This window comes from Eschrichtius robustus, chromosome 16 (assembly GCF_028021215.1).
Source record: "Eschrichtius robustus isolate mEscRob2 chromosome 16, mEscRob2.pri, whole genome shotgun sequence".
Classification (NCBI taxonomy): domain Eukaryota; kingdom Metazoa; phylum Chordata; class Mammalia; order Artiodactyla; family Eschrichtiidae; genus Eschrichtius; species Eschrichtius robustus.
The window spans coordinates 86,233,488-86,302,606 of NC_090839.1; the positions used below are offsets into that span (position 1 = coordinate 86,233,488).

Consider the following 69,119-nt stretch of genomic DNA (forward strand, 5'->3'; position numbering starts at 1 on the left):
TCTTTTCCAATTATGGTTTTCTCCAGGTACATGCCCAGGAGTGGGATTGCTGGATTATATGGTAGTTCTATTTTTATTTTTTTAAGGAACCTCCATACTGTTCTCCATAGTGGCTGTATCAATTTACATTCCCACCAACAGTGTAGGAGGGTTCCTTTTTCTCCAAACCCTCTCCAGCATTTACTGTTTGTAGACTTTTTGATGATGGCCATTCTGATTGATGTGAGGTGAAGTGGCTAGATTTTAAGACTGCGGAATTGAGTTTACTGAATTCATGGCTAGCGTTCCTGTAGGGCATTTATATCCATCATCACAGCCCAGGCCTGAGTGTTGGAGGATAGGGTGCAGTTTCAAGTTTCAGCTCCAACACTTCCTGGGTGCCAAAGCTATCTCAGCCTCCTTTTAAAAAAAAAACCCAAAAACCCAAAGTTTTTTTTTAATCATAGAAATGTTCTAATATATACAAAAGTAAAGAAAAATATTATGATAAACCCCCATGTACCCATCACCCAGCTTCAACAATCACCCACATTTGGCTAATCTTGTTTCCTCTATACACCCACCCTCATACACTGCCCTTCTTCCCAGCCCCAGCATTACTTTTAATTAAAATTTTTATTGAGATCACTGTAGATTCACATGCAGTTGTAAGAAATAATACAGAAACATCCCTCGTACACTTTCCACAGTTTTCCCCCATGGTAACTGCTATAGACTGAATATTTGTGTCCCCTGAAAGTTCCTGTAATGAAACCTAATCCCCAAAGTGTTGGTATTTGGAGGTGGGGTCTTTGGGAGGTGATTAGGTGATTAGTGCCCTTACAAAAGAGACCCCAGAGAGCTCCCTTGCTCCTCTCACCATGTGAGGGCACAATGAGAAGATAGCCACCCATGAACCAAGCAGTGGTTCCTCACCAGACATGGAATCTGCCAGGACCTTGATCTTGGACTTCCCAGCCTCCAGAACTGTGAGAAATCAATTTCTGTTGTTTATAGCCACCCAGTCTGTGGTATTCTGTTAATAGCAGCATGAACCGACTAAAGCAGTAACATTTTGCACAACTATACTATACTGTGACAACCAGGATGTTGCCATTCACATAATCCACCAATCTCATTAACATTTACCAGTTTTGTACTCGTGTGTATGTGTATGTGTGTGTGTATGTATTAAGTTCTATATAGTTTAAAAAATTTTTTTAAAACTGTACTTATATGCAGATATTTATTTTTTATATAGATGAATATTTTAGTGGATCTTCGAAGGGGAAAAAGTCACAAAAGGCCGCAAGGCGGAATGAGGCTGCTGTCGCCCAGGCAACCACGGTCGCCTAGGAGGGAGCCCGAGCCTGGAGTCAGCGAGCCACGCCCTCACTCAAACTGGGGAGCTCCGGTCCGAGTTCGGAGGCGACGGAACACCCGGAGATGCTGTGGAGGCACGGAGTAGGGAGGTCCAGTATGGGGACGCTGGACCGTTAATAGGGAGGACTGACACACTCCGGATTCCAGCGGAGGCCAGGTAGTGACGATTGGATAGGGCAACGACGCCGTACCGCAAGTTTCTAAATGAAAATGGTCCTAATGAGGACCCGTAGAGCTTCCGAGGGCTTCAGCTCTAAAACCCAGGCCTGGGGGCGGGGCGAGGCTTTGTGGGCGGAAGCCTGCCGGGAGGCGGGGACCGGGGCAACGGAAGTGACGCTTAGGCGCACCAATAGGGCGGGGCGGGCGCTAACGGTTTTCGGTAGCCCGGTCTTAGAGGGGCGGGGGAGAGGCGGTGGCGAGTCCGTGTCCCGTGACCCTTGGCCCCTAGCGACCCCGCACCCCTGCAGACACCCCAAGATGATGGGCTGTGAGGAGTCAGAGCTGGAGTCGGTGGAAGGGGGAGAGGCCGTGGCTGACCCAGGGCCACCCCCAGAACCCCGAGCTCCCGAGCCCGGAGCCCCAGTGCCGGAGCCCGGCCTGGACCTGAGCCTGAGCCTGAGCCCTGTGTCCGAGAGCCCCGGGCGCGGGCGGTCCAACTGCAGCCCGGGACGGCGGAAGGGGCGGGCGGACCGGCGGGGCGGGGCCCGCAAGGGGCGACAGGTGAGCTGGGGGAAGGCCTGGCCGCCAGCCCGCCGAAGACCCCGCGCCTACCTCTTCACCGCCCCGCTCTCTGCTTCCAGGTCCGCTTCCGCCTGGCGCCGCCCTCCCCGGTACGGTCCGAGCCGCCGCCGGCCGCCGCCGCACCGAGCGAGAAGCCCGCGGCGCCGCAGGACCTGGGGACGCCCGCGCAGCAGAGTAGCCTGGCCCTGAGCTTCGAGCTGCAGGCCGCGCGGGCTGCAGCCGGGGGCCAGTTCGATGCCGCGAAGGCCGTGGAAGAACAGCTGAGAAAGTCGTTCCAGACCCGCTGCAGCCTGGAAGAGAGCGTGGCCGAGGGTGAGGGGGGCAGGCGGCCGGCCGGGCGCGGGAGCGGGGGTGCGAGGCGCCGCTCACTTCCGCTCCTCCTGCGATCTCAGGGCTGAACGTGCCGCGCTCCAAGCGGCTCTTCCGAGACCTGGTGAGCCTGCAGGTGCCCGAGGAACAGGTTCTGAACGCCGCGCTGAGGGAGAAACTGGCGCTCCTGCCGCCGCAGGCCCGAGCCCCGCCTCCAAAGGTGAGGGACCTGGGCTTGAGTCTCCCCTACCCCGTCCCCCCTCCTCCCCAACTGCCAGGGGTTTTGTCCCCGCCCCGAAGGTAACCTTGCTTTGTGCTCCAACAGGAGCCACCTGGGCCAGGGCCAGACATGACCATTTTGTGTGATCCAGAAACATTATTTTATGAATCTCCACACCTGACCCTGGAAGGTCTGCCCCCTCTCCGGCTTCAACTCCGGCCCCGCCCTTCAGAGGATACCTTCCTTATGCATCGGACACTGAGGCGATGGGAAGCGTAGACTTGGAGGCTCCCTGGATTGCTAGTTCGTATTTTTTTTGTTTTTAAACTATGAGAATAAAGTGGTTTTGCTAACAAATGGGACTCTTCTTGGGAGCCTTGAGATGGGGTCAAGCCTCAGGTTGGAAGCTGCCAGAAAGTCAAGGTTTTGGCCCTCCTTTAAAGGAACTTGGTAGTGATGAGAAGTAGAGCAGGCAGGTGGTCTGGTCCTAAAAGTGCCTTTTCCTAGTTCCACTTCGACTCCACGGTTAACTCTTCCAAAGTTAGCCTTGTGCCAAAAGCTTACGTAAAAAAATTCTGTCAGTGTGTTTTTGGGGGAGGATAGATGGATTCTTCAAGTTTCACATCAAAGTTCACATACCCCTTTTTCCTGGCCTAGGGTTCTGTACACTTGTGTGTGGGTTTCGTTAGCATTCAGCAACCTTCCCAACCATTGAAAAACCTGCCCTCTTCCTTAAGACTATAGTTTGGGCAGAGAGGAAGCACAGGTTCTACCAGGAGGCACCATCCCCACCCCACCACCCCCCTCCCCCGTCCCCCCCCAAACTAGAATGTGCCAGACACAGGTGTGTGGGCCACTGCCCTAAACATCAAGTTTATTGTGCTGTTCTCACATTCCAAACCCAACCCCCTCTCCCAGTGAGGGACAGCAGAGGGAAGGATTTTCACAGTACCTGCATGCCTCCCCAGCAACGTCCCCCTCTTAACCCTCAGTCCATCTATCCGTGGTCCACTGAAACGCAGCTAGGGACAAGGGCCGAGGAGAAATGGGAATCTCTCCTTGGGAGAACAGGAGGAAGAGGCTAGAGAACTTGATACCCCCCACCTCCCATGCCCTCGGAGAACAGAGGGCAGCAAACAGTCCATGCCATCCAGCCCAGTGGGCTAGGGGAGAGGAAGATGATGGTGACTCCAGCACAGCTGGGCTTGCTGCTTAGGTGCCAGAGGTGGAGGGAAGAGGCTGGGGCAGCAACACAGGAAAAGCTTTCTCTGCAGATCCAGGAGAGGGAACTATTTTTGGAGGCAGAAAGAAAAGACCTTGGGATACTTTCCTTTCCCCCCCCAGGTCCTTTGGAGCAGCGGGCAGCTTCACACTTTCTGTTCAGGGGGCCACTTAGTGGCTGGGGGAATGGGCCTTGTGGAACAGGTACACAGGACGCTGGAAGCCTGAGGGAAGAGTGTGCAATCAGGAGGGGTTGGCAGGACCTTAAGACTCCACAGGGTCTGCACCCTGCACCAGGACTGGCCTCCCTTCCTCCCCCAACAAAATAAGTCAGCCTTACCTCTGGAGGTGTTGTGGGGTGTGGCCACAAGCTCATAGCTGGAGAAGCCCACCTCTGGGGATGTCAGGTAGGAACTGAACTGCTCTGGCTTCAGCTGAATTCGATAGTAGTTCTTGTAGATTGTTTCCTAGGGAGGAGGGCAAGGGATCACTTTAGCTCGTTGCCTTCTCTGCTGGTGGAGGCTGATGCCCACCCAGGGGGCCTTTTCACCTTGTTCAGAAAGTCCTCTTTCTGCTTCTTTGAGGCCTTCCTTGCCTCAACTAAAGGAAGGAGAGGCCCAACTTCCACAGAAACCCCAACTCACCGTGAGAGTCTTCCTCCTGCCGTAGGATGACCAAGGCTGGGGCTCCAGGACCAGGATGCCCCCAGGATGTAGGTGCCGGTAGATTCGGCGAAACATGCGCTTCAGCCCCTCATCTCCCCAGTTGAGATGCACCCACTTGGTGAGGCTGAGGCAGAGCACCACATCATACTCGGGTTTTTGGGCCTCCACCAGCTCATCTCGATCCAGCACGTAGTTACCCTGAGGGCAAGAATTGGGGGTGAGGTCAACAGAGGCATAAAAGAACCACTGCCCCCTCACAACCCACTCTGCAGCCTCACTTTAGTCCTTGGCCACAATCTGCTCTGACACTCCTCAAAATAACTCCCAAATGGTGCCCTGTTTGAGTCTCATTTTCTTGCTTTCTATTGGTGGTAAGCCAATCAAACATAAAAAGGGAGCTTGGGTAAACTTTAAATTGAGCAAATTATCCACGAGATCACAAAGGCGGGGGTCAAATTGCAGAGAAAGAATGGTGGGGTTCTCCCAAGACCCTGTCCCCTACTTATTCCCACCCCACAGTCATTAAGCTGAGAGATTCAACGTTATGCAAAGGGCCCCAACCCAGGTTTGAAAGGGAGACCTGTGGGTTCCTTCCCTGTAGTTGGGACTGGCGAAGTTTCAGGCCTATTCTTTTTCTCCCAGAGAAATGGAAGAACCCCATCCCTCAGGAAACCTTTTCTAGATGATAAGATCATTACCACCCTCTGCAAAGTCCATTCTTCTAGGTTGTAACCCAACACACTGCCAACTATTTCTGTAGCTGGCCTAACTGGAGCATTTTATGGGAATCCACCTGCAGTCAGGGGACAGACACTGAAGACATGGTACTCTCTCCTGCTTCCCCACGGTACTCTTTCTGACGCTTCCCCATCCCACCATCCAGGGTCAGTATGGAGATGACCTAAGGCCAAGCCGCTTAGGTTCCTGGCCACTGACACTCAATCAACTCTGCATCTAATGCAAACAAGGTCCCTATCAAAGGACAGAAACTGTAATTAGTCAGCCACTACCCTAATTCTCCCCCCCCCCCGCATCCCAAGACATTGCATGTCTGAAACCCATCCCTTCATGCACCTTCAGTAGGTTGGAGGACAAGTCTTCATCTGGACCACATCCTCTAATGGGGAAGGTCGACAGGTCTGGATTACAGTACTGGCCAAGAGCAGGGCAAGAGGAGTCTGCCCCAATTCTGGGGCTTGCAGTCATGAGAAAGGACGCCAAGTAGAGCCACCCCCCGCCATCTCCCCGACCCAGTTATAGGGGGGGAGACACACCCTGTGGAATCAATCGCAGATTCAGACCCTTCTCTCGAGGACTTGGTTTTCCTAGGGAGGGGTGCATGCACAGACACCCTCTGGGTCATAACCTTTCCCTGCCATGTTCCCATTTAATCTCATCTTTATTCCTGGCCCCTATCCCAAGAGCCTGTGAACCCTCTTACCGTGACGAAGACAACATTGTGGGGGAAGACGGATGTGTCTGCTCCATCCAAGGGCACTTGGGGTGCAGCAATGGGACCCCGGCTGGCTGTCAGTGAGGCTGGGAAGTAGCTTCTCTTTCGGACGGTTGTGGTCCCTTCCTCACTCTCTGCTCCTGGGGCCCCGTCAGAAGTCTGGGGTGGCAGACGCAGCTCTTCGGACAGGTAGTGTCGGATGTTTTGGCGGGCCGAGTGGATGAGCTGGGCATCAATATCCAGGCCCACCATGCGGGACGGGCCCCACTTACAGGCAATGCTCAGGGTCAAATGGCCCACATTGCAGCCCAGATCTAGGACGTCCCGACCCCGAAACCACTCAGGCTTCAACACCCGAAGGCGCCCATCCTCACAGGAAGGATTGCGGTACCCATAGTACTTGCAAAAATTCCCATACTGGAACTTGCACTGTTGCTTTTTGAAGCCCGCAGCAGGTAGTGGGTGGAGGTGGTGGCGGCCTCCCCCACTCCCTCGGCCCTTTTCCTTGGGACCCTGGCCTCCACCCCTAGCCCCTGCCTCTGACTTGCTGGAAGTCCTGCGACGTTTGCGATGTCGTGAGGAGGAAGACGGGGGTGCAGGGGTAACTGAGGCAGCTGGAGGGGCTGAAAGGGAGCCTGAAGGACCCTGTAGGGCAGATGGAAGGGGAGACACGACCTCATCCCTGCAGTTGATGGCTGTGTTGAGTTCATAGGGTTCGGGGGCGTCCCGGTTCTGGCCTCCATGCTGCTGCTGCTGCTGCTGCTGCTGCGGGGTGCCCTCCCCATGGAGTGAGGAAGTGAGGGGGGCTGTGGGCAGCACGGAGTGGCTATCATTCCCTCCAGCTGCCTGCTGCTGCTGCTGCTGCTGCTGCTGGTGGTGCTGTCCCCGGTGTCTATGCCGCTTCCGACCAGTCTTGAGTGGCGAAGCAAGGACTACTTGGCCCTCATCAGTGCAAGTATTGAGACTGAGAGGGTCTGTAATATCTTTGGGGATGAGGATCTCCACTGGATCTCGCCCCTTGGCCGGAAGTGGGGATGACTTTGGGGTCTCCGCATTGAGTGCGCGGCTCACTTCCTCATCCAGGAGACTATTCAGGTTCAATGGATCAAAGATATTGCCCCCCAGGAGGAAGTTGGAGGGTAAGACAGAGTCACAGTCCGAATTGACCCGCCTGCGCCTCTTGAAGGCCGGATGTTTGAAGCCTCCACCACCTCCCCCTACATTACAGCTATTTCTCCTCTTGCCCCCACCTCCCCCAGGGGGCCGGTGGGGCTGATAGCCATTACGGGGTCGAGGAGGAGCAGGGGGGCCCAGTTCTGTTCCGCCCCCTCCCCGTCGCTCCTCCCCCACGTCCGGGGGAGCGGCTCGCCCGGGGGTATCCGACAAGCGGGCCTCCCCGTGCGACTGCGCCTGGGGGCCGCCCCCTCGTTGCTGCTGCGACTGACCGCCCCGAGGGGTGGATGCAGCCCCGGGGCTCTCCTTGCCGGCCCCAGAAGCCGGGGATCCCGCCGAGTGTGCGCGCGGGCCCGGCCCACGCTGTGTTCCGCCGCGGAGCTCCCCGGAGGCTGCCTCTCGGTGCGATTGCACAGTGGGGCCGCCCCCTCCGCCCGACTCATCTTTGAGCGGCGGCGGCGGGGCCGGCACCAGAAACGGCTCCTTCTCCGCCGCCATCTCGATCATTTCCTCCCCTTATTCCGTCCCAGTCGAGGGCAACCGGGGGGACCGGGGGCTTAACCCCCCTTCCTAGACCCCGCTCGCTTCCCCCCCCTCTCGCGAGTGCGCGCGCAGTTCTGCTTCTCTCCCCTAGTCTCGCGCCCAAGCGCCTCCCCCGAAGCGCGCCCTACTCGCCCGCGAGACCAAAACAAGATGCCCGCGAGACCCGAACTCGAGGAATCAACCGCGCGTGCGCCGACCCCTTTCTCCACTACCACTACCGCTTCGCCGCGAGCGCGCACTGCTGGGGCGCGTTCCTCTCGCCCTGGAATCACGCATGCGCACTCCGCCACCACCCTGGTTGCGCGCGCATCGGAGTACGAACCAACTTAACGGCTCCGGGAGTTTAAATATAGCCCCTCTCAGCCCCACAAAAGCCCACCACCCCAAACTGACACCCTACTTCCCTTCGCAGCTATGTCCGTCCCTACTGATATCCTTTGTCTCTGCCGCGCGATCCCACCCACCGTAGGCGGGGGACGGGGAGCTGGTGTGAAAAGGTCTCCTTGACACCCGACCCTTGCTCCTGAGGAATGAGTCTCAGCGGTCTCCGCCCGGCTCTAAACCAGCAACCTCCCTACCCCGCCTCCTTCCTCCCCTTAGTGGGCAGCGCCTGCGCACACCCTTTTGGGCTTGCGCGGGTAGATGCAGCACGTGCTGGAGATGACGCCCCGCCCTCCGTGCTAGGGGCGGGGACTGTTACGTTGCTTCCTCAGGTTTGGTACACGCATCACGCGTCAGCACGACTCGGAGGGGCGTGGCTAAGGAACGGGGCGGCCCTCATGAATTATTCATAACCTGGTTGCCCCCTGTGCCCACCGATTTAGAAGGGCTTCCGAGGGAGCGGAGGGGTGCACCTAAAAGTAGGGGAGGGGAAAGAGCGGAGCGTACTGCCCGTCTTCCTACGAACTGTTCTCAGTATAATACGACAGGTCATTTTAACTCACCCCCTGGAAAATATTCTCTGCTGAACTGGAAAAAAAAAAAAACTAAAACAAGCAATGTTGTCCAACTTCCTCTTCCCCCGAAATGGCCGAGTAGTTCTCTCGCTCCTCCGCCTTTCCCCAATCGCAATCACCTGGGGACACTACGCCCTCCTCTCCGCCTCCCCACCCACCTCCCGGACACCAATGCCTCCGCCCACCACCCGACGTCTGCGCACGAGCCCCCCAGCCCGCGGAGAGCGACCCCGACGCCCACCACAGCCACCAATAGCAGTACACCCACCACCACCGCCCCCTCGTACGCAGGCCTTCCCGAGCACACGCTGCGGCTTCGCGCCGCCTTATATAAAAACGAATGTGGGCGGAGAAGAGGCTTTGGCCTGCTTTGGGGACCCCCTGCCTCAGTCAATGGGGAAGAAGCTACTCGACGGCCTTTCCAGAGGGTGCTTGGTGGCTCGTTCTCCTTGCCAACAGCGCTTGGGGTGCGGGTCCTGTGGCTGAGAAGAGGGAGGAAGAGGCGAGAATGGGGTTAAGGAGAGTCTCAAAATAAAATACCAAAATAAGGGCATGAAGGAGAGTAAGAGGAAGAATGGGAATCAGTGCACGATTCCCAGAGGAAGGAAAAGGCAGTCTGGGGCACAGAGAAAAGTTAGTAAAAGGAAGATGTGCATCTTGAACGATCAGGCGCTATTGCTGCCACCTAAAAAAAAGTGAGGCCAACGAGGATTATGGGATTTGTAGTTTTACAGGGCGTTCTGTTGGAAGATGGCGGAAATAACTCAGCTGCGCAGACGCAGAAGCCGATTCCAGTTGCGCATGCGCCTTAGCCCTGCGAGCACGCCGCCGGTGGGGGTGGAGGTGGAGCTTGTGCGTGGCCTCGCGCCTTTCCCTGGTGGCGGGAAAAGTGGCTCGAGGTTCGAGGTGCTTGGAGAATCTCTGCCTTAGCCCACTGTGCTCCTCGCCCTTAGGTTCTCATCTCTCCAGAAGGTAGCTGGTGCTTCTCCGCTTGCAGCTGAAGGTGCTAGGCGTGGTCAATCCTGGCACCTGTCGCCTGAGAAGTTTTCTCTTCAGGGTGCCGTCCAACTCTTAACCCCTGTCCTCAGAATCTCTAACCGCAAACTTACTCCTAACAAACAAACAAAAGTAACTCAATATCACGGCGGGCGACGGCGGGCGACGACGGACCTGAGCGAGAATGCGGATCCTGGTGCCTCCGCGGGTTGGGGGTGGGGAGGGGGAGCTGAGGGGAAATTCTCTCATGGTGGGGGAGTTGTTGATGGGGAAGAGAGGCTAGAAAGCCACTGTTTTACCCTTTGAGGGGAGTCAAGGAGTTTTGGTTCTGTGGTACCTCCGGTTTTAAATGCTGTGCTTAAGGCAGAATTGGTGAGGGAAGAGAGAGGGAAAAATGTGGGTCCGTCAAAGTTCTTCCCTCTGGTTTATAAGGTGGAATTAGGCCTTTTATTGTTCCAGACGTCGCCTTGGTGCTCTGTGAGGCAAAATGCTGCCGGAGTCTGGGAGTCCATGGGCATGACCCCTGTAAGCGAAAACAACACAAAGGGCTAGTGTTGAGGTCGGCAGTAGTTTGGGGCAAGTATGGAAGCTTTTCGGGAGTTAGATAGCAAGGGTCTGAACCAGGATCAGGGTCCTAAAGAAAGAGTCTGTTTCGGTGATAAGTGCCCGTATCTCTGTGCTTCCTTGCACTCTCTGAACCGAGAAGCTTTAGTCACCATTAATTTATTTATAAGATTATGTAAAAGGTTTAGTTCAGTTAGTTATGACAGGAAATGTCTTGTTAGGTAGTCTGCTATGGGCAGTAAGCGTAGCGGGGATCATTTTTTCCTTCTGTCTTGTTAAAAGTTTTAAATCATGCTTGCTGAGTGCACATGAGAGAAAGAAGGAAGAAAGAAAGAAGGAGACAGGAAGGAAGGAAGAGAGAAAGAGAAAAAAACCTCTTACTGACGGAGGAATGATAATGAGCAGGGATCTACATGCCGTTAGACATTAAGACAAAAAGAAATCAAACTCCAGCTTAAAGGATATTTAAAATATAGTCCTTATTTATTTATTTAAGAGTTATGTTTTATCTGGTGGCCATACTGAGGACTTCAAGCCTGGGAGGCAGCATCTCAAGTAACCCTGAGAAAACTGCTCCCAAAATATAGTCTTTATTTATTTATTTTACAATATATATTTACTTATTTTTGTTTGTGTCTAACTACTCCCACTAGAATGTCAGCTCAGTGAGAACAGAAACTCGATCTTTCTTGTTCTCTGCTCAAAATATAGTCTTCTTGTTTTTGTTTTTCAAAATATAGTCTTTAAATACAGTTTTTTGAGGCTCACGGAGTCTGTGTTAGAGGACAATTCTAAAGGGTTTCTTTTCTTTTAGACCAAGGATTCCAGGGACAATATAAAGAGGGAATAATTGGATACTTAAGAGGGGAGAAATTTGTGAACATATTCTAAATGGGGGGAAGGGGGAGGAGGATTAATGCTTTTTGAAAAATATTGACAAGACTGAATTTATTTAGCTAGATCAATTCTCAAACATTTTGCTCTCAGAATCCTTTTATACTCTTAAAAATTATGAAGGATTCCAAAGATTGGTTTATATCTATTTATGGATCTATTGATACTAGTATATTAGAAATTAAACTGAGAAAAAAATTAAACATTTATTTATTAATTTTAAAATAACGATAATAAACCCATTACATAATGTTAACATAGATAATATTTTAATGAAAAATGTATTTTCCTAAATGAAAGAAAATTTAGTATGAAGAATGGTGTTTTACATTTCTGCAAATCTCTTTCATGTCTGGCTTAATAGAAAACAGCTGGATTTTCATCTGTTTCTGAATTCAATCTGTTACGATATCTTGTTTTGGTTGAAAAGTATGAGAAAACCCAGTCTAACACAGATAAGTAGTTGAAAAAGGGAGGGGGCCCTCAGGGGTCTTTGGATCACACTTTGAGATCTGCTGAGCTAGGTGATTTCATTCTATAATCAGTGTCATGATTTTTAGTGTTCTAAATGAAAGAAAACTATTTTTTGGAACAGCTCATTCACCTTCTCTTGGTTCCCTTTATTATTTCTAAGTTATTTTCCCCTCCTTATTCACCCTTCTTTCTTATGTCAGTTCAGTAGTTAGGATCTGGTTATGGAACTTTCTGTTACTTTCACACTTAAAGCTTTATTGGATTTTTTGGTCTCTCTTTTTTCATCTAAGGTCAGAAAAAAGAAATTAGAACCTCAAATGTTATTCCTGGGTCTAGAGCCCCTATTCCTGGGTCTAGAGCCCCCAGTCATCTCATAGCTGGCCAGGTGAAAGTTGGTGGTATTTTGTATATTTATTAACTTCCTTAAAATTGTTTTTCTCTCTCTGAAGTAGATTTCAACATTCGTTATTGTGGGAGAAAATACTTCACCTGAAACAGAGGAGCAGAGACTTGGCTTGTCAGACAGTGACTTCCAGACTTTCCCTTCTCTATTGATCAGGTTAGAGATTTTATTTAAAAGTAATGTTCTTCATCACACCCTCACTGTAGGTTAAGGAAAACCAGTATTCATTGCTGCTTGTATATTTACTACATCTTATTAACTCAACAGTGATCCACAATTTTATCTAGTTGGTTGGGGCTCCAGTAACACACTTTTGCCTAGAGAGGTCAGTATAGGTTTAGATAATGATTTGAACCTAAATATTGGAAAAATTTTGCCGTTTTAGGTTGATTAAAATACTCTTTTTATTTTAAAAATAGAGTTTAAAAAATCACTTTGAAATGGTGGTATATGTATAAAATGCTAGAGTTACACAAGAGGGTACAGTAGAGAGCTCATTTCCACCCCCAGCCACCCGTTTCCAATCTGCTGAGACACTTTTGTCAGTTTCTTGTGTATTCTTCCAGAGATAGTTTATGGATACACAAGCATCTTATATAGATGAACATTTAAAAAAATCAAATTTTGTCATCTCAGGTACACTAATTTTCATTTTGTTTTTCTCATTTAGTGTAGTTTTATAATTCTGATTGTCTTCATAGGGACTTCTCAGGATCATTTTTGGAATTCTAGAGTCTGGAAGAAGATATGTTTGTCATTTATTATTATTATTCCTTTTGCAGCCTAATTTTATCCAGTTTCTGGCTTCTGTTTAGCATTATCATAAAGAAGGGACCAGTTTGCTGCAGTGATTCTCCCCCAATGTCCCACTTGCTTTTTTTCCAGAGTCAAATAAGTTTGGGAGTTGGTGGTGAAAAGTTAAGATGGAAACAATGATAAAATGTGCTTCTTAATATATAGGAAAAGTAGTTACTGCAGAATAGCGCATATCAATTATTCGCATTTATGGAATGAAGAAAAGGAACAGAAAAATACCAAAAAAAAAAAATTAAAAATACTTTATATTCAGCCATGCTGTGGCCACACTAAGTCAAGTCTCCAGTACCTTTTGAATTCATCTTGGGATCTGGAGGGAGGAATTCTACACCCTGAACAACTGAGTGTTTAGCTTGGCCATTTGAGGGTCGTAAAATTTTCAGCCCCTTTAGAGGGAAGACTGTATGAACCCAAAGATCCATTTTATGCTGCTTTTGGATCTCTTTATAGTGGCAGATGGCAGAGTTGGAAGATTGAGTTTCAGGTCCAGGGCCTTCAAAGCACTCAAAACCAACAGCCAGAAATAAGATCACTGAGAAGAACAGACATGTTATTAGAATTTAGAAGCCAAAACCTGGGTTCATCTTGACTCTACCATGTATTAACACTGAGGTTTTGGGCAAACCACAGCTGGGTAGAAATAATATTAATGGTGGAAAGTGAAAACTGGAAAAATGTACAAGTTCTTGGAACATCACAAGATGAGTCTTGGCACTGTGCTGGGTCACAAATGACTTATAGCTGTGTAGAGATGTTAACCTCTTCAGCCTTTAGTGTGGCTGGAGGCCCCCCACTCCCATCCCTCAGTTTTATATGGATGTGGGCAGCCTGGTCCTTTTACCCTAGAGTACCTAGAAATATTTTCTGTGTGTTTCATTGTGTACTTTTAATGTGTGCTTTACATGTGTGCTGTGATATTAAAATTATTGTGAAGCACTGAACTACTGAACTAGACGATTGGGATGTAGAGTAGCACAGTTCATAACACAAACTTATAAATCAGACAGATTCTAATCCTGATTTTTACCACTTTATCGATTACTTAATGTCTCTAAATCCCTCTAAGCGTCAATTTCCCCAATTGTAAAATGGTATCAATCTCATAGATGTATTGGGAGAATTAAATGAGATGACATATCCAAAGTTTATAGTGAGTTCTCAATAAGTGTTATTCATTATTATTAGTCACAATTTTGGTAGAAATAATGAAGCATGCTGATATCGTATAGGACATCTGTGAGTAGATAGCTACAGATAAACTACGGATATAGAGTGAATATGCTAGATTCTTATTACTAGCTTCTCTGGGGACCTCTGCTGATTACTAAATATTTCTGAGCCATGAATAGAAATTGCGAGAATCCAGCACATTCGGAAATTTATTAGACTAGAAGATCTAGGTAAAGGGAAGATATACATTATAGTGATGTTAATAAAGGGGGTTCTCTATGCATAGGGATGTCTGAATTAGGTAGGAGAATTTATAGGTTTTTTTTTTTTTTCTAAGTATTTAGGAGAACCTTGTGAAATGAGGTTATCCCTCTGAAGAAAACTCACTGTTTAACTCCCAGGACTGTCCACACCCTACTACCACTACTCTACTACTATTTATATTTCTGGCTGTTAAAAACGTGTCTTGTTTTAATAAGAGGCACCAAATGGGGTTGCTTATGCTAAGCTCCAAGTCACTAAACCAAGACAACTTAATTACAATGTTAGGTCTCCCAGAAATGGAATCTTAAACCAGTCAATCAGGAATTGCCTGATCAGCACTAGTTGGGTAATCTGCCTGATAGACTCCAGTAGTCCCTTAAAGGAAAATAACCTTGTATGACCAACCTGCTTTTTTTTTTTTTGCCTAGTATTACTTCCTTGTTCCTGCTCCCTTCTGCCTGTAAAAGTCTTTAATTTTGTATAGCTCCTTGGAGCTCCTGTCTATCTGGTAGATTGGATGCTGCCCAATTCGTGAATTGTTGAATAAAGCCAATAAGATCCTCAAAATTTACTCAGTTGAATTTTTTTTTTAATTTTTTTTTTTGGTTGCATTGGGTCTTCGTTGCTGCGCGCGGGCTTTCTCTAGTTGCGGTGAGCGAGGGCTACTCTTCGTTGCGGTGCGCGGGCTTCTCACTGCGGTGGCTTCTCTTATTGCCGAGCACGGGCTCTAGGCGCGTGGGCTCAGTAGTTGTGGCACTTAGGCTCTAGAGCACAGGCTCAGTAGTTGTGGTGCATGGGCTTAGTTGCTCTGCGGCATGTGGGATCTTCCCGGACCAGGGCTCGAACCCGTGTCCCCTGCATTAGCAGGCGGGTTCTTAACCACTGTGCCACCAGGGAAGCCCCTGAATTTTGTTTTTTAACAAATCACTACCACTATCATTTCTACCTACTTACAAGTGCCTACCTCATGTTGCACATGGTTCTAGAAACTTAAAACACTAAGGATTGTTGCTGATCTTTAAAACAGCAACTCTTATTATCCTCCAGCATGTAACTGGCACTGCTGAGGAGTAGAATTGTAGTCAAGAAGGCAGAAAATGTAGTTCAAGTGTCCCAGGCAAAGAGACCCTGAACCCAAGAAGACAGGGAGAGGAGCAAGTTTAAAATCATGTTCGATCAGCACTGTATATAGCACAGGGAACTATATTCAGTATCCTGTGATAAACCATAATGGTGAAGAATATGAAAAAGAATATATATAAGTTTAACTGACTCACTTTGCTGTGCAGCAGAAATTAACAGAACATTGTAAATCAGCTAGGCTTCAATAAAATTTAAAAAATCATGTTCAGAGTCATAGCAGTTCATTTCTTTTTTCTAACAGAGGCATAAAGAAAAGTGTAGCTTCTGAGCTGAATGATGACAACCTTGCAGAGTAAAGACGGTGAGTCAAGAGTCACTTTCCTCTTCTTTCTCAGCCCTTGGTCATCTGGACACCTTTACCTCCAAAGGGAAGCTCAATTCACATGTATTTCATGTCCACTTTGTTAAAGTTACTACTTTTCTAGACACTTTGAGTGAAATATATTTGACTTAGAAACAGTCTTATTCAAGAAATGTATGAACTCATAGGGAAAGAAGAGGCATTTAGATATTTAAAACATGAATTTAAATGTGGTAAATGCCACAGGATAGGTACAAAGTATTATGGAAGCTCAGAAGAAAGATACATTACTTATACCTGGGAGGATCAGTACAATTTTCATTGCATCGTTTGTAGATTTTGACTAGGTTTTTAAAAATTTCTCTAATTTCCCCTAAAATTTTGTGCAAAGTTAAAACAAGCAAATTAAAAATTTTCACATTTGAATAATTCAGTTTCCTGCATACTTATATTTATCACCTTTGACTTACTCAGTGGTTCTTAAACCTGGTAGTGCATCAGAATCATCTAGATAGCCTTGTAAAATTAGAGATTCTTGGGCCTCACTTCAAACTACTTCATCAGAATCTTAGGGCAGGGATGAGAGGGTCGGGGGCTGGGAGGGTTGGGGAAGGAAGGCCTAGGAATCTGAATTTGTTAAATAATTATTATTTTTTCATATCATAATATTTCATAATATAATATTATAATATTATAATCAATATTTCATATCCAGATAATTCTGATATGGTCAATCAGTGGCAGTGTTTGGCAATTTCTGTGTTAGATTCTATATTTCATAAATTCCATTTGATGATCACATTTCTTTCAGAATGCGGGAAGGGACCAAAGAAAACCTTTGCCCCACCTGCACAAAAACTGCATAGCCTGATGCCCTGTAACCTTAACTCATCGAAGGAGGAGATCCTGGGGATCAGTTCCCCAGAGGCAGAGACCAGGCCAAGCCTGCTAAAGGCCAGGTTAGAGAAGAAGAAGGAGAAAACAACCAAAGAGAATGGTACAGGCAGTGGCCAGGAGATAAAAGGAAGGGCTCAAGACAACAAGAAAGCAGAGAAGAAGGAAAAGGTAAAAATCACAATGATGGGCTCTAGTGGGACAGTTTCTCCTAGTCACCCAGCCTGGGCAAACAGGATCTTTTCATTTCAGAAGACGTTTAAATATTTATAACATAAATTTGAATGTGGTAAATCCCACAGGGAAAATTCATCCTGTAGTTTCAGTTTTTGATTTCTTTTTGGGGCTTCTATTTTCTTCTCTAAGAGGTAAAAAGTGTTTTGATGAAAGCGTTTAGCAGGGCATACTGGGCAGGGAGGGGCTGAGGTGGGATGGAGGTGAGAGTAGAAGTAGACAGAAATTTTATAAACTTTTTCCTTTTCTTTGACTCCTTTACTCCCAGGAGATCTGGGATAGAATTTATGGAATCCTTAGGTTGACTTTATGCTCTCAGTCTTGTGAACTTACTGCCTCATCTAAAGGAGGCTTCCTTGACTAGTCACAGAGGAGGACTGGGGAAAGATGAGCAGTTTTTCTCCCCTGCCCTTCTCTCTGCAGGGAAAATCAACTCTTACCAATGCAGAATTTGAGGAGATTGTCCAGATTGTGCTACAGAAGTCTCTCCAGGAGTGCTTGGGTATGGCTTTTAGTGAGAGAAAAAGAGTTTCAGTTTGGCAAAGAAATTGTTATCTGAGGGGCAGAGTAAGTCGATAGCTTCTCTCCTTCCTTCCATCTTTCTAAGTAAGGAAATATTAGATGAGACTTTGAAATATTTTTAAATACTTCATCTTCTATCAACAGGACTATAGCTAAACCACCTTAGACAGAGGGTACAGACTTTTAGAAAAGTAGATTACATTGACTTCAGAATATAAAAATAGTCTCATCTAGATTTTTTAAATGTAATTTAAATTTATTTCTGTATGTTTACAATCTTCATAGAAAAGATAAATTATTTTTCCCAGATTTGAAGAACTTTGTCTCCATTTACCCTTGTATATTTCTGTTTCTAATACTGCTTTAACATATGCTCAGGAATTTGATTTTAGAATAAGGAACTCTATAGCATAGGTCGTGAGGCCTTCTCCATAAGATCATGAGGCTAAGGACAGTGGTTTGACATTTTCAGCTATTCTTAGGTATACTTCCATTCCTAGAGAAAGTTTGAGGAACAAATGATATAAAACATGGTACATAAAATTTCTGTTATGTACACAAAATAAAATTAATATTACCTGGCTATCCTAGAATAGGCACATCAATCTGGAAAGGCTTGCAGAAGGATATAGATTTGTAGTTTTTCCTGAGAATTAAAAAACTTGAAAGTTGGAACTTCCCTGGTAGCACAGTGGTTGAGACTTCACGCTCCCAATGCAGGGGGCCCGGGTTCGATCCCTGGTTGGGGAACTAGATCCCACATGCATGCCGCAACTAAGAGTTCTCATGCCACAACTAAGGAGCCGGTGAGCTGCAACTAAGTAGACTGTGAACCACAGCTGAGGACCCCGCCTGCCGCAGCTGAGACCTGGCACAACCAAATAAATAAATAAATAAATAGTAAAAAAAAAAAAAAAAAAACAAACTTGAAATTTCTATGGTGTGGCAAAAGTCCAAAGGTAAGCTCTTCCAGGCAACTGACGGGAGATATTTTAATGAAAGTTTACAGTTGGAAATAATGGAGTAGTTGTTTTCTTTAATTGCTTCTCTGCTTATAGTATTTTGTTTTGGGAGGGATGGAATCTAGCCTTGATTTTGCAGAGACTTCCTGTGCCCAGCCTACAAGATGTACCCAGTTAGACAAGGAACCAGGAATTGCTTCTTCTACTACTGATAATAATAATGCTGATGGGTAAGTTTATCCCAGTGAGGCGAGTTGATCACAGGGTAGACTTAATATTGATAAATGGTTATCCATCTATCTATCTATCTAGTCATTTTTCATATCTCTATAGATTTCTCTCATCTCAGGAAAGACACTTGAGTTGAGTTGGGAAAAATAGGCCAGTAGATGGATAAAATGACCTCAGGAGGCCATAGAGAGCTTACAATTCTTCTGTCCTCCTAACTTTTATCCTTGGGTTTTTTCAAAAGAGGGGTACTACAAATTGCCCCTTTATACCTTTTAATTAAAAATCTTATTTGCAGAGAGAGGGTAGTGATACCGCATATTCTAGAGATTTCAGCCTCTCAGGAAGGTGGAGTAATCCCTGAGATAAAGACATCTAAGCCAGGCCAGCCAGATCCTGCACCCTCTGAGAAGAAATTCAATAAACTCTCCTTAAGCAAAAGAAAGAAGGCCGCTCGTAAGTATAGTCAGATACTCTTTGACACCTGGCTCAAGTACTTACTCCATGAAATTAGGGAATTGGACAGTGGGCATACTGAGAATTTTCAGCCCAAGACTTGAAACTGTTGAGCTATGATTCTTCTTCCTTCTTTAACTGGCCTTTACTGTCTACAAAGATTCTCTTCTTCATCTCCCTACCCTACAATGTTTTCTTTTATCTTCCCAGAAGATGAGAAAATGGAGAAAGCCCAAAGTGGACATGAGCACAAACAGAAAGACCAACTGAAGAAAACAGTTCAGGATCATTCTCAGATCAGGGACCAACAAAAAGGAGAGGGAAGTGGTTTTGGTGAGTTCAGCCATGGTTTGAAAAACCTACTTGGGCTTGAAAATTGGAGGTGGAGGACAGAGGTAAGGGTTAGGATGTTAGAGGAAATTATGCAAAGACTATAATTTATCCCTCACAGCTGCTTGTTAGAGGATATGGTGCTGAGGAAGAGAGAGAACTATTTCATTCATTCAATTATTCAGTCATATAATCCACAGGTGTTTGGTGCTTGCTAAATTCTAGGCATTTTAGGAGGTACTGAGTAAATGCAGAGGAAACAAATATAAGCCTGTCGCGCGAGAGCTAAGCTTGTGAGGAAGGCCAACAAGAAAGCTACAAATTGGGAGTAGTCCTGGAAAAGTTTCCAAGAAAAAGATATCATTTGAGCCAGATCTTGAAGTATAATTTAGTCAGACGAACTAAGGTGGGGATGGGGGTCAGAGTGATAATTATTGGCAGAGTAATGGAGGAGGGCTAATGTTTGTAGCTTTTGGGTATTTTGGGGGGTAGGAGGTTGTAGGGATGGGGGAGATAAGGCTAGAGGCAAGTAAGCACCAGATGTTAAAGGACCTTACAAGTCAGGCTAAGGAAGTTGGATTTTATTTTAAAAGTAAAGAGGAACCATTGACATTAAGTAGGCAAAACTTGATAAGATTTGCATTTTAGAAAGCTTGCTCTGGCACTAGCATGGAAGATGGATTGGCAGGAGAAAAACTAGACCCATAGAAATAATTATCCAGGCAAGGAAGACAGACAATAGCAGTGAAGAGGAAGAGACAAAATTGAGATCTTTAGGACGCAAGATCAATATGATATGATTGCTGCTGGATATGAGAGCTGAGGAAGAGTGAGGCCTCTAGGATGGTCCTGTTTTCCGGCATGAGTGACTGAGTGGATGAAGAATCATGATCTGAAGTGGAAAATATAGAAGAAAGAGCAAGTTGAAGATGATGGATTGAGCTTTGCATGAGTTAGGGGGTCTGTGATGAGCTTTAGAGCTCAAGAAAGGGGTCTGGGCTCTCGGAGATACAGATTCGGGAGTCATCTGCATCAATAGGAATAGATGAAATTTTCCAAGAAGAGGGTGTAGAGTGAAAAGGGAACATTGGATAAAAACACTGGGGGAACATAATGTTTAGGGTTGAGCAGAGGAAGAGCTACCCAGGGAGAAAGCTAAGAAGAACTAAGAGAAAGCTCAGAAAGGTAGGAGGAAAACTAGGAGAGTGTGGTATCACAGATTCCAGGGGAGGAGAGAATGTCAAGAAAGAGGGAGTGTTTAGCCATGTTAAATGCTACTACAGAGATAACAAAAAGAATAAAGATTTGAAAATCAACAGATATCACAATTAGGAAATCATTAGGGTTGATTAGAGCAACCATAGGGGTTGGTGAGGGTGAATGGCAGGTTATTGTTGGTTGAAGAATAGATACTTTTTTCAATTAGTTTAGATGTGAAAACTAGGAGGGAAAAAATAGTAAATAAAGGGGAGTGGGTATAAAGTAGATGGAAGATTTTTCTTTCTTTTTTTTTTAGCTTTCTTTTAAAAGAAAGACACTTGACCTCTTTATTGTCGGCATATTTATATGCTGAGGGAAAATTGTTTATAGAGAGGGAGAGATTAAAGAAGAGAATGAGAAGAGAACCAGAGGGTTTATTTTGAGTCCGAAAGGACACAGCCTTTCAGATTGGATGGAGGGAAATAAGGATGCATATAGATTTATTTATTCTTTTAACAATAGTTTTTAATGCCTTATATTATATGCCAGGCATTGTGCTGGGTACTAGAAATATATTAGTGAACAAAATAGATAATCCTTGCTGTCATAGAATTTACAGTTTTAGTGTGCTAGATAGATAACAAACAAATACATTGTGTGAAATAACCTTGGTAATATTGGGAAATTTTAGTATGATAAATAAAATAGATCATGCAATATATTAGTATGTTTAAAATTTTGAAAATAAGTAGACTTAATCTGGGGGAAAACAGGCTTGCACCAAAAAAGAAAAAAAAACCAAAAACCAGAACCCGAAGATTAAGGAACAGTGGACTAAACAGTCAGCTGGTGTCTAATAAGCATGCGTATATATATAATTTGGATTATAGAAGAATAATATGGTTTGTACATACTTGAAAGAAAACTCTAGGAAGACTATGCAGGTACGAAACAAGGTAGTCTAGGGCAGTAAACCACTCCTCGTGTTGTAATGACATGGCAATCAGTATAAAGAGCTGGAGGTATAAGTCTAATGTGGGCAGTCGGCTGGTCTGGGTAGTAGTGTTCCCTCTCCTGTAACTCTCAGTATTAAGGCGAGGGATAGATTTTAGCCTGGGAGATGGAAGTTCACTCCTTTGGCAGTGCTCGTGAGTTGAATTGTGGCTGTAGCGACTGTGTAAGCCTCTTCCTATTAATGATCCACTCTTCCTGTTTTTCACAGTTGCCAAGGAGAGGTGGGTGCTCCTGGAGCAGGAAGTAGAAAGGGAATATCCAGTAAATTTGCATTAAGTTCTGTGAAGGGTAGGAAAAGAATGTCACGAGAGGAAATGGTGGAGACCTAATTAAGATTGGGTCAGCTAGAGAAAGCATTTATAAGGAAATAACATTTAAGCTGAAACCTGGAACAAGACTAGAAGTTAGCCAAGTGAAGCGTAGGAGAAAGTTTTAGGTAAGGTGAAGATTGTCGTACTCCAGGTACTGAAAGAGAGCTGGTATAATTGGGATTCAGAGAGCAAGGGAAACAAGGCTGGAAAGTGGCTCTGGATAAATGTAAGGAGGTAGGCAGTGGCTAGATCAAAGACCGTGTTACAAAGTGAGAATTTTATCTTAAGTTTAGTGGGAAGTCCCTGGTGGGTTTTAACCAGGGAAGTGACATCATCAAATTGATGTTTTAAAAGGATCCCTTTGGTGATTAATTGGAGAACGGAGTATGGGGAGACAAGAGTAGACCAGCTAGGAAGTTAGTGCTAGGATTAGATGTTTTGGTGGCTTGGATTAGGATGATGAAGGAGACAAGAAGTGAATGGTTTTAAGATATGTTTTAGAGGTAAAATTCTCAGAACTTGGTAATGAGCTGGATATTGGGAGGTGAGAGAGAGGAGAGGGTTTGTCAAAGATGATTGGCTTCTGGCTTGAGCAGTTATGTGAAAGGAGGTGGGACAAAACAGTTCTGTAGGATAAGATCAAGCATTTGGGTTTGGGCCCATTAGGTTTGAGATCGTTGTGAGACATCCAGATAGAGATATCAAAGAGCAAGATGGCTATAGGAACCGGGAGCTCAGAACAGAGGCTGTTAGCGTACATCTGTGTGTTGTCAGGTGTGAAAATGGATTTCAAAGCTGAGGGAGTGGATGAGCCGGCCTCAGGAGAAAGTGCAGCATGGGGAGTAAAGACCCATGATTAGGCTTTGGAACTCCAACTCAGAGATTTAGAGATTGGACAGAGAGCGAGGAGAACTCAGTAAAGGAGGCTGAGGAGGGAGTTACCCGAAAGATGGGATGGGGAAACGGGAGAATGAGGGATCACGGAAACCAAGAAAGCTAGTGTTTCAAGAATGAGCGGTCAACTGAAATGCTCTTGACCTGTGTCTATGACATCAGCCTTCATGATCACAGAGCCACATCATGAGCCTCAAACACAGTTTTCAAACACCTCTTCTCTTCTTTGTAAGTTGCTTGAAAGGAAACTTTAAGGAACTCTATGTCTTTAAAAACTGTCATTGGAGAGTTCATCCTAAACCATAAATATCTAGTTTTATAGCATTAGGATGATTTTCCCGCACTCATTTCCTCATGAACATTCATTATTTTTACAACCACCATTTATTTGATTGATCTCTGTTCACTTTTATGGTCCCTGGCCCTTGCCCCCACTCTTTTTTTCTAGTCTTCCCAGGTCACCTCTGTAAACATCCAAAACTATCATTGGAAACTATCTTTTCAGACTAATATATCATTCTCAACCAGTACTTTATTCTTCAAAATAAAGCAATTGAGAAGGTGATCCATAATATGAGATATTGTGAAGGGACCCAAATGTAAGCCAACTGCTTTTCTGAGGGATGATTTTGGTGGGATGGAGGGCATCCCGTATGTTTCGGCATTCAAGGTAAAATTTGACAGTGGGAGAGTGAACTTACTAGAGAAACGTATTGGTTGATATTGTTAGCTGTGAATATATAGTATACCTATGTGGCTGGTCAGTGATTTTTCTCTAGCAATGCTCAGTCAAATGAGTATAGGCACAGAAAAAGTAGAGTGGGTTCATTCAGAATTGTGTTTGCTAGCTGGGTGGGAGGAAGGACAGAGGGAAAGGGAGTTGTTGATGTCTGCAAGAGAATCTAAGGAAATTAAACCTGCGTAAGTACAGAGTGAAGAAAAACAATGAATCTTAATTGCTACTAGATTGAGAGAAAGGCAGGGGCCAGTGGATTGGAGATCTAGATAAAGTGAAAGTTGCCACAGGGGTCTTGGAGCAAGTAAGGTGGAAGGATGGGGCATTTTTTATCAGACAGGGGTTTAGATAAGTGGTTCAGGGGAGTGCGCGGTCCCTGCAGATGACTGGGTGTGGCATGCAGGGTGGGAGTGGGTTCCTGAGGTGAGGGGGTTACCGAGGTGGCATGGAGGAGAACATATGGGGTGCCTTGTGAGTTACCCCTGTGACTGTAGTGGTCATCTACGAGGGCAGGAGGTAGAGAGGAGAAGACTGAACCAGATGCCAGCATCGTGACAAGGGTGATGAGAGGGCAGTGTAGTCCCATGGCATAGACCTCGAGTGAGGAAGGGTTTTATAGGAGGGAGGATAGTAATGGTCTGCAAGTGCCAATGGGGAGTAAGGATGATGCTGACCCCACTTTCTGGCGTGGGGTATGTGAGAAGGACAGGCTCTTCTTAGAGGGCTTCAGCGGTGGGGTGGGGTCGGGTTGGGGCAGTGTCATTAGCGCATCACCAGATTTCAGAAAGGAGGCAGAATTTCAGAGAAGAGATTGAAGACATGTGGACTTCTGTTGCTTTTGTTTGGAATCCCAAAGACCATAGTGGAAGAGTTTGGGAGGGAGAGAGGAGAGGCTTTGTGGGACGTTGGGTCAACTTAGAAGATGTGGGGGTAGAGAAAGGTGGAGATGAGAGTTTGGAAGGTAATGGATAAAAGGAGTGTTTGGCCATTGAGCACAGCCTGAAGTAAATAGTTTGAGAAACGATAGGCTTAAACCTGTCTTTTGGAGAGGGGTGAACTCAGGGCTGTTGGTCCCAAAGGCTGCAACTTGGTGATTTGGTGTCAGGTTAATTTGTTGAGGTTGAAACAGGAACTCCGGATGCTGTGCACAAAAGAGGTGCTGGTTAGTCCTTCAGAAGAACTTTTTAGTAGTGACATGTCCTCAGAGAAATGAGGCACTAGCCAGAAATATGCCAGACATCCTTTTTAAGAACTGTCAATACAGGAAACACTCCTTTCTGCCTTGGGGGAGGAGAGATGATAGCATGGTATAGGAGAAAGATTGAGATGTGAGACCTGGGCTCTGAGTTCAGCTTTGCCACCAATTTAGACTGATCTTTAGCAGTCAGTTATCTCCTCTGAGCTTTTGGTTTTACCATTTATAAGTTAGGGATTGAATGAGTTGATCTCTAAGGCTATGTGATTCTGGCAGAGGTGGTGGTGGCAGGGAGTATATTGATTTTAATTAAATTGAAGAAGGAAGAACATATTTTTGAGTCTCTTATATCAGGCTTTTTCCTGTGACAGGTCAATGTCTAGTCTGGGTCCAGTGTTCCTCCCCAAACTGTGAGAAATGGAGGCGGCTACGTGGGAACATTGACCCCTCAGTCCTCCCAGATAATTGGTCCTGTGACCAGAATACAGGTAGAATGGAGTGGAAAATTTTTTTTCAGTTTTTATTGTTTGTCCCTTTCTTTCCCTGCTTTCATCCTTTAGATTAAATATGACAAAAGTATAGTTAGGACTCCAGGGGTCCTTGTAGTTAGTGTTTGGGGAGAGGGAGGGATCTTGCTGTCATGTCAAGATGAATCTGGCATAAAGGGCTAGAGGAAGACACCATGAAGAGCTATGTTGTGAGGAGAGCCCTGGAATCTAAACGTATGTTCTGAGTGAATTCCGTTTTCTTCAGCATTGGTTTGAGCCTGTCAATCTGATTAGATTGTTGGTATTGGGTTGGCAGATAGGAAGGGATATGGGATGTATGGGGAAAAGCCAGTGAGAGAGATTCAGTGGCTTAGAATTCTAGAATGTTTGAAACTACTTGAAAGAGATTATGAAGCTCTAGTCTAGCCCAACTATTTTACAGATGAGAAAACAGAATATCAGAGAAATTACCTTCATGATGTTACACTGATGGAAGCAGGGTCAGACACGTGGGATGTAGGTAGAAGTTTGGAGTCTCTTTCTACAGAGCATAACGAGGCAGCACTCCTACTTCTCCAGGCTCTGGCTGCATTTCCTTCATGGGTCTCCCAGGTGTCCTTTTGGTCCTACCTGCTGCATATACCAATTTCTTCTTGTCCTCTCCTCTGCCCTCATCCAGATTTTCACCTTATGAGGCTCTTTCCATCCCTTCATTCCTCCTCTCTTTTGGCAGATTTGGAGTATAATCACTGTGATATCCCTGAGGAGACCTGGACAGGGCATGAGAGTGAAGTGGCCTATGCCTCCTACATCCCAGGATCCATCATCTGGGCCAAGCAATACGGTTACCCCTGGTAGGGCGCTATGGCAGAGTCAGAACATCCTTCATGAACTTGGGAGTGGTAGATTCAAGCAGGGAAGGAAGGAAATGGAAGGGATTTATAATGGAAATGGTACCTGCCTTAGAAAGAGCATGGGTGAGGGAGAATATAAAGTGCTAAGCTTGGAGGCTTTGAAAGAACCTGTTTTCTAGAGGTTTCACGATGGAGATGGTATCTCCCCGGAAAAAAGGGTTGGACAGTTCTACCCTGGATGGGTAGAAAGAGAAGAGTGGCTCTAAGATATTTTTTTAGACATTGGGAAATGAGAGATATACAAAGTAAAGAGAACAAGGAAGGGTGGAATAGCTTCTTTTTTGGAGATGTCCTTAGTCAGAAGATTTTGTTCTCAGGGTTGCCAGGAGGCCTAGAAGGATAAGATATTTTTACTAGGAAGATTCTGAGCTTCTTTGTACATTGATGGAAGTCACTTCAATCATTTGGTAGTGACCACTGTGGAGGGTTGACAGAGGGGTGTATTTTGGGGGTCCTTTATTTGCAAAACATATTGCCCTTTTATGTACATGTATATTGATGAGTTTGTGTTCTGTTCACCTGACCCCTTCTCTTCCATCCCCTACACCCATCTGTCTTCTCCAGGTGGCCAGGCATGGTAGAATCTGATCCTGACCTGGGGGAATATTTTCTTTTTGCATCTCATCTTGATTCCCTGCCGGTGAGTTCTCCTGATTCAGGGTGGGTAGGTGCTCAGGCCAAAGTAATGAACAAATCCATCCTAACAGATGTACAGAGTTAGAAATATAGACATAGCCAGCAGACACAAGCAGAAACAGATTCTTAGCTAGAGTGACAAAAAGATATAGAAACAAACTTGTATCTAATTAAAATTTATTCATTACTAGGACATTTATGTTTTGATAAATATGCTTTGGTTAGGACTCCTGAGGTCAGGATGGAAGAACAATGGAATGAGGTGGGATATGTGGGTCAGGTTTAAAGGAACAGACAAGGCCCAGCCCCTCCTTCCTTGTGAATCCTCAGTTCTTCTCCTGCCTTTTCTGGCTAGAGGGCCAAAGCAAGAAGAAGGACAAGAGGCTATAACAGAACCATCTTTTTATTACAGTCCAAGTACCATGTGACATTTTTTGGAGAAACGGTCTCTCGTGCTTGGATCCCAGTCAACATGCTAAAGAACTTCCAGGAGCTATCCCTGGAGTTAGCTGGAGTGGTGAGCAACCCTCAGGGGTCAGTTGTGATACAGGGAACTTGAAAAACTAAATCTTCCCTTTATTAAACCTGATTTCTCCCAGGGGAAGCTGTGTCAGGAGAAAGTACATATCTGACCAAGTGTGCAAGGGTGAGGTTATTCATGAGGTACACTTCTTTCTACCAGGATTGCAGCAGGATAATGATTTTTCTTAGTCTCTTTCCCTGTCTGCAGATAGAGGGCCTTCCTAAAGACCATGGTTTTCTACAGTTTAGCCAAAGCAGGTGTGATAGAAATGAAGGCACAGATTAACTTAGGGTTTCTCAGTCTCGACACTTGACATTTTGGGCCAGATAATTTTTTGTTGTGAGGAGATTCCTAGGCATTGTAGGAGTTTTAGCAGCATCCTTGGCATCCTACTGGCATCTAGCCAGTAAGACCCCTAATCCTAGCTGTGACAACCAAAAAATTGTCTCTAGGCATTGCCAAATATATTCTGGGGGGGAAAATCTCCCCTGGTTGAGAACCACTGAATTAACTAAATAATATTTCTTCCCTATAATCACTTTGGGCTTCATGAGCCTTGCAAATGAGCAGAGGTTTAGGAGCTCAGGGACCTTAGAAAATCAGGCAGTGAGTACTAAATCAAGCAGCTGGATCTAAAGAAACTTGTGAGAAGCTTAGAAGTACAGTCATCTGAACTCCTTTAATTTTGCCTTTACAAATTTCCATGGGCTTTACTTTGGAGAGGACACCAAAATGTTGGTTGAAAATTTTGCTAGAAATTGATGAAAAGTTTGTTTGGGTATAAGATGGGATTGTGTCTCTGAGCTCAAAAGATTAAGAATAGGAGTATCATATCAATACCAGAAACTGGAAATAAATGTGAAGATAATGTCTGGTGAGTAGCAGTATGTTAAGAGTCACTTTTCTGAAATCTTCTTTCATTTCAGAAAAAGTGCAGGAGTAAGGACTGCAGCCAGAAACTGGGGGCAGCCCTGATGATGGCTCAAGAGGCAGAGCAGATCAGTATTCAGGTGGGAAAGTTTAGATCACATACCTGCTTCTCTTTGGGACTTGGGACACAAAGCAAGTTATACATTTCCTACTGTAGAAAACCGGCTGTCCTTCCCCATTACACAGTCTTAGTCCTAAAACTAGTCTTTCCTTCCCAGGCCAGCTTCCCTTGATGCCTTAAATCATCCATTCTTTTCCCTACCCTTGGACAAATGGGATCTTTTCTCAGTCCAAACAGGGACTGTTGGTAGGGGGAATCCCACCAACCTATTTAACTTCGAGTCTCAGGTGTATGTACCTTATCTTCTCTTTTATGTGGAGTCAGCTTTTACCCTCAAATTCTGCTTTTGGGTGGGGTAGAGAATGACAGTGAATCTCCCCTTCCCAGTTATTAACTGAATTATAAACAAACTGGAAAAAGAAGTTATAATAATATTGTATATTATAATATTATAACATATTATAATAGTTAAGCTCTACAAAAATCTAGATAGAAAGTATGAAATTTCAAGTGAAAATGGTATGGAATATGAATACAAATTCTATAACTAAAAACCTTGAAGACAGAGGACAAAAATAGCCCCTGGGAGAGTAGTAGATGGTGCTTTTGTTTCTTGGTTCCCTCAGGAGCGGGTTAACCTGTTTGGTTTCTGGAGCCGATACAGTGGATCTGACAACAGTGGGGAAGGAAAAGGTAGGATGAGTAGGAGGTTAAAGACTAGAGAGAGATGGAAGGGATTCCTTCTTGAGGGCAGCAACTGAAGCTTTTATTTTATATTCAATATTATCAACCTAGTTCTGGATTCTATAATAGGAGGCTCTCCATGAATGCCATTGACCAAGTGTCCAGGATGGATGGATGCACAGATGGGTAGAGAGAGGAATGGAGAAAAAAAGGGAGTAGGGAGGGAGGGTGCATGTTGAGTAGTGACAGGACTTTGAAAAGGGTGGAACCATGATAATCTAGGATCAGATTTCGTGGAGAAAATGTGACTTGGATCTGAAAGGCAGAATTAGAAGACTGATTCTCTGGGATCAGCTCCACTAACTCATCACCTATTTTATCAGATAAATTATTTAGCCTTTCCTTCCTATTCCTGTTCTAGACGTAATGCTCTCTGGGGCTAACAGCTTAGATTCCTGCTTGGAGAAAGAAGAGGAAGAGTCAGAGTTAGAGGAAGAGTCAGAGTTGGAGGAAGAGGAGGAAGAGCAACAGAAAAAAGTAAGATTGATCTTGGGGATTCCTTTTAGGAGATTGCTGTAGGGCATCTGGTTAGCATGGATTTATATTTTCTAAGGAACCGTCCTGTCCCTGCGTCAGAGTAGCCCTGACTGGCTGGCTGGTTTTATCTCTTAGGGGGTCTTCAGGGAAGGAGAGTCTCCTCTCTCCTCAGTTATTCTCTCTAATATCTCATATCTCTGGGAACTTATTTTTTGATTATAATCTCAGTTCTTACTGTAGTTCTTTGGTTCCTACTGGAGCAATTTCAGAGAATAGCAGGTTGCCTCTCTTCACTCTCCTTTCTTCCCTGTGTGAACACTTAGGATATTCATTATTTTATTTCCTTAGTCTGTTTTCAGGCATATGAAATACGTATATTTTTCATATTTAAAGACTTTTTAAGAGCAGTTTTATGTTAACAGGAAAACTGAGAAGAAGGTACAGAGAGTCTCTATGTACCTCCTGCCCCCACACATGTATAGCCTCCTCTGTTATCAACATCCCACCGGAGTGGTGCATTTGTTTACAGTTGATGAACCTACATTGACACATCATAATCACACAAAGTCCATAGTTTACATTAGGACTCACTCTTGGTGTTGTACATTCTATGCGCCTGGACAAATGTATAATGACACATATCCATCATTATGGTATCATACAGAGTATTTTTACTGCCCTAAAAATTTTGTGTGTTCCATTTACTCATCCCTTTCCTCCCATACCCCTCAACCACTGACAACCACTGATTTTTTTTTACTGTCTCCGTAGTTTTGCCTTCTCTGAAATACCATATAGTGGGAATCATACAGTATGTGTAACCTTTTCAGACTAGCTTCTTTCGCTTACAACTATGCATTTACGATTTCTCCATGTATTTTCATGGCTTGATAGCTCATTTATTAATTTTTTTTGGCTGAATAATATTGTATTTTTCTGGATATACCACAGTTTATTTATCCACTCACCTACAGAAGGACATCTTGGTTGCTTCCAAGTTTGAGCAATTATGGATAAAGCCACTATAACTATGGTTTTGTGGGAACATAAGTTTTTAACTCCTTTGGAGTAAATATCAGGGAGCTTAATTGCTGGATTGTATGGTAGAGTATGTTTTTTGTTTTGTAAGAAACCATCAAACTATCTTCCAAAGTGGCTGTACCATTTTGCATTCCCACCAGCAATGAATGAGAGTTCCTATTGCTCCACATCCTTGCCAGCATTTGGTATTGTCAGTGTTCTGGATTTTGGCCATTTTAATAGGTGTGTAGTGGTATTTTGTGGTTTTAATTTGCATTTTCCTGATGACATATGATGTGGAGCATCTTTTTATATTCTTACTGGCCATTTGTATATCTCCTTTGGTGAGATATCCATTAAGGTGTGTGGCCCATTTTTAAATTGAGTTGTTTATTTTCTTATTGTTGAGTTTTTTTTTTTTAAATTTATTTATTTATTTTATTTTTATTTTTTTGGCTGCCATTGGGTCTTGGTTGCTGCACGCGGGCTTTCTCTAGTTGCGGCGAGCAGGGGCTACTCTTTGTTGCGGTGCTCAGGCTTCTCATTGTGGTGGCTTCTCTTGTTGTGGAGCACGGGCTCTAGACGTGTGGGCTTCATTAGTTGCAGCACGCAGGCTCAGTAGTTGTGGCTCACGGGCTCTAGAGCGCAGGCTCAGTAGTTATGGCGCACGGACTTAGTTGCTCTGTGGCATGTGGGATCTTCCCAGACCAGGGCTCCAACCCGTGTCCCGTGCATTGGCAGGCGGATTCTTAACCACTGTGCCACCAGGGAAGCCCTCTTATTGTTGAGTTTTATGAGTTCTTTGTATATTTTATTTTATTTTTTATTTTACTGAAGTATAGTTGATTTATAATGTGCTAGTTTCATATGTATAGCACAGTGATTCAGTGCCATATATATATATATATATATATATATATATACACACATATATATATATATTCTTTTTCAGATTCTTTTCCCTTATAGGTTATTACAAAATATTGTGATATATAGTAGGTCCTTGTTGGTTATCTATTTTATATATAGTAGTGTATGTATGTTAATCCCAACCTCCTAATTTATTCCTCCCCCTTTTCCCCTTTGGTAACCATAAGTTTGTTTTCTATATCTGTGGGTCTATTTCTGTTTTGTAAATAAGTTCATTTGTCTTTGTTTATTTTAGATAATAGTCCTTTATCATGAGTCTTTTTTCCTCAGTCTGTGACTTGTCTTCTCACTCCCTTGACATTGTCGAGGACAGTGTCACAGAGCAGAAGTTTTTAATTTTAATGGAGTCCAGCCTATCAATTATTTCTTTTATGGATTGTGCCTTCAGTGTTATACATAAAAACTCATTGCCATACCCAAGGTTATCCAGATTTTCTCCTGTGTTATCTTCTAGCAGTTTTATAGCTTTACATTTTACACTGAGATCTATAATACATTTTGAGTTTATTTTTGTGAGGGGTGTAAGGTCTGTGCCTAGATTAATTTTTTTGTAGTTCCACCACTATTTGTTGAAAAGACTATCTTTGCTCCATTGTATTGCCTTTGCTTCGTTGTCAAAGATCAGCTGACTATATTTATCTGGGTCTATTTCTGGGCCCTCTAGTCTGTTCCATTGACCTATTTGTCTGTTCTTTTACCAATACCACACTGTCTTGATTACGGTAGCTTTACACTAAGTCTTGAAGTTAGATGGGGTCAGTCCCCCAACTTTGTCCTTCTTTTTCAATATTGTATTGGCTATTCTAGATCTATTGTTTTTCCATATAACTTTAGAATCAGTTTGTTGATATCCACAGAATAACTTGCTGGGATTTTGATTGACGTTACATTGATTCTATAGATCAAGCTGGGAAAAACTAACATCTTGACAATATTGAGTCTTCTTATCTACAAACATGGACTGTTTCTCCAATTACTTAGTTCTTCTTTGATTTCATTCACCGGAGTTTTGTAGTTTTCCTCATATAGATCTTGTATATATTTTGCTAGATTTATACCTAACTATTTAATTTTTTTGGTGCTAATATAAATGGTATATAAATGTGTTTTTAAATATCAAATTCCATTTGTATATTGCTGGTATGTAGAAAAGTGATGAACTTTTGTATATTAACCTTGTGTCCTGCAACCTTGCTATAATCACTTATTAGTTCCTAGAGTTTTTAGTTGATACTTTTGGATTTTCTACATAGATAATCATGTCACCTGCAAACACAATTTCATTTCTTCCTTCTCAGTCTCTATACCTTTTATTTCCTTTGTCTTATTGCATTAGCTGGAACTTCCACTATGATGTTGAAAAGGAGTGGTGAGAGGGGACATCCTTGCCTTATTCTTGATCTTAGTGGGAAAGCTTCTAGTTTCTCACCATTAAGTGTGATGTTAGTTATAGGTTTTGTGTATATATTCTTTATGAAGTTGAGGAAGTTCCTCTCTATTCCTTATTTACTGAGAGTTTTTATTATGAATGATTGTTGGATTTTGTCAAATGCTTTTTCTGCATCTATTGATAGGATCACATGATTTTTCTTTTTTAGCTGTTGATGTGATGGATTACATGAATTGATTTTCGAATGTTGAACCAGCCTTGCATGCCTTGGATAAATCTCACTTGTTCATGGTGTATAATTCTTCTTATACATTGTTGGATTTGATTTCCTAATATGTTGTTGAGGATTTTTACATCTCTTTATCAGACATATTGATCTATAGTTTTCTTTTCTTGTAATGTCTTTGTCTGGTTTCGGTATTAGGGTAATGCTGGCCTCATAGAATCAGTTAGGAAATACTCTCTGCTTCTATCCTCTGAAAGAGATTATAGAGAATTGGTATAATCTGTTCACTAAATGTTTAGTAAAATTCACTGTTAACCCATCTGGACCTGGTGCTTTCTGTTTTAGAAGGATATTAATTACTGATTCAATTTATTTATTAGATATAGGCCTATTCAAATTGTCTATTTCTTCTTGTGTGAGTTTTGGCAGATTGTGTCTTTTAAGGAAGTGGTCCGTTTCATCTTGGTTATCAAATTCGTGGGCATAACATTCTTTGTAGTATTCCTTTATTAGTCTTTTAATATCCTTGGGATCTATAGTGATGTCGCCTCTTTAATTTCTGATATTAATTTATTTCCTCTCTCTTTTTTCTTAGTTAGCCTACCTAGAGGTTTATCAATTTTATTGATCTTTTCAAAGAACCAACTTTTAGTTTTGTTGATTTTTTCCTATGGATTTCCTGTTTTCAATTTCATTGATTTATGCTCTAATTATATTTTTTCTTCTGCTTGCTTTGGATTTAACTTGCTCTTTTTCTAGTTTTTCTGGTTTCCTAAGGTTGAAACCTACATCATTGATTTTAGATCTTTCTTTTTTTCTAATATATCATTCAATGCTATAAATTTCCCACTAAGCACTGCTTTCACTGCATCCCACAAATTTTGATAAGTTGTATTTTCATTTTATTTAGTTCAATATATTAAAAAATTTCTCTTAAGGTTTCTTCTTTGACCTATGTGTTATTCAGAAGTGTGTTGTTTAATATCCATGTGTTTTGGGATTTTTCCAGTTATCTTTCTGTTAATTCCATTGTGGTCTAAGAGCAGACATAGTATGATTTCTATTCTTTTTTTTTTGGCGGCTTTGGGTCTTCATTGCTGTACATGGGCTTTCTCTAGTTGTGGCGAGTGGAGGCTACTCATCGTTGTGGTGCACAGGCTTCTCATTGCAGTGGCTTCTCTTGTTGCAGAGCACAAGCTCTAGGCGCGTGGGCTTCAGTAGTTGTGGCGAGCGGGCTCTAGAGCACAGGTGCAGTAGTTGTGGCGCACGGACTTAGTTGCTCCATGGCATGTGGGATCTTCCCGGACCAGGGCTCGAACCCGTGTCCCCTGCATTGGCAGGCGGGTTCTTAACCACTGCGCCACCAGGGAAGCCCCTGATTTCTCTTCTTTTAGAGTTGTTAATTTGTATTTTATGGCCCAGTGGTCAGTCTTGGTGAGTGCTCCATGTGAGCTTGAGAAGAATGTGTATTCTGCTGTTGTTGGATAAAGTAGTCTATAGATGCCAGTTATATCTAGTTGATTGATGGTGTCGTTGAGTTCAACTGTGTCCTCACTGATTTTCTACCTGCTGAACCTGTTCATTTCTGATAGAGGGTTGTTGAAATTTCCAGCTATGATAGTGGAATCAACTATTTCTCTTTGCAGTTCTGTCAGTTTTTGCCTCATGTAGTTTGGTGTTCTCTTGTTAGGTGCATACACTTTAAGGATTGTTATGTGTTCTTGGAGAACTAACCCCTTTATCATTATGTAATGCCCTTTTTTATCCCTGATAACTTTACTTGCTTTGAAGTCTGCTCTGTCTGAAATTAACATACAGCTACTCCTGCTTTCTTTTGATTAGTGTTAGCATGGTATATTTTTCCTCATCCATTTACTTTTACAATCTATATGTGTCTTTATATTTTAAGTGGGGTTCTTGTAGGCAATATATAGTTGGATCTTCTTTTTTGATCCATTCAGACAATCTGTGTCTTTTAATTGGTCATTTTAGACAGGCATTTAGACTGTTGATGTTCACAGTAATTATTAATACAGTTGGATTATTATCTACAATATTTGTTACTGTTTTTCATTTGTTGCCCTTGTTCTTTCTTCTTACTTTTAAAAGTCTTCCATTCTTTTTCTGCCTTTTGTGGTTTTGATTGAGCTTTTATATGATTCCATTTTCTCCCCTTCCTTAGCATATCAGGTAAGATTTTTTTTTTTCCTTTGGCTTCTTTCAGGACTTTAATTTTCTGTAGTTTGAAAATAATATGCCTTGGTGTGGCTGTTTGGCATTTATCCTTCTTGGTGTTCTCTGAGCTTCCTGGATCTGTGGTTTGGTGTCTGACATTAATTTGGGAAATTCTCAGTCACTATTGTTTTCAATATTTCTCTTTTTCTTCTCCTTCTGGTATTCCCATTACACATATCTATACATTCTGTAGTCATCCTACAATCTTTGGATATTGCATTCTTTTTTCCAGTCTTTGTTCTCTTTGATTTTCAGTTTTGAAGGTTTCTTTTGAGATATCCTCAAGTTCAGAGATTCTTTCCTCAGCTGTGACCAGTCTACCAGTAAGCCCGTCAAAGGCATTCTTCATTTTAGTTACAGTGTTTTTGATCCCCAGCATTTCCTTTTGATTCTTTCTTAGGATTTCCATCTCTTTGCTTACATTGCTCATCTGTTCTTGAATGCTGTCTACTTTATCCTTTAGAGCCCTTTGCATGTTAATCATATTTGCTTTAAATTTCCAATCTGATAATTCTCTAGCATGTTTGGTTTTGATACTTTTTTTTAAAATTTATTTATTTATTTTTGGCTGCGTTGAGTCTTCACTGCTGCACGCGGGCTTTCTCTAGTTGCAGGGAGCGGGGGCTACTCTTTGTTGCAGTGTGCAGGCTTCTCATTGCAGTGGCTTCTCTTGTTGCGGAGCACAGGCTCTAGGCGCACGGGCTTCAGTAGTTGCGGAACGCAGGCTCAGTAGTTGTGGCTCGCGGACTCTAGAGCGCAGGCTCAGTAGTTGTGGCTCACGGGCTTAGTTGCTCTGTAGCATGTGGGATCTTCCCGGACCAGGGCTTGAACCTGTGTTCCCTGCATTGGCAGGCGGATTCTTAACCACTGTGCCACCAGGGAAGCCCCTGGTTTTGATACTTGCTCTGTCTCTTCAGGTTGTGTTTTTGCCATTTGATATGCCTTGTAGTTTTTTTCTTGATTGCCAGATATGATGTACCAGGTAAAAAGTACTGCTGTAAATATACCTTTAGTAATGTGGTGGTAAGGTGTCAGGGGAGGGGAAGTGTTCTATATCCTGTGATTGGGTCTAAGTCTATTAATGAACTTATGCCTCTGGACTGTAAACTTCGCAGTGTTTCTTAGTTTTTTCCCACCCCCTTAGGTGGGACAGGATGATTAGAGTGGGCTGAAGTTGGGTGTTTCGCTACCCCCAGGACAGTTAGGCTCTGTTAACACCCTAGTAGGTTAGGCTCTGGTTAACTGGTTTCTCCTGAGGGTAGGTTTTGTTAAGAAGAACAGAATGCTCTGGTATATTTCAAAATGGTTCTTTCCCCCTCTCCCTGCTGGAAGCATGAAGGAGTTTTTCTTTGATATTTTCTGTGAGAATCTGGTTGAGCTCCTGGATGTAAAACTCACAAAAAGTCTGGAAGTCCCCCATGACTGGGTATCCCTGGAGTTTTTAACTCTCAGACTTGTCCACACTGAGCAATTCCTTTATTACTGTTGAGGTTTTCCTGTCCTGACACTAGTTCTCTTGGTGGTTTCTGCTTGTGAGTGTATGTTCTGATAAGCATGACTCCCTGTATTTGCCTGTGTATCTTCAGTTTTGAGGGCAGAGGTTTTCCCTGTGTCCTCACCGTTCTTAGGGATCTAAGAAGAGTTATTGGTATTTCAGTCTGTTCAGCTTTTTAGTTGTTAGAACACAGTTACAGCTTCCAAGCTCCTTGTGTGTAGATCTGGAAACTAGAAGCTCTGAAATGTAGATTTTTCACTTTCTCTTTTAATTTTTAATTTACCAGTTTTTATCATGTTTGTGGCCTAATTTTATTGCCTTCTCTTGTGCATAAAGCCTTGCATTGACTAATAACAAATAGAATGGGAAGGATGAACATTTTTATCTCTGTTGTCATTTATTTATTTATTTTTAAACATTTAAAAAATTTTTATTTATTTATTTTCGGCTGCGTTGGGTCTTCATTGCTGTGTGGGGGCTTCTCTAGTTGCAGTGAGGGGGGCTACTCTTCATTGAGGTGCACGGGCTTCTCATTGCAGTGGCTTCTCTTGTTTTGGAGCACGGGCTCTAGGCGCGTGGGCTTCAGTAGTTGTGGCATGTGGGTTTTAGAGCACAGGCTCAGTAGTTGTGGCACACGGGCTTAGCTGCTCCGCAGCATGTGGGATCTTCCTGGACCAGGGCTCGAACCCGTGTCCCCTGCATTGGCAGGTGGATTCTTAACCACTGCGCCACCAGGGAAGTGCTGTCATTGATTTAAATTGTATCAGACTCACAGAACCTAATTTGAACTCCCTTAAGTGCACTCATCATTTCTGTAGCATCCCACTCTATTAAATCACAATTATGTGACTTCATTTATATTTTCTTATTTTTCTCTCCTTATTTTTCTCAGGATCCAACTTTGCCTGGTCCCAAGCCAGCCAAAATTCAGACCAAAAAACCCAAGGAAAGAGGTAAGCAAGTCAGCTGGAAATGAGGCATGTACTACAGTTAAGGCAAGGCAGAAGCAGAGTGGGAGAGTCTGCATGTGGCTGGGCCTTACTGACGTCTCAGCTCCAGAGCCTGAGAAAATGAGCAAGACTCATGCTAATGTCATCAGGGAAGCTGTAGCCTTCTCACTTCTGTGAGTTGAATTATAAAATCTTAGGTTAAAGGTGGAATGAATGTTTTAAGTTCTTAGCCAAGAAGGATGACTTCTTGGAGGAGGCGGGTTCTGAGGTGAACTGTAAAGAGAAGAAGACCCGGGGGAAAAATAAAGGAAATATTTGGGGAAAAGAAAGGAACCAAGAGGACTCACTAGATTGAAAATGAGCAGAAGATGCAAGGCGGAGACCAAATGTGGGGAGTCTATGGACCCTAGCCGTACTGTCACTCAGTGAGAAATAAACCAGTGTCCTTCACGGTTGGGGGTTGGGGGTGATGCAGGTGGAGCACATGGACGAGATGGGACCCCGCAAAGGAAGACAATGAAGAGATCTCTGGGAAGTGAATCTGCACCTCCACCTTTACCCATAATGGGAGGGAAAAAAGGGCATGGGAATTCAGAACCTGAGCAGCCAGGTAAGGCTCAAGACTTGGGGAAAACTGGGGAAATGAGGTTCATGTCTGCATTTTCCCTCCTTTGATCATTTTTTAACAATTTCACAGCTTTTCATTACTTAAAAAAAAAAAGTTTGGCCAAAAGGGTGTCATCCAAATTGTAGAACACAGCACACACTGTAGAAACATTTGGTGGTTATTATTTGATTTGATTCAGGGACATTCAGGGATAAGAGAATGGTAAGGAGGTGGGAATTAACATTTTTTGATATTTCTGCGGGCCGGCTAGATAGATACTTCTATACTTGTTCCCTTTAATTCTTTCAGTATCTCTGTGACTGGATATTTGCCATTTTAAAGATAAGGAGACTGAGGTTTAAAGGGTTTAAAGTTTGCTCAAGACCCATGTCTAGCCTGTGGATCCAAGTCTTTCTGACTCCAAACCCCATTTTCTTTCTATTAAGAAAGGTCATCTTTTCCAGAGATTGTTTTGGTAATAGAAATTTAGGAGTTTGACTTGTAAAAGGTGAGGACAGATGACCCAATAAGGCTCTCAGTTTTATCACTTTTTCATTTAGGCCCTAAGAAAAAATTTAAAGCTCCCCAAAGCAAGGCCCCAGTAAGTGACTCATCTGAGGAAAAAGAAGCTAGAATAGTGCCAGAGGTCCTGACCCCACCAGCTCCTCCCGGGGCCTGTCCCATGGTGGGGAAAGAAGGGCCTGCACCCCAGGAGCCACGGCCTCAGGAGGCTGGAAGTGTCCCCTCTGACGATGGAGCCTCCAGTGACCTGGACCTGGACCAACTCATGGCGGATGTTGGAGAAGAGCTGGAGCAGAGGGAGGAGCCACAGCACAGAGACGACGCAGGGGAGCTCGCCGTGGCCTCCTGTGAGGAATAGCTGTGGGCTCGCACCTCCTTCCTGCTCTCTCATCCCTTCTGTGGGAGCAGGAGGCAGAGCCTCTCAGAGGATCCCCGAGAAGCTGATAAATGTTGGGCTTGTTCATTGGCTGTGAGGTTGGTTGGCTAAGGTCAGAGTTGTGCAGTTTATGTTAATAAACCAGGTTACTGGTTTAGTTGGTTTGGTTCGTCTCAACCACTTGCTTTCTTTTGGCTTCTCTCCCTCCTCCTCCGTGTCACTGTGGCCCATGGTGCTTTCTGGTGGGAGGCCTGTCAGTATAGGGATCTGGGAAGGTGATGACACCCGAGTCCTAGGAGAAGGACACTGAGAAGGGCAGGTCTGGGTTCAAATCTTGCCTCAGCCTCCTATTAGCTACATGGCCTTGGGAAAAGCACCGTAACCATTCTGGGTCTTGTTATCCTGCCTCAGATGGTACCTCCAGTGCCATGTAGGGTGCTTGATGATGCTGAAATGAGGTGATGCATGTAAGGCACTGACACAATGCATGCTAGTTATCTTCCTAAGGAAAGTAGAATGGTTAAAGTAGGGGGACAAACCTTCGCTTCCGGACTGACTACCAGTGTTTGGGGATTTATTGGTCCCTGGCCTGAGGCAGTCACTGAACAAAAGGATTAGGGGAGGGATCTGGGTGTGAGCTATCTATTATGGTTCATTTATGGCAAGAAGGACAGAAGTTGAAGGTGATGTCAGCTTTCTCCTTAGATGCATTCAGGCAAATTGTACAGGGACTTTTATTTTTGTGGTCAAGGGCTAGGAAGTTGAAGAGGGAACTGGAGCAGGTGGCTATGTGTCTCTCAGGTACTTGGTGGCCTTCAACACCTGCTGAGTCGTCTGTGTCTGTCCAGGGTGATTATGAGGAACTGAGATCCCTGTGTGCAGCTGACTCTAAGCAGGTCCTCACTCAGTCCCACTCCTTAGGCCTTTAAGACAGAGTATAGCGTCTCTTCCTGGGGGCCCCCTTGGGGAGGCGGGTGGGGAGGCGCTGCTGGTGAGGTCAAGCTGGAGAGGGCGAGGGAGGCATAGAAGATGTCGTCATCCTGGGGGAGAATGGAAAGGGGAGGGGGTTAGGCAGCAGAGGGGGAGCTGTCCCATCTCAGAGCCGCAATCCCACAGCTGATGCCCTGCCGAAACCACAGTCCCTCTGTTCTTCCACCCCACCTTCTCCAAACTTCCCTTTAATTCTTTCAGGACCTAATCTGAGCTGCTTACCTTGGTGTCCAGCTTGGGGCCTGTATGTTGTCCTAGAAAAAATCAAGATGTGCCAGGGTTAGGTGGCCTGGCAGCAAGGGTAGAGAAGTGGGCAGGGGGCTTCAGTAGTGAGGTCATCTTTAGGTCAGGAACAGGGTCTGGGGGAGGGTGGGTGAGGCAGGGGAGAGAGGAGGATGCTGAGGGCACGTGTGCGGGGAGGGGGTGTGTGGGGAGGAAGGAAGGCCCAGGTGGAGAGCGGGGATGATGGCGGCAGGACCTACCTTTACTCCCAATGTTCTCGTATTTCTCCTCCGGGTTTTGGAAGGATCCCCTGTGTGGGAACAGGAGGGGGGCGATGTGTCAGAGGCTGGACAGAAAAGAGTTACCACCTGCATCGGGCTGGTTCTCTTGGTGGGGGCTCTGTGACCTGCCCGGACGCACTCGGAAGATGAAGGCAGAGGTTTGAGGCTCTCAGAAGGAGGCCGCCTGGACGGGGTTGAGGGGTCATTTGCGGTGTAGCCCTGTCCCTGAGTGCTGACTGAGGTGGATTGTTCTGGAGAAGCGGCTTTACTGCAGGGGCACAGGGAGGAGAAGCAGGAGGGGGAGCTCCTGTCCTCTCTGCCGCAGCGCCTCAGTTAAAACTGGAGCATGAGAACCAGGAAGCTAATCTCAGGTCCCCTGGGCGGTGCTCAGGCCTTGGTCCCCAGAGGAGATGCCATCGCCATGGGGAGGGGTCCGAGGAGGGCAGCTGTCAAGAGTCAGGAGGGAGAGAAAGGAGGGAGGGGCTGCGAGAAGGAAAAGCCTGGAAGTGGAAGGAAAGATGGAGAAAGGAAAGAGGGGGGCCATGAGGAGGGTAAGAGCTCAGGAAAGGAAGAGGAGCTGGGGCCCGAGGAGAGGGAGCCAGGCTGGGAGCCGGGAGGGAAGTTGCTCTGAGAAAAGACAGAGGGCGGAGCAGCTGGAGGTCGCGCGTCACAGGGGGAAAGGACAGATTGGATGAGGAGCAAGAAAGAGGACAGAACGTGGAGGTGGTAGGTGTGTTCAGGAAGGATGAGGTGGAGAGAAGCCAGGATGAACTGGGGCTGAAGGAGGAAAGGGGGAGCCAGAGAAAGACAGAGGGGGGAGATGTTCCGGGAAAGAATCAGAGAAAGTGCTGGTCCACTGTTCTCGATTTTTTAAAGAGCTGGAGCCTCCGGAAGTGAAGAGCCTGGCCTGTTAGGGGACTTGGGAGGGTGTGGATGGAGAGTCCAGTCGGGGAGGGGCTGTGAAAGGCTCCCTAGTGCTGTTCTCAGAAGGAAACTTCCTGCTTCACAAAACAGCACCCCCCTCCCCCCTTGGAGGAGAAGCGCTCACCTGGCTGGGGTTCTGGCTTTAGTCTGCAGACCTGTAGGGGGACCAACAGTGTGTCAATGTGTCATCCATGGAGGCCGGTCTCCTGCCTGCCTTCTCTGCCCCGTCCCACCCTGAGCTCATCCTTGGAGAGACCAGAGCAGCGAAGCAGCTCGGCTGAAACCCACCTGGGAAGGGCCTGGGACCTGAGCCTGCACCCAGCAGGCACCCTGAGGCTGCCCACACCTGTCCTGCCTTGTCCTCAACACCCATCAGGAGAGCAGCTCTTCCCTGCGCCCTGCGCCCCTTCACCTTCTGAACACATTGGACCTGCCCACTTCCCCCAGCTCCAGTGACCTCTGCTCCACTCAGCCACACCCTGGGCCTTTTTTTTTTTTTTAATCACTCGAGCTGAGACCTCTGACCTAGTAAATGCTAGTATCATTTTTATGCTACTACTGTCTTTCCTTCCAGCTCTCTTTTGTCATCATCCCTCTGTACCTGTGCTTAACCTCACTAACTCTTGTCTCTTGATGATCCACTTTCTTTCAGGTTATCCAGGCTCCCTGCTGAGCCCTCTACTCTCCATCTCTGCCCTCTCACTGGCTCCTTGACCTCCTGTGTTCCCCTGTCCTTCTGCCACACTTGCTGACACATCTTCAGTCCTGGATGTGTCCTAAGGCAGGGAATGCTATTTGCTTATCCCAATATCCATTTGCTGCTTCTTATTCAGTTACAGAACGTTGATTTTATTTGGAGTGGCAGCATGCCCCCCTACAGATAGATGTGGGACCTATGACTAAATATAGCCAGTGAGATATAAAGGGAAGTTGTGGGTAGGACTTTCAGGAAGGCTCTTTAAGAGGAGGACAGACAGCTGGGTCATAGTCTTTTTGTCCTTTCCTCCTACATCCTGTTTCCTGTTTAGATTCACAAATAATGCCTGGAGTCCTAGCAGCCATCTTGCACCATAAAGCAGCCTTCAGGATAGAAGTCAGTATCCAGCACAGTGAGCAGAAAGGTGGGAGCCTGAGAGCCTAAGGACGGTGTCCTCTGCTTTCTGGCTCCAGATCCTTTTAGATGAGGAAAAAAATAACCCTCTGTGTTACTTAACCCACTGTTACTTCTGTTCTCTGATGCTAGCAGCTAAACACAACTTTTTTTTTTTGGCCGTGGCACGGCTTGCGGGATCTTGGTTCCCCAACCAGGGATCGAACCCAGGCCCTCGGCAGTGAAAGTACAGGGTCCAACCACTGGACCGCCAGGGAATTCCCTGAACAGAACTTTTAATCAGCAATTCCTAAAGCTTTCTAAACCTGCATGGTTGAATACTGCTGAAAAAAACCATAGTCATGTGCAATGATGCTTGTACAGATTTATGGCTTCTCATCTGAGTTGATCCTCAAATACCATCTTGCATTTCCTCAGTGACTATGTCACATTTTCTCTACATCTTGAACCTTCATCCTCACTCTCAGGACACAACCACTGTGGTTTTTGCTCTGCAGAGCTAAAATAACAATTTTAGAGTGACCCCAGCCTGGCCCACCTCTGGCCCTTCCACTGCAGACTCTGTATGTGCAAGGCCAAGCTGAGGTTGCCACATTGCTTTATCACATTGCCGCTGGGATCAGAGGCTCTGGGGTGTGATTTCCAAGGTCGTCTTCTCTCATCTCCTGCCTCCTCCACAGCTGTGAGCTACTTAGAGTTGCCAGCATGGTTTCCTTCCTCTGGAAGGACAGTGACCTCTACAGCACCCTCACCACCTGCCTAATTCTTTTTCATTCTTTGAGACTTTTTGCAGGTGTCATTTCCTCTGGGAAGTCCTCCTTGATTACCCCTCCTTCCTCCCAACCTACCATAGCTCTTTGCAAATGAGGCCATTAGCCCTTGAGGCAACTGTCTTCCCCATATCCTCCTATCCCCCAGTTCCTTGAAAGCAGGGCCTATGCTTTATTTACTTTTGCGTCTCCAATTATAACCCAGACCCTGGAAAATGGGTGTCCAACCAGTGCTTGCTGAGTGGAGCCACCTTCCTGTCCCTTCTGTTCTCTCCTTAAATTTCCCAGGGTAGACCATCCCTACCCTTGCACCAAAAGGTGGGGACAAATGAGAAATGATTAAGTCAAATGAAAAGAACTGGAAACAATCAGATTTGTGGAGAGGGATTGGTCTTGAGCCGTGGTTCCCAAACTTGACACACAAATACCACCTGAGGAGACCATTAAAAATGCAGATTCCCAAGCTCAGATCTCAAGCCCAGCAGGGATCTGCATTTTTAATGGGCACCTATGGTCATTCTGATGCAGGAGGGTTCTGAGAAACACCCAGCTGGGAATCTTGGGGAGAGATTGGGGGTCCCAGACCACTTACCTTTGCTTCTCTTCCACCTGAGGTACACAGTCAGTCCCACAATTGCAGTTATGAGCACAGCGCTGGCCAGTGCCAACCCGACTGTAGCTTCAGTACTCAAGGGCCAAGACCATGAACTCCTTTTGCTCTCTGGGACCCTGAGGCCAGCTGTGGTGGTGATGGTGGTGGTGGGGCCTTGAATGGTTGTGATGGTGGTGGTGGGGCCTTGAATGGTTGTGTTGGTGGTGGTGGGGCCTTGAATTGTTGTCTTGGTGGCTGGGAAGACATGAGAAATATGCAAATTCTTCACTAAAGGGCTGGAGGTATCTGGGTGAAGCTGTCACATTTTGTTCCCTAGTTTGGGGAATGTGGGGGGGTGGGGAGCAAGTCTCTGAAGCTCTCCCACAGGGAGGGGAGTAACAAAGGCAGATGCTGGAAGCTTTGAATCCTCATCACTCTGTTTAAATCCTGACCCTACCACTGATCAGTGCTGTGAGCTCAGAACCTCATTTCATCACCTACAAATAGGGACAACTAAGTCACAGGATCAAAAAAAAATTACTGTGGTAAAATACATGTAACACAGATTTACCATTTTAACTATATTTAAGTGTATAGTTCAGTGACATCAAGTGCATTCACATTATCGTGCAACCATCACCACCATCCATCTTCCGAAATTTTTCATCTTTCCAAACTGAAACTCTGTCCCCATTAAACACCAACTCCCCATTCCCCCTTTCCCCAGCCCCTGGCACTCACCATTCTACTTTCTGACCCTAAGCATTTGACTACTCTAGGTACCTCATAGAAGTGGATTCAGACAGTATTTGTCATTTTACATGATTGTCTTAATAAGTGAGAAAACATCTGTAAAGGACCTAATGTATATTGGAAATATATTATTACGGTTAAATTAATATGTATTGAACTTTAGTTCCTACACACAAGGATATACTATGGAGAAAAGACAGTCTCTTCAATAAGTGGTGCTGGGAAAACTGGACAGCTACATGTAAAAGAATGAAGTTAGAACACTCCCTAACACCATACACAAAAATAAACTCAAAATGGATTAAAGACCTAAATGTAAGGCCAGACACTATAAAATTCTTAGAGGAAAACATAGGCAGAACACTCCATGACATAAATCACAGCAAGATCCTTTTTGACTCACCTCCTAGAGAAATGGAAATAAAAACAAAAATAAACAAATGGGACCTAATTAAACTTAAAAGCTTTTGCACAGCAAAGGAAACCATAAACGAGACGAAAAGACAACCCTCAGAATGGGAGAAAATATTTGCAAATGAAGCAACTGACGAAGGATTAATCTCCAAAATATACAAGCAGCTCATGCAGATCAATATAAAAAAAACAACCCAATCCAAAAATGGGCAGGAGACCTAAATAGACATTTCTCCAAAGAAGATATATAGATTGTCAACAAACACATGAAAGGATGCTCAACATCACTAATTGTTAGAGAAATGCAAGTCAAAACTACAATGAGGTATCTCCTCACACCAGTCAGAATGGGCATCATCAAAAAATCTACAAACAATAAATGCTGGAGGGGGTGTGGAGAAAAGGGAACCCTCTTGCACTGTTGGTGGGAATGTAAATTGATACAGCCACTATGGAGAACAGTATGGAGGTTCCTCTAAAAACTAAAAATAGAACTCCCACATGTCCCAGCAATCCCACTACTGGACATATACCCTGAGAAAACCATAATTCAAAAAGAGTCATGTACCGCAATGTTCATTGCAGCTCTATTTACAATAGCCAGGACATGGAAGCAACCTAAACGTCCATCGACAGATGAATGGATAAAGAAGATGTGGCACATATATACAATGGAATATTAGCCATAAAAAGAAATGAAACTGAGTTATTTGTAGTGAGGTGGTGGATGGACCTAGAGACGGTCATATAGAGTGAAGTAAGTCAGAGAAAAACAAATACCATATGCTAACACATATATATGGAATCTAAAAAAAAAAAAAGGTTCTGAAGAACCTAGGGGCAGGACAGGAATAAAGATGCAGACATAGAGAATGGACTGGAGGACATGGGGAGGGGGAAGGGTAAGCTGGGACTAAGAGAGTGGCATGGACATATATACACTACCAAATGTAAAACAGATAGCTAGTGGGAAGCAGCAGCATAGCACAGGGAGATCAGCTTGGTGCTTTGTGTCCACCTAGAGGGGTGGGATAGGGAGGGTGGGATGGAGACACGAGAGGGAGGAGATACGGGGATGTATGTAAATGTATAGCTGATTCACTTTGTTATACAGCAGAAACTAACACACCGTTGTAAAGCAATTATACTCCAATAAAGATGTTTAAAAAAATAAATAAAAAAAAATAAAAAGATAGGTGTAGATGTATATGTGTTGAAGTGGAAAGATACTTGAGGTCCATGAAGTAAACATAGCAAGCTGAAGAGCAGAAAAGTGTGCAGTTTGATTCTATTGTGTTCCATCTCTATATATCTGTAACTATATCTACATCTGTAGAGAGAACATTTCTGCAGAAAGAGGTAATGGCTGAGAGATAAAGTGGAGAGAGGAACTTGTTTTTCATTTGATTCCCTCTGTGTGACCATTTTTAAAACTATTCACAAGTGTGTATTTCCAGTACTTTTATTATTTTTAAAACGTAATATTTATTTTTATATAAGTTGTATAGGCACATAATTTAAAGAATCAACAAATTCCCTACAGGTTTTAAAAACAGCACCCCCTGCATAAGCCTTCTCACTCCTTTCCCACTCCCCAGATGGAACTACTTTCAGCAACTTTAGCTATTTTTTGGCATTAACCTCATATTTCTAAGTCACTGGCTTTTACTGCTATTGTTTGATCTTGTTGTTTTAGGTAGTATCTAGTCCTTCCTACTATTGAAATCCAGGATTTAGATCTCTTATACCCCCTTTTCTTCAACTTACTCAACATCTCAGCGTTTGATATTCTCCCTTTCATGAAACATGTTCTTCACGTGGCATCTGGGACACCATCTCTCTTTGTTCTTCTCCTCCCTCACTAGCAGCTCCGTCTCAGTTTTCTTTGTTGATTCCTCCTTGTGTTCCCACCTGTAACCATCAGGGTTCAGTGCTGGGACCTCCTCTCTCTACACTCACTTCCCAGATAATCTCATCCTGCCCTATGGCATTAACCACCAGCCATACGCAGAAAACTCCTGAACTTACACATCCAGCCATCTCTCCCCCTGCACTTGGAGTCATATATATCTCACTGCCTCCTCACACCTCTTGTTTGTCTGGTAACATCTCAAATTTAAGATGTTCAAAACAGAGCTCTTCATTTCTTCTCAAACCTGTTCTTCCCTCAGCTCCCCCTCTCAGTAAATGGAACGCCATCCTTCAAGATGCTCAGGCCAAAGGCCATAGAGTCATCCTTACTTCTTTCTTTCTCTTCTCCCATCATCTGCAAATCCTGTCTGCTCTGTCTTCAGAATATAACCAGCATCTGGCAACTTCTCACCTGCCCTGGCTGTCACCCTAATCAAGCCTCACCATCTCTCACCTTTTCCCGCGTTGACCTTGGTCATCTGTGCAGTCTTATCCTCCACACAACAGCCGGAGGGACACTTCTACATTGTAAATCCAATCACGGTGCTCCTTTGCAGGAAACCCTCACCTGCTCCCATCACTCTTGGAGTCAAAGCTCTCTCCTTGGGCTTCCCTGGTGGCGCAGTGGTTGAGAATCTGCCTGCCAATGCAGGGGACACGGGTTCGAGCCCTGGTCTGGGAGGATCCCACATGCCGCGGAGCAGCTGGGCCCGTGAGCCACAATTACTGAGCCTGCGCGCCTGGAGCCTGTGCTCCGCAACAAGAGAGGCCGCGATAGTGAGAGGCCCGCGCACCGCGATGAAGAGTGGCCCCCGCTTGCCGGAACTAGAGAAGGCCCTCGCGCGGAAACGAAGACCCAACACAGCCAAAAATAAATAAATAAGTAAATATTAAAAAAAAAAAAAAAAGCTCTCTCCTTGGCTTTCAAAGCCACCCGAAACCTGCCTGTTCTGCCCTCACCTCCTGCCACCCTCAACCTCTTCCTCTGCTGCAGACACGCTTGTCCCACCTCACGGCCTTTGCCCTTGTTGCTCCCTCTTGACTGGAACCTTCTTCTCCAGACCTCTCCCTCACTTCCTGTACATCTGTGCTTAGGCTGGATTTTTTTGCTCATTTCTCCAGATCCCTCCCCAGCTCCTCTCCACCCTGCTTGGTGCCTTTGGAGGCTGGTCTTAGTGGACTCCAGCCGTGGGCTCAGGGGGAGAGGGGAGTGAGTCAGGGCATAGCCCTTGGGTCCCTCCCTAATGGGCATTGTATTAGTCAGTGTTCTCCAGAGAAACAGGAACCAATAGGATATACAGAGAGAAATAGTTTTAATATGAGGGATTGCCTCTTCAATTATGATGGCTGAGAAGTCCCACACTCTGCCATCTGCAAGGGGGAAGATTCAGAAAGCTGGTGGTGTCGTTCCAGTCCAAACCCAAAAGCCTGAGAACTATGGGGGCAATCGTGTAAGTCCCAGTCTGATTCCAAAAGCCCGAGACCACGAATTCTGATCTCTGGGTGCAGAAGAAGATGGATGCCCCAGCTCAAGTGGAGAGCAAGCTGGTCCTTCCCCTACTTTTTTGTTCTACTCAGGCCCTCAAGGGATTGTCTGGTGCCCACCCACTGCTAATCTCCTCTGGAAACACCCTCACAGACACACGCAGAAATAATGTCTTAGTAGGTATCCAGTCAAGTGGACACAAAACTAACCATCACGGGCATGTGGACTCTCTCTCCCCAGAGGCCACAGCTCCTCTCTGGGTCCCAGTACCTACTTCCTCCCCTGCTTCTTAGGCCTGTGGCTGGTCCCAGGTGTCTCACTGTCCCTGACTGGTTCCCTACCCTGTGCCCCCCTTAAAACTCTCCTCAGTTACCCTGTTTGAGCAGCTGCCTCCCGCCGGGACTCTGGCTAATATCCCCACGGCCTTCCCTGTTCCATCTGAATAAAGCAGCACCCCCAGCCCCTCTATCCACAGATTCTGCTCCATTTTCCTGCTTTTCTCTTCTCACCACCACCTGACACACAGAATTAATTTGTTTGCTTTTTTTGTTGTATTCTCAAGCGTAAGTTCCATTGTTAAGGACATTTTCATTTTGTTTTGTCTTAACTGCTTTATCCCAGTGCCCAGATTAGGACCTGACATATAATAGGGACTCAGTCAGTACTTGTTATTTCATTTGTTAAATGAATAAATGAAATAATTTTCCCTTGGAATTTCACAACATTCAACCACTGTCTTCCAGCTTCCTCTATTGCTATTGAGAGAGTCAAGCCACTCTGATTCCTGAATCTCTTATGTGGCCAGTTTATTTCCTCCTTGGAAATGTATTGGATCTTCCTTTATCCCTGGTGCTTTGAAATTTCATGTTGCAGTGCCCCAGGGTTGGTCTCTTTATTTTTATCCATTTTGCTGGGTTCTTTCATTCTGGAAAATTTCTAGAGTAATTTTGTTGATAATTTTTTCCCCACGGGCTTCTTTTTTCTCTGTTTTTAAAACTCCTATTATTCAGGGGTTGGAACTCTTGGACCAATTCTCAATTTTTCTTATCCTTCCTTATAATTCCTATATTATATTTCTATGGCTGCTATGACAAAGTGCCACAAACCAGGTGACTCTAAACAACAGAAGTTTACTCTCACAGATCTGGAGGCCAGAAGTCAGGAATCAAGGTGTCAGCCATGCTGCGCTCACTCAGGAGGCCCTGAAGGGGAACCTGTTCCTTGCTTCTTCCAGCTTCTGGTGGCTGCTTCATTACAGTCTCTGCCTCTGTGGTCACACTGCCTTCTCTTCCATCTGTGTCAAATCTCCCACTGCCCCTCTCTTATGAGGACACTTTTATTAGTATTTAGAGCCCACTCAGATAATCCCAGATAATCTCATCTCAAATTCCTCAACTGAATCACATCTCCAACAGTATAAGGCATTATTCACATTATTCAGGATAAAGTTCTGGGGATTAGGATGTGGACATGACCTTTGGGGGGCTGCTGTTCAACCCACTGCAATATCCAAATCTTTGAATTTTTTTCTACCTTCTCAGATATTTCCACAAACTTCATCTTTCAATCATTTATTGAGTTTTCCATCTTTGCTAGTATACCTCTAATTTCCGAGACTTCTTTTTTTGTTTCAGAAGCTCCTTTGTAAAGCACCCTTTTGTGTTATATACATGAAATTCCTTAACTTTCTGAGGATGATAGTTATTTGAAAATTTTAATCTCCTTTCATTATTTTGGATTCTTCCAGATGCCCTTTCCCCCCCCCCCCGCCCGATTGTTCTGTTCTCTGCATTTCATGGGAAAAGCATTCTTTAAATGTTTAGTTCAATCATTTTTAAAACAGCATCTCTAGCCTCAAGCAACCTGGGCACAGCTGAGGTGAGGGTACAATCCTTAGTGCAGGGGATTTGGTGCAAGGCCGAGACCCCAATCACCTTACCCCCTTGGCTCCCAGCATGCAGGAAGCTGTGTGTGTTATAGCAGAAAAGGCATGTCAGTTAGTGGGCTGTAGAGTGATCTGTTAGATTTCTAGATCTTTTCAGGCCCATCAGATAGATATCCCAGAGAAGAGTCTCCTAATATTCTGCCCTTGGTGGGTGGGTTGTGGGTACCAGCCTGGCTACCTGCATCCTGGGAGGCTCCCACAGGGGTCAAGTTGTTTAAGGTCTCATCAGTTCACCAAATCTCCAGATTTAAGAACTAAATCCTTGTCACCAGTTAGGGCCCAGGGTACACCCCCCCAGACTCCTTGTGGATTATCGTAGAAAGCAAATATCCACTCTTTGGCTGGGGTGGTGGGTGGGGGTATGGAGGTGTCTCTGCTTCTTAAATACGTTTCAACTAGTCCTCTAGTTTTCAGACCCCCTTCCACCCCCAGTTTCACGAGTACTAGGAGCTGCCATTCCGGACCCTTTAAAGGGTTTTGCAGTGTAAATCGCCTTCCTTCTGGGTGTCCCTGCTGGTGGCTTAGGGTTTAACTCCTCTGGTCTCCTGAGCCAGTTACATTAGTCTCTCTGTTTCCAGCGTCCCAAATTTTGTTTTTGTTCACCTGGATTGCAAATACTTTGTCCTTGTGGGTTTTTGTCTTAAAAAATTCCCTTTGCTGTCATTTTAGTAGATTTTGGGAGGGAGTGGAGGTAAACATGGGCATATAACCCAGCATCTTGGCCAGAATTTATGCATTACTTTTAAAATGAAAATTATAACAAGTATACATTTTTTCAAATGTTGCACATTAATAATAAAAGTAGAGAATAGGAAAAAGTCTTGTGAGGCATTTACATGATCTTTGGAAGAACATGACAAAGGTTTACTGAGGGATATAAAATAGGACCCGTTCCTCAGTGAGAAGATTGCACATCGTACTGATTTCAGTTTCTGTCAATTGCTTTATAGGTTTAATGCAATTCTTATTTAAAAAATCAACATAAGCGTTTTTCTAGGTACTTGGCAAACTTATTCTAACATTTATGTGGAAGAATAGGCAGGCAACAATAATAAAGTTTTTGAGGAAGAAATATGTGGTTGTGACGGAAAAAGTCTTAACAGTCATTGAAACATGATAAAGTTATAATAACTAAAACAGTGTCGTACTAATATAAGAAAACACAGACTAGTGAAACAGAATAGACAGACCAGAAATGGATGCTATTCTACAAAAGAACTTAAAAGCTAGGCCTATGAATCAATGGAAAAAAGAAAAAATATTCAATAAATGAAGTAAGGACAACTGATTTGTTTCTTGGTATAAAGATCAACTTAGTTCTTTATCTCACACCATATACCAAAATAAATTCTCACTATGTTGAAGAATTTTATTGTGAGAAGTAATCAAATCTTACAAAAATTAGGAAAAAATATTTTCACCCCTAGTGGGATGTGGGGTTTTCGGCTTAGAAATAAAAGAGAAAAACTACAAATGAGATTAGATAATTAGATTTGGCTAGAAAAGTAAACCGTTTGTAAAAAAAAATTAATAAGCCAATCTCAAACTTATGAGTTATGTTTGCTACAGATATTCCTTTGGTGTGATTTTTTGCATGGTGGTACTTCACTGGGATTAAAACATTTCTTTTTATTACTTTCTTGTATCTTTTAAAAAGTAATGAGCATGACCATCCAATTAATTGAATTAATTGAAAAAAATTAACTTACTGATGAAAAAACTCAGAGTAAATGTGACTGAAACACAGAAATGAGAAAAAGAAGGAAGAATTAGGAAAGGCAGAAGAGGGATTTAAGGAGAGACGAAGTCCCTCAAAAAAGGCCATTTAAGGAAATATGGAGGAGGTGCAGGAAATATTAATCCAAGGCTGTCTTGCTTAATTCAGGTTGTCAGTCACTATCTATTTGCTTTAAAACCAGCATAGTGGTCAAGAAGGGGCAATGGTTTTCCGAGGGGGAGACACGGGGAGTGTCCATCCCAGCTGGGAGCAGAAATTCATCACTGATACTGCTTAGAATTGCCAGCACAAGTGATTATAAAAAGCAAACAAATGTAGACGATTTTCAAAAAAATAATCTACAGACAACACACCCCTTTATTGCCTGTGCCTGGGAGAGAACCCCTCACCTCTGCCCTGGAGTCAGATACACTGAGGTTCAAGTTCCAAAGCCCCACTGAATGAGAGAGGGAGATCCGTTGATGCTACACGTCCATTATTAGGTGAAAAATAGTCAAAACGAGATGATCAGGTCAGTAGCTGAGGCCAAGCGGCTCATGGTTAAGAGAAGAGGCTCTGGGGTTAAACTGGGGTCAAACCCCACCTGCACCAGGAGTGACTTCGGGCAGGTGTTTGCTGTGCGAGCCTCGGTCTCCCTTCCTGTAACAGGAGGATGGCAGCAGGGCCGACTGTTACCGGGGTCGTGGGGAAGGTTAGCTGGGGTTTAGCTGGGCTGATGCTGCCAAGGTGTCCAGCCGGGACGCAGGGCACAGTCAGCGGGAGCTGCCATTACCGCTGCTGCTGCCTCGTCATGACCAGGACAGAGGAGCGAGATCAGGGTGGACAACGGGGACAGTGTGACGAGAAGCACACAGGGAGAGGTGGGGGGCGGCAAGGAGGTAAAGAGGATGGAAGCGGGGGAAGAGGAGATGGGAAAGAGATGGGGTGGGGGTGGGAGCGTTGAGGGCCGTGTTCTGGGGAGCAGAGCAGCAGAAGGAAGGGGGAGATGGGAAACAGGTGATGGGGACACGGGACGCCTCGGGCCACCATTGGTGGCCACCACACACCTACTGTGTGTGTGTGGGCTGAGCTCATGGCCGTGGGGAGACAGACATGGGGTAGCTGAGCCTCCACACATGGACACATGACAAAGGGGAGGCGGCCGCATCCCAAAGATGTCAAGTCACCTGGAGGACATGGGGTGAGGGCAGGGGAGGGTGCAGCCCCAGCTTGGAGCAAGAAAGGAGAATAGCTGGGAGCCCAGAGGGCGGAGGCCTGAGGATGAGGGAGGGGGCTGGATCTGGAGGGCAGAGAGGAGGATGGGCAAGGGAGGCAGCCCAGGGCTGGGAAGATTAAGGTGAAAAGGGGTTGATAGAGGCCTGGGGAGGAGTAGAGGGGGCAAGGAGAGGAGTTTGAGAGAAGAGAGGAAGAGGGGGCCTGGGCCAGGCCTGGGAGACAAGACCCCAGTGGCCTCCAAGAGCCTCAGGCAGGACAGCTGGACTCACTGGGGATGACGGTGAGTGCGGTTCCCTCGATGGACTGCCACATCTGCTTGCCTTTTCTCAGCGTCTCCACCTCCACCCGGCAGAAGTACCTAGACCCATCCTCCAACCGCAGTTTCGAGATCTGGAGGGAGCCGCTCTGCCCACCCTTGGTCCAGTTCAGGAGGAGCCGGTCCTTGAAATCCTTGTGGATGAACGGCGGGGTTGTGTTGTAGATGAACTCCCCATGGAAGTCTTTCCATCTCCAGAATAGTCTCACGTTGGGAACCTTGGCTGATTCCCAGGAGTAATAGAAGGAGAAGGGGATGTGGATGGAGCCACCCTTGGGGGCTGAGAGTTTCTTTGGTTGGTTCATCCCAAAGTCAATGCTTGGATCGGGTTCTGCCCAGTGACCTAGAGGAGGGAGGGAGAGGGAGAGACTTTGAAGGTGACCCCAGACCGTCAGCCACCCTCACCTACAAGGGGATGTGTGACAGGTGGTAGGACTGGCCCTCTGGCCTGGGTGAGCCCCTCTCCAGGCTTGGGGCGGGGAGGAGGGTGAGGGGTTGGGGGGACCCGGCACTGTGGGACCAGCTCTTTGTTTGTTGGGGGTGGGAGACCTGGCCGGCTACCCCAGGGGACCCTTCTACGGACACGCAGCCATAGCCCCTCCCTGGGGGGGTGGTCCCTGCGGCCCTGGGCAGAGCAGGACAGTCCCGGCCTCTCACCTGCCTGCAGAGATGCCAGGGACAGCAGCAGGGACAGCAGCAAGGGCAGACCCATGGCCTTGCCCTCCTCCCGGGATGAGAAGACAAGCAGAGCCTTCAAGGCCAGAGGGGAAGCCTGTGGAGGGGCCGCCTGCGGGGAATCTCAGCACCAGGAGAGCGACGACCAGGCTCCTTCAGAGGACTGAGGAGGGTAGGGGCCTTCCTGAAACCCGCCCACCCCTGCTGTGACTGGCACTTCCTTTATCAACGTGGCTTCTTTTCCTATATTGCAAAAGGGCCTCTCTGTGGTCAGTGCAAAGGGAACCATGATCTAGGGCTCCCTGCCCCCCTCTGCACACTGAGGGGCTGGTCCTGACCTGGGCCAGCTGGGGCCTCGCCTCTCTCCCTCAGCTCCCTGCCTCTGCCACCCCCTTGGCATCTCCTTAGGAGTCAGTCTCTGTGTCTCTGTGTGTCTCTCTCTCCTTTTCCCTGTTTCTCGGAGTGTCTCTCTCCTCCCAGGGAAAGGGGCGACAGCAGGACCAGTTCAGGCTCCTTCAGGGAGAGGTCCACGGCCCTGAGTCCCTGCCCAGCTACAGCCCCTTAGAGAGGAGGAGGAGGAGGGAGCTGCTGGTGGTCAAGCCTCAGCCCCCAGCCCAGGCACCAGGGGCACCCAGCATGCTAGTGGTCTCTCTCTCTCCAGGTAGGGGACACTGCAGTGCCCCCCTTCAGTCCCCAGGTAGAACCAAGGCCCACCAGGCCCCTCCCACCCTGCTCTGCTCCCTGTATGCAGTCTCACACCCTCCCTGAGGTGAGGAGGTGAGGGTGGGCACAGGTTCCCACCTACCCAGAGGGTGGGCCTTCTGGAGGCCGCGCCTCCACCCACAGAGGCAAGACTGGATCTGCAGGGCCCTCTGTCCTCACACTCTACAAGGAGGACACCGGGGCTCCGACACGCCCTGCCCCACGTCCAGGACTCTGAGGTGGCGGGTCCAGGACTTGAACTCCAGTCTTGCTGAGCCCACCGGGCCTTCTGCTCCTTCTGGATGCTTCCTCCTGGCTGCACCACAGAATCTCTGGGCCTCACCCTGTGAGTGTGGAGCTCTGGAGGTGAGCCCGGAGGCTGTATTTAATAACGCTTCTCGGGGGTTCCATCTGCAGCTGTGCGACCCTGGCTCATCCAGAGCCTTCCCTGGACAGAGGGGATGAAGGTCAGAGCAGTCATGAGCCATCCTGGTGACAGTCCCTGGGACCCTCTCTGATGGAGGCCCTGCCCGCCTGTGACTGGTGGTGGGCGGAGTGAGAGATTGGGGGCTGGGAACTTTGGTGACCCCCCAGGGCTGGCTGGGATGGAGGCTCTGCTCACCCCCTCCCCAGGATGATGTTGGCATTGGTACTGGGTAGAAGGAGGGCAGGGGAAGACATGATTTCATTAGGAAGTGGCATTAGTTCTCTGGAGGTGGAAAAAAACAGACCAGCTTCCTTTCTCCTTTTCTTAGTTTTCCCCCAATTCTAATAGTTTTTTTCCATAATTTTCCCATAGCCAGCCAAGCAGCCTCCACCCTCCCTTTGCATCTATTTTTCTTACCTCTCCTCCCAGGCCCGAGAAGAGTGATTCTGCACTTTCATGGAGCCCTCTTATCTGAGTCAGGCCTTGAACATCCATTTTCTCTTTTTCAGCTTTACAACATTCTGTGATGAATGTATTCCTATCTCCATTTTACCCAGGGGGAAAATGAGGCACAGAGTCTTAATATCATGGAGTCCTCTGGGCTGTGAAAGATGCTTGGGCTGAATTGGTAACAGCTGGAAAGGGGGGCAGAAGAGAGGAAAAGGGACCCACCGGCTTCTTGGCAGTGCCTTCAGAGGGTACCTGCCCTGTGTGTGGGGAGACATCTGGGTTCTATTCCTGCCTCACCCCACTAGCTTGGGACCTGGAATGTCTCCTTGCCTGGCCTCCGGAGGAGGGGGCTGGACCCCGCCAGGGGGCGCCACTGCCCATTCTCTTAGGCAGCACAGAACTTTTACAAAACAGGCTCTGGGTAACCTTTGCAAGCACCCACTGTCCAGGTGCCCTCAGGCCCCGCTGCTTCCACAGAAGTTCTCCCTAGATGCAAGTTGCACATTTCACATCATGTTCAGGCCCCTGGACCCAGTTGGAGCCCCATGAGGGTAGGATTTGTGAGGTGTGGTTTCTGCTCAGGGATGGCACGTGGTCTCTAGGTTTGTTCATCTTCCCTTCCCCAGTAGGCATGGGAGGGCCTGGGATTCAGCCTGGTGCTGTGGCTCTACTCACAGAGGAGGCTTGTGGGAGGAGGAGGGCCTGGAGTTTTGTGATTCAAAGATGGGCAGAGCCTAAATGCAGCCCTTTAGCCCAGGTAGACATGAGGGAGACATGAGGGAGAGGTCAGAAACTGTGTGATAGCAGCAGGGACAGGTGAGGGCTATGAGCCATGGACCACATGAGAGAGAGAACCACTGCCTTAGATCTTCCGCACTTTCTCCCAAGTTTCCATCCTCCCTTCCTCATTGGCCACGTCCGTCACTGCCCCAGCCTCTTCCCCTTCCATGGCACCTCACCCTCCTCTTGCTTTCCCCCCAAGATGAGCGATAAGGCAAAGATGTGCGTTCTCGCTATCTCCATTCGTTGTGCTGGAAGGTTCTAGCCCATATACTAAGGCAAGAAACAGAAATAAAATTTTTCCAGCTGTATTTTCTTAGATTCTATATTTATCTGTTTGGCATCCATTTATCACAGGGCCAATTGTACTAACTGTTTTCTTACTTTCTGTATTCTTGAAGCTCTGACATCTGGGAGACCAGGAGTTACTGCTCCTTCCAGATCTAGCTAATTCTTAGAGATAGATAGCAAAGGGCTTTCTTGGGAACACGCCTTTCATATACAAACTATCCACTCCCGGCCCCGTACTCATTACCACCTCCTTTATCTAACTCTCACACAGCAACCCAATATTTCCCCTGCCCTAAATTAACCCAGGGCCAGGTGCCAGACAACTAAGGAAAGCACCTATAGCCCAACACCCACCAGAATTATTCAGAGTAGCCAATCTTAAACTGTTTTTTGTCCTGCCTTGTTTTTCCTGCAGAAAACATAATAAAGATTGTTTTCTTTATCCTCATTCTTTTTTTAAAAAAATATTTATTTATTTGATTGCAGTGGGTCTTAATTGCTGCAGGTGGGCTCCTTAGTTTGGGCATCCGAACTCTTAGTTGCGGCATGCATATGGGTGGGATCTAGTTCCCGGACCGGGGATTGAACCCGGGCCCCCTGCATTGGGAGCACAGAGTCTTAACCACTGCATCACCAGGGAAGTGCCTATCCTCATTCTTGTTTCTGCCTCCTGAATGACTCTGGTGCTTCCCCACCTATAAGGGGTGGTGTACACCCTCCCCTTGGGAAATATAAGTAATAAAAATCTTCTTTCAGTACTTCCCTGGGGATCCAGTGGTAAAGAATCCACCTGGCAAAGCAGGGGATACCGGTTCGATCCCTGGTCAGGGAAATAAGATCCCACGTGCCGCGGGGCAACTAAGCCCACGCGCCACAACTACTAGCTCCTGCGCCTCAACTAGAGAGCCTGCGTGCCGCAAACTACAGAGCCCACACGCCCTGGAGCCTGCGTGCCACAACTAGAGAGAGAAGACCAGCATGCCACAACTAGAGAGAAACCCGTGCGCTGCAATGAAAGATCCCGCATGCCTCAATGAAGATCCCGCGTGCTGCAACTAAGACCCGAGGCAGCCAAAAATAAATAAATAAAATAAATAAATAATAAATAAATCTTTAAAAAAAATCTTCTTTCAATGACCTCTCTGAGTTGTCAGTCAGTCACCTCTATAAATTAAAATCCTGCAGGTATAGTAATTGAGACAAAAGCCATCCAGATTGAAAAGGAAGAAGTAAAACTGTCTTTATTCACAGATGACTTGGTTATTTATGTAGAAGATCCAATGGAATCTACAAAAAAACTACCAGAACTATTAGTGAGTTAAGCAGGTTTACAAGATCAGTATATGGAAATCAATTTTATTTATATATACTAACAACAAAGATTTGGAAATTGAGATGAAAACGATGCTATATACAATATTATCAACAATGCCAGATATTTAGGAATAAATGTGATGGAAGATGTGCAAAATCTGAACAGTGAAAACTACAAAGTATTGCTGAGAGAAATTAAAGAAGACAAATAAATGGAGATTTCACACATGAGAGGACTAAATACTGTTATACGTCAATTCTCCCCAGATAATATGTAGATTTGACACAATCTCAGTCAAAATCCCAGTAGGTTTGGGATTTTTTTTGTAGAAATTGACAAGACAATTCTAAAATTCCTATAGAAAACTAACTACCTAGAACAGCCAAAAAAAACTTTGCAGTTGAAGAACAAATTTGGAGGATTTATGCTACCTGACTTCAAGACTTATTATTACAAAGCTACTGTAATCAAGATGTATTGGCATCGAGGAAGACAAATAGATTACTGGAACAGAACAGAGGGTACATAAATAGACCCACACGTTTCTGATCAATTAATTTCCAACAAAGATGCAAAGGCAATTCAGTGAAGAAATGATAGTCTTTTAAACAAATTGTACTGGAACAATTTGATATTTATATACAAAAAAAACCCAACACAAAAACTATCAGAACTGGGGCTTCCCTGGTGGCACAGTGGTGAAGAATCCGCCTTCCAATGCAGGGGATGTGGGTTCGATCCCTGGTCAGGGAACTAGATCCAACATGCATGCCACAACTAAGGACCCCACCGGCCACAACTAAGGAGCACACGTGCTGCAACTAAGGAGCCTGCAAGCCGCAAATAAGACCCAGCACAACCAAAATAAATAAAATTAAATTAAAAAAAAAAACAAAAAACAACAGAACTTACACTATATTCTAAAATGAGCTCAAAATGAATTGTAGGCCTAAATATAAGTCCTAAAATTATATAACTGAAGAAAAAAACATAGGAGAGAATCTTTGTGACCTTGGGTTAGGCAAAGATTTCTTAGATTCAGCACCAAAAGCATGACCCATAAAAGAAAATATTGAAAAATTGGAGTTCATCAAAATTAACAACTTCTGTTCTTCAAAAGAAACTGTCAAGGAGGTGAAAGACAAGATACAGATAGGGAGAAAATATTTGCAAATCATGTCACTAACAACGGACTTGTATCCAGAATATATAACGAACTCTCAAAGATTAATAAGAAAACAAAATTCCAATTAAATGAGCTAGGGCTTCCCTGGTGGCGCAGGGTTAAGAATCCGCCTGCCAATGCAGGCGACACGGGTTCGAGCCCTGGTCCGGGAAGATCCCACATGCCATGGAGCAACTAAGCTCGTGTGCCACAACTACTGAGCCTGAGCTCTAGAGCCCGTGAGCCACAACTTCTGAGCCTGCGTGCCACAACTACTGAAGCCCACGTGCCTACAGCCTGTGCTCTGCAACAAGAGAAGCCACCGCAATGAGAAGCCTGCACACCTCAACAAAGAGTAGCCCCACTCGCCGCAACTAGAGAAAGCCCGCACGCAGCAATGAAGACGCAACACAGCCAAAAATAAAAATAAATAAATTTATTTTTAAAAAGAACATGAGCTAAAGATGTGAATAGATACGTCATCAAAGAAGATACATAGGTAACAAATAAGCACATGAAAAGATGTGTAACATCATAAGTCATTAGGGAAGTGCAAATGAAAACCACAATGAGATACCACCACACATCTATTAAATGGCTAAAATTAATAGACCAACCATACTAACTGTTGGCAAGGACGTGGAGCAACCAGAGCTCTCATCCACAGCAGGTGGGAATGTGAAATGGTACAACTACTTTGGCCATTCCTTAAAAAGTTGAACATACATCTAGCGTTTGACATAGTCATACCATTCACTGGTATCACAGTGTTGACCAGCAGCATCAACCTGGGACTTGTGGGAAATGCCAATTCTCAGGCCCCAGCCTGACCTGCTGAAGTTTGAGAACCACTGCCCTGGGGCAAGGACTGATGCTGGGAACTTGCTTTGTGTGTTACATTTACTTTTCACAGCAATCCTGTGAGATAAAGGAATTTGATTCCCATCTGACGGAGGAAGACACTGAGGCTCAGAGAGGTGACCTCACTTACTCTGGTTCCCTCCACGTCTGGATCTGGACCACACTCAGGTCTGTCTGCCTCATGAGCTTGGCGCTTACCCAAAATTGCCCCGATTGCCCCTCCCCCACCAACCACCCCCGTTAACCTCCCTCACTTCCCCTTCCTTCCACAGCCCATCCTGGGGGGTCATTCATTGTGCTTCATTCAGCTGGCCACTTCTCAGGGTCTGGGGAAACAAAGGCAGGAGGGATGTGAGTGTGGCCCCTGAGGTGAGGCAGGACACACGAGGCAAAGAAAGAGCACAGGGAAGGGGGAGGGACGAAGGGCAAGGTCTTGGTCTCTGCTCTTTCCCATGGGCTGTCCACGGGCCTCTGCTGACATCAGCACTCTGTTTACTTCCTCTTGTTTTGCAGGCAGGGAGGGGCCCAGAGAAGGCTTCTCCTGCCCTGGTTGGGTGCAGGCGTGCAGTGAGCCCTCCAGGAACTAGAGTCCAGCTGGGAAGGGAAGACTCTCAGCTTGCTTCACTATGTGAAGCAAGTAGAGGGAGACCCAGGCCCCACAAAGTTGAAACGGGCAGGGATGACATCTCCCACTTCCTGTGTGTCGGGTGCTTTGCACTCATGTTGGCTATGTTTCCTTATTTGCTGTATTCTTTTTTTTTTTTTTTTTATAAATTTATTTATTTATTTATATTTATTTTTGGCTGTGTTGGGTCTTCGTTTCTGTGCGAGGGCTTTCTCCAGTTGCGGCGAGCGGGGGCCACTCTTCATCGCGGTGCGCGGGCCTCTCACTGTCGCGGCCTCTCCCGTTGCGGAGCACACGCTCCAGACACGCAGGCTCAGTAGTTGTGGCTCACGGGCCCAGCTGCTCCGCGGCATGTGGGATCCTCCCGGACCAGGGCTCGAGCCCGTGTCCCCCGCATCGGCAGGCAGACTCTCAACCACTGCGCCACCAGGGAAGCCCGAGAAGTTTGCAACCATTGTTTGTTCAAATATTGTTTTCTGCATTGATCTCTATCTCCTCTTCTTCCAGAAATCCGATGACACGTATGTTAGACCTTTTTATTTTGTCCCCTGGGTCCCTAAGGCTCTGTTCATTTTTATAAATCTTATTTTTCCTGGCTGTTCCAGTTGGATAGTTTCTTTTGATCTGTGTTTAAGTTTACTGACTCTTTCCTGTCATCTCGGTTCTGCTACTGAACTCTTCCAATTAGCTTTTTGTTTCAGCAAGATCATGTTTGTCAGCTTTAAAGTTTTCATTTGGCTCTTTCTTATGTGTTATATTTTCTGCTAAGATGTTTGTCTTTCCATCCATTTCACGACTGTTCACCTTTATTTCGTGGAGCAAGGGTGTCATCGCTGTGTTAAAGTCTTTGTCTAACAATTCCAACATTTGTGTCATCTCGAGGTGTGCGTCTTTTGCCTTGTGGGTTGTTGAGATGTTCCTGTTTCTTTCTATCTCAAGTAATTTTGGATTACATCCTGGACATTTTAACTATTGCTCTATGAGATGCTGGGTCCTGTTACAATCTTCGGAGAATGTTGATTTCTCTGTTTTGGCAGCAAGTTGAGCTGACTAACTTCAGCCCAAAGCCCCAACGTGCCTTCTATGGGCTGTGATTCCAAAGCCATTTCCATTTTCAAAAACTTGGCTGTGGAGTTTGTATCTGTCCTGTGTGTGCATCCCACCCCCGCTTCCTCTCCTTCTCCCCCTGCCCCTCCACTGCTCATGGGCCACCCTGGGACTAAGTGGGGATCTACAGCACAGTTTAGTTCTCGAAGCCTTTAGTATGTTTTTAGGATCAGTTCCATGTATGTGTATCTTGGACATGGGCTCCATATGCAGCTGATGGAATTCCTCTTTCAAGCTTCCTCCTCTTAAAGATAGAAAGCCGAGGTTTTAGCTTCCTCATCACTTCTTGCATGCCCTTCCTGTAACTGCATCTGCCTTTAGGAGAAGCAGTGAGAGGGAGGGGAGAGAGAAAAGCAAGGGCGGTGCCTCCCAGGCTCTTTCAACAACAAGGGCTCTCTTTCCTAGTTTCTGTGGTCAGGGAGAAGGATTTTTTTCTCTCTCATAGTTTCTGTCAGTGTGGGCATGGCTGCGTCTGCAGCTGGGTTGCCACTACTGCCGTGAGAGTGCATCTTTGGGTCTTACCTCAGGGCAGAGCTGGGTAGGATTACAAAATAAAACCAAGGTTCTCCTCCTTGTCTCTCTGTAGTAGTCCTCTGATCGGAGAAGGAGGGTTTTTGTTGGAGCTTTTTCTTCCCGTGCCTGCTATGCAGTTCTGGGATTCAGGATGCGCTGAGTCTGAGCTGAGAGATATGGGAGGAAACCAAACCAAACCAAACCATAAACTCTCTGCCATACCCTTCCATGAGTTTTGATTTCTCTCTCCAATCTGTCTGCTAGTCCTTACTTTTCAGGGTCTTCCAATTGTTGCTTCATGTATTCATCCAGGGTTTTAGTTGTAATCAGTGGGGGAGATATAGGGTGGAGTGTATTTACTCATCTTAACCAGACCTGGGACTCCTACCTTGATATTTTCTTTTTTTTTTTTAACATCTTTATTGGAGTATAATTGCTTTACTACCTTGATATTTTCAATCCCACAAATTAGACATCGTTGTTACTGTCTTATAAGCTCAGTATTACTTTTTTTAAAAAATTTTATTTTATATTTTTAAAATTTAATTTAATTTTTTTTATACAGGTATTTTTTTTTATATTGCCACCACTCCCCCCACCCCCCCCACACACACCGTTTTCCCCCCTTGGTGTCCGTACGTTTGTTCTCTACATCTGTGTATCTATTTCTGCCTTGCAAACGGGTTCATCTGTACCATTTTTCTAGATTCCACATATATGCATTAATATACGATATTTGTTTTTCCCTTTCTGACTTACTTCACTCTGTATGACAGTCTCTAGGTCCATCCTCGTCTGTACAAATGACCCAATTTTGTTCCTTTTTATGGCTGAGTAATGTTCCATTGTATATGTGTACCACATCTTCTTTATCCATTCTTCTGTCGATGGGCATTTAGGTTGTTGCCATGTCCTGGCTATTGTAAATAGTGCTGCAATGAACATTGGGGTGCATGTGTCTTTTTGAATTATGGTTTTGTCTGGGTATATGCCCAGTAGTGGGATTGCTGGGTCATATGGTAATTCTATTTTTAGTTCTTTAAGGAACCTCCATACTGTTCTCCATAGTGGCTGTATCAATTTACATTCCCACCAACAGTGCAAGAGGGTTCCCTTTTCTCCACACCCTCTCCAGCATTTGTTGTTTGTAGATTTTCTGATGATGCCCATTCTAACTGGTGTGAGGTGATACCTCATGGTAGTTTTGATTTGCATTCCTCTAATGATTAGTGATGTTGAGCAGCTCTTCTTGTGCCTCTTGGCCATCAATGGAACAGGATAGAAAGCCCAGAGATAAACCCACACACCTGTGGTCAATTAATCTATGACAAAGGAGGCAAGGATATACAAAGGAGAAAAGACAGTCTCTTCAATAAGTGGTGCTGGGAAAACTGGACAGCTGCATGTAAAAGAATGAAATTAGAACACTCCCTAACACCATACACAAAAATAAACTCAAAATGGATTAAAGACATAAATGTAAGACTGGACACTATAAAACTCTTAGAGGAAAACATAGGAAGAACACTCTTTGACATAAATCACAGCAAGATCTTTTTTGACCCACCTCCTAGAGTAATGGAAATAAAAACAAAAATAAACAAATGGGACCTAATGAAACTTAAAAGTTTTTGCACAGCAAAGGAAACTATAAACAAGATGAAAAGACAACCCTCAGAATGGGAGAAAATATTTGCAAATGAATCACCAGAAAAAGGATTAATCTCCAAAATATATAAACAGCTCATGCAGCTCAATATTAAAAAAACAAACAACCCAATCAAAAAATGGGCAGAAGACCTAAATAGACATTTCTCCAAAGCTCTGTATTACTTCTGATTTACCTACATCCTTGCTTCTTTTGTCTCGCCATTCCCTTTTGCACCTCAGACCTTACTTCTTTCTGTTATTTTTATTTTGTCTGGAAATGTGTTTATTTTGCTAGTGTTCTTGAAAATAATTTATCTGTGTAAATAATTCTAGGTTGACTTATTTTTCTTAATAGTTTAGAGATAACACTGCACTGTCTTTTGGGTTCCAGTGAGGAGGTAGCTGGCTCATTCTGTAGATACTGATTTTTCATTTTGCCTGCTATTAACATCTCCTCTTTGTCATTGGTATTTTACAGTTAGACTAGAATGTTTATAGTTGTGGACTTCTTTTTATTTATTGTGCTTGCTTGGTGAATTTATTGGGCTTCCTGAAAATTCATTGTCTTGTCAAATAGTGCTTATTTCCTATTTTCTCTAATCTCTCTTTCTGAAGTTGTATTATTAGACACAGCAGAATTTTTAAAAAAATTTTATTGGAGTATAGTTGATTTACAATGTTGTGTTAGTTTCAGGTGTACAGGAAGGTGAATCAGTTATACATATACATATATCCACTCTTCCTTAGATTCTTTTCCCATGTAGGCCATTACGGAGTATTGAGTAGTGTTCCCTGTGCTATACAGTAGTTAGACACATCAGACTTTTTTACTCTTTTATGTTTGACTTTTTTTTCCTTCATATTTTCCCTCCCTGTGCATCCATGCTGCATTCTGACAGTGTCTTTGGACCTATCTTAAGCCAACCCACAAATTTTATCTCCAGCTGCATTTAATTTGCTGTTTAATGTACCCATTTACTCTTTTATTTCAATTTTTATATTTTACATTTGTAGAGTTTCTATTTGTGTTTTTTCCCCCCAAATCTGCCTGGTCAGTTTTACATTCTCTTGTTTCATCATACTTCCAATATCTTCTTTTATTTCTTTAAACCTATTGATTTATGAACGATGCCATCTAATACTAATATCAGCAGTCTTTGAAGACTTAACTTTGCAGTTGTTTCTGTAGTTCTTTTGCTCATGATCACTTGTTTTGTTGTGTTTGATGGTTTTTAAATTGATATTTCATCTTACTTGGAACTTAATCTGTGGGAATTCTTTGAGACCTAGATGTAAGTGCCTTCCTCCAGAGGGGATCTGTGTTTACATCTGCTGGGTGCAGGTATACTACCTATCGAGGGTCACTTTAAATGAAAATTTCAGCTTTGTATTTTTTAAGGCTCACAGGCATTGTGAATTCTGGCCTAAACCCTTGAGAGTGTGGGTGAAGGTTAGGGATGCTCTGAGGGAAGATATTTTTCATGCTTTTCTCTAAAGCTATGGCTGAAGAATCAATCTCCACTACCTCCCCCTTCATGGCAGTTCTTTTTCTTCTGGCTCACTGTCAGAGGGTCAGTGATTTAGGGGTCCTGGCTTTATGCAGAGGTCTCATCTGATCTCCATCCTGCTCTGGCCCAGGCTTTGTCTCTTGTCACCAGAGATTTGGAGGCTGGCTAAAGCCCAGGCTTTACCTTTGGGCCCCTGGGGACTGGATGATTGATGCAAGGTATCTTCCAGGATACATTCATTTGCAACTTGCCTCTTATTCTTGCAATATTGTGATTGATAAGAAATATATATATTTGGTCATTTGGATGACCAAAACATATTTCTCATATATATGTGGTGCTCCTCCACAGTTCCTGACTCACAGCTCCCAAAACCCTTGGAAATTCCTGAGCCGTAAGAGCAATAGGAGCATTTTTTGTTATAATATTTGCTCTCTTATCCTCAGTTCTCGAAATTGTTTCAGAGCCATAAAGGTGAAATGGGCATCTTGTTATTCATAACGAGCCCCTTTTCACCACAGCTGGGTTTATATTAATGAGGTGACTTTTAGAAAGCACCTCAGGATGGGGGCTGGTTGCCAGGGGAACGAATCATGACCTCACCCCCTGATTTCTGTGGCGACCAGAGGGGTTGGAGTTTGAATTAATCACCAATAACCAAAATTTACTCAATCATACCTATGTAATGAATGCTCCATAAGACCCCAAAAGGATGGGGTTTGTAGGGCTTCTGGGTTGGTGAGCATGTGGAGGTGGATGGGAGAGTGCTCCGAGAGCGCATGGGAGATACCTGCCCTTTCCCCTACCTTGCCCTAGCATCTTCTCCATCTGGCCATTCCTGAGTTATATGTCCTTTTGTAATAAACTGGTGATCTAGGAAGCAAAATGTTTCTCTGAGTTCTGTGAGCCGATCTAGCAAATTAATCAAACCTGAGGATGTTGGCGCCTCTGATCTATAGCTGATGGGTCAGGAGCCCAGGTGACAGCCTGAACTTGTGATTGGCATCTGAAGTGGTGGTATGGTGGGAGGAGTAGTCTTGCAGGACTGAGTCCTTACCCTGTGGAATCTGACCCTGTCTCGAAGTAGTGTCAGAATTGAGTTATTCTCAGCTGGTGTCTGAGCATTGCTTGGTGTGTGGGGAAAACCCTCACACCACACTCATTGGAATTGGGGTCAGAACCGTTTTTAACTTTACACCATGATTTTGAGAGGTTTATCCAGTGTTGATAGATGAACTGGAGTTCATTCATTTTAAATGCTGTTAAATATTTCAATGTGAATATTTACCATGATCCACTTATTCATTCTCCTATTGATGGACATTTACGTTATTCTCAGTCTTTGACTATTGTAAATAATGCTGTAATAAACATTTTTTTCCCATGTTTCTTTGGGTACGTGTGCAAGAGTTTCTCTAGTGTATATACCTAAAAGTGGAATTTCTGGGTCACAGAGTATGTGCACTTCGAAATTTTGGAGATTATACTTAATTGTTCTCCAAGCAGTACCAAGACACGCTCCCACCACTGTTCACTTTGCCTCCAACATTTAAATTTTTACCAATCTGATGTGTGTGAAAATGACTGTTTTCACTGGCATGTCCTTGATTGCTAGAGAGAAGAGCATGTCTCATGTTTCGCCCATTTTGGTTTTCTCTTCTGTGAACTGCCTCTTTGTATTTATCTTGTGAATATTGGAAACCAAGGGTAATCATTAGTTAGATCCATTACACCTGTAACCTGCGCTCACTGATCAAGTTCACTTTAACTGTTGCTGCAGAAGGTTTGCATGTCTTCCAAGCTTCATGCAGCCTAAATAATAAAGATATTTGCCCAAGTTGTTTTTTTAGTAACTTGGAGTCAGCTGTGTCCAGTTCGAGCTTGAGCCAGATGAGACTAAGACTACTGACCCTCCAACTGGGCATGCGTGAGTGTCCACTCAGGGACCTTTAGATGCCAGAGGGCCCAAAACTCCACCATCAGAGCATGGTAATAACACCATCATTTTCTGAACATGTGTCCCATGAAGAAGCCACAGCTTAGTTGCACCTGTGCAGAAGGACAATTGCCTCACTTTTTCTTTTCTCCGATCACCTTATCACCTTTCCCCGTGCCCTCCATGCCTCAGCTTTATCCCATCAATATCCTGTGCCCCTCCCCTTCCGGGAGACAGATTTGAGATCCATTCTCCCCTCTCCTGGCTTGGCCGCCTCGTGAATATAGTTTTTCTCTGCTGCAAATGTTAGCGTCTCAGTGTTTGGCCTGTTGCCTGTCCAGCGAATGAACCAGGTTTGGTAACATAGTTTCCTATTTCTAAATTGGTTTGCCATTCATTAGATATTTGAAATTCGAATTCTTTGTCAATCACATATGTTACAAATGTCCTCTTTCTGTCAGTGGCTTGTTATTTCCCTTTACTTTTTGTTTGTTTGTTTGGTTTTGGTTTTTTTGTTTTTTTGCTGGCTGCTTGGAGTTTATTTTCTACTTGGTGCAAGGCACAGGTTAGGGGGTGCCGGGAAGGCTCTCATGTGGCTTGGATAGTAAAGAGTGGAGTTCTCTCAACTTCCTTTTTGGTGTTTTGCTGTTTTGATATTAAAAACCCAACTGCTTCTGTTGGCTGCAGCCTGCTGACTCTCAGGGAGGGGAAGGAGGGGGGGGCTCTGATGAGCCTAGCGCCTTGGGAGGAAGCCCGGCAGCTGGTGGTGGCCACTCAGGACGGGGGCCTGTAGTTGGTTTGGCCAGGCTGGCCGCCAGGCTGCTGCTTCCCCACAGCTTTCCGAGCCAGGTCACAGGTGATCATGCCGGTGGAGGCCTGGGCTGGTTTGCTCTGGGGACCCCAACACTGTGGCCATGAATGGGAGAGTGGACTTCCCGAAAAAGAAGCTAGCCCACCAGCGTCCCGGGTCAGCTCTGGGGAGACCGGGGTGGCGGGGGATGCCTTCCCCAGGGTACTCGGCACTTCCGCAGGAGCTGTTACTGGAAGTGGAGCCCAGGCGGCGCCGGTAGTAGTCGTGGGTGGCCACGAGCGAGCCGCTGGAGGGGATGGCTGCCATGCTCTTGCTTGTGGGCTGGTGGAAACCTCGGCGGCGACCCCTCGCGGGCCTCGGCGCTCGATCACTGATGGCGGGGACCGGGGCGCTAGGCCACTGAGCCCATCTGCGCAGGAGACCGCGGCCGACGGCTCCACGACCCAGACACGCGGGACGCGCACGCG

The 69,119-nt window shown here is 45.2% G+C and overlaps 4 protein-coding genes and 1 pseudogene across 4 annotated transcripts; 2 read left to right on the forward strand and 3 right to left on the reverse strand.

The window, feature by feature from the left end:
- Positions 1 to 1,715: 1,715 nt before the first annotated feature.
- On the forward strand, positions 1,716 to 2,989 carry PPP1R35 (protein phosphatase 1 regulatory subunit 35). Its single transcript, XM_068523927.1, has 4 exons — positions 1,716 to 2,082; positions 2,163 to 2,415; positions 2,496 to 2,632; positions 2,738 to 2,989. Exons 1-4 carry the CDS (start codon positions 1,840 to 1,842, stop codon positions 2,909 to 2,911), a joined length of 807 nt encoding a protein of 268 aa, XP_068380028.1. The 5' UTR covers positions 1,716 to 1,839; the 3' UTR covers positions 2,912 to 2,989.
- Positions 2,990 to 3,479: 490 nt separating this feature from the next.
- Positions 3,480 to 8,719, reverse strand: MEPCE (methylphosphate capping enzyme). The gene is made up of 4 exons (XM_068524537.1): positions 5,960 to 8,719; positions 4,498 to 4,716; positions 4,194 to 4,320; positions 3,480 to 4,077 (listed from the first exon to the last, which is right to left on the reverse strand). The coding sequence occupies exons 1-4, from the start codon at positions 7,649 to 7,651 to the stop codon at positions 4,025 to 4,027; spliced, it is 2,091 nt and encodes a 696-aa protein (XP_068380638.1). The 5' UTR covers positions 7,652 to 8,719; the 3' UTR covers positions 3,480 to 4,024.
- Positions 8,720 to 12,032: 3,313 nt separating this feature from the next.
- Positions 12,033 to 39,286, forward strand: ZCWPW1 (zinc finger CW-type and PWWP domain containing 1). Its single transcript, XM_068566019.1, has 17 exons — positions 12,033 to 12,130; positions 15,609 to 15,668; positions 16,480 to 16,733; positions 17,220 to 17,298; positions 18,420 to 18,510; positions 18,807 to 18,964; positions 19,175 to 19,297; positions 25,016 to 25,132; positions 25,866 to 25,986; positions 26,611 to 26,686; positions 27,095 to 27,199; positions 28,132 to 28,215; positions 28,823 to 28,889; positions 29,302 to 29,417; positions 37,606 to 37,666; positions 38,139 to 38,273; positions 38,831 to 39,286. Exons 2-17 carry the CDS (start codon positions 15,641 to 15,643, stop codon positions 39,148 to 39,150), a joined length of 1,935 nt encoding a protein of 644 aa, XP_068422120.1. The 5' UTR covers positions 12,033 to 12,130; positions 15,609 to 15,640; the 3' UTR covers positions 39,151 to 39,286.
- Positions 39,287 to 39,906: 620 nt separating this feature from the next.
- PILRA (paired immunoglobin like type 2 receptor alpha) lies at positions 39,907 to 54,572 on the reverse strand. Its single transcript, XM_068523859.1, has 8 exons — positions 54,494 to 54,572; positions 53,790 to 54,179; positions 44,263 to 44,313; positions 44,059 to 44,205; positions 41,710 to 41,740; positions 40,641 to 40,690; positions 40,381 to 40,412; positions 39,907 to 40,208 (listed from the first exon to the last, which is right to left on the reverse strand). Exons 1-8 carry the CDS (start codon positions 54,546 to 54,548, stop codon positions 40,086 to 40,088), a joined length of 879 nt encoding a protein of 292 aa, XP_068379960.1. The 5' UTR covers positions 54,549 to 54,572; the 3' UTR covers positions 39,907 to 40,085.
- Positions 54,573 to 68,686: 14,114 nt separating this feature from the next.
- Positions 68,687 to 69,095, reverse strand: LOC137749844 (pancreatic progenitor cell differentiation and proliferation factor-like; annotated as a pseudogene).
- Positions 69,096 to 69,119: the final 24 nt, after the last annotated feature.

What these genes read in the sequence shown, in the direction of transcription:
- PPP1R35 (XM_068523927.1), top strand. Translation starts at nt 1,840, where the DNA reads ATGATGGGCTGTGAGGAGTCAGAGCTGGAGTCGGTGGAAGGGGGAGAG. An exon ending in GGGCCCGCAAGGGGCGACAG is followed by an intron (nt 2,083 to 2,162) that starts GTGAGCTGGGGG and finishes CTCTGCTTCCAG; the next exon opens with GTCCGCTTCCGCCTGGCGCC. An exon ending in GGAAGAGAGCGTGGCCGAGG is followed by an intron (nt 2,416 to 2,495) that starts GTGAGGGGGGCA and finishes CTGCGATCTCAG; the next exon opens with GGCTGAACGTGCCGCGCTCC.
- MEPCE (XM_068524537.1), bottom strand. Translation starts at nt 7,651, where the DNA reads ATGATCGAGATGGCGGCGGAGAAGGAGCCGTTTCTGGTGCCGGCCCCG. An exon ending in ACAATGTTGTCTTCGTCACG is followed by an intron (nt 4,717 to 5,959) that starts GTAAGAGGGTTC and finishes TCTTGCCCTCAG; the next exon opens with GGTAACTACGTGCTGGATCG. An exon ending in ACCCCACAACACCTCCAGAG is followed by an intron (nt 4,078 to 4,193) that starts GTAAGGCTGACT and finishes CTCTTCCCTCAG; the next exon opens with GCTTCCAGCGTCCTGTGTAC.
- ZCWPW1 (XM_068566019.1), top strand. Translation starts at nt 15,641, where the DNA reads ATGATGACAACCTTGCAGAGTAAAGACG. An exon ending in GTCCTGTGACCAGAATACAG is followed by an intron (nt 25,133 to 25,865) that starts GTAGAATGGAGT and finishes CTCTTTTGGCAG; the next exon opens with ATTTGGAGTATAATCACTGT. An exon ending in CAACAGTGGGGAAGGAAAAG is followed by an intron (nt 28,890 to 29,301) that starts GTAGGATGAGTA and finishes TTCCTGTTCTAG; the next exon opens with ACGTAATGCTCTCTGGGGCT.
- PILRA (XM_068523859.1), bottom strand. Translation starts at nt 54,548, where the DNA reads ATGGGTCTGCCCTTGCTGCTGTCCCTGCTGCTGTCCCTGGCATCTCTG. An exon ending in CGCACTCACCGTCATCCCCA is followed by an intron (nt 44,314 to 53,789) that starts GTGAGTCCAGCT and finishes ATGTCTTCCCAG; the next exon opens with CCACCAAGACAACAATTCAA. An exon ending in CGAGAACATTGGGAGTAAAG is followed by an intron (nt 40,413 to 40,640) that starts GTAGGTCCTGCC and finishes GATTTTTTCTAG; the next exon opens with GACAACATACAGGCCCCAAG.